At 39.7% G+C, this 72089-nt stretch overlaps 1 protein-coding gene and 1 non-coding gene across 7 annotated transcripts; one reads left to right on the top strand and one right to left on the bottom strand.

Moving 5' to 3' along the window:
* Positions 1-25038: 25038 nt before the first annotated feature.
* On the bottom strand, positions 25039-25242 carry LOC132211586 (small nucleolar RNA SNORA73 family). The gene has a single exon (XR_009447494.1). It is a non-coding gene; the product is annotated as a small nucleolar RNA SNORA73 family (small nucleolar RNA).
* A 5820-nt stretch (positions 25243-31062) lies between these two features.
* Positions 31063-50812, top strand: TRA2A (transformer 2 alpha homolog). Of its 6 annotated transcripts, none has more exons than XM_059712568.1 (9): positions 31067-31249; positions 36704-36786; positions 40539-40617; positions 41132-41265; positions 43369-43534; positions 45192-45380; positions 48037-49364; positions 49703-49770; positions 49930-50812. In XM_059712568.1, exons 4-7 carry the CDS (start codon positions 41159-41161, stop codon positions 48154-48156), a joined length of 582 nt encoding a protein of 193 aa, XP_059568551.1. In that variant the 5' UTR covers positions 31067-31249; positions 36704-36786; positions 40539-40617; positions 41132-41158; the 3' UTR covers positions 48157-49364; positions 49703-49770; positions 49930-50812. The 6 variants fall into 6 exon arrangements, with proteins under 6 accessions (XP_059568545.1, XP_059568551.1, XP_059568548.1 ...); XM_059712565.1 differs by having other exon boundaries at positions 40539-40850; XM_059712567.1 differs by lacking the exon at positions 36704-36786 and having other exon boundaries at positions 31095-31249.
* The last annotated feature ends 21277 nt before the right edge of the window (positions 50813-72089 follow it).

Here is a 72089-nt window from a genome sequence, read left to right as displayed (position 1 = left end):
AACATGGATCAGCTGCCTACTGCACACCCCCCACTGGGGATGTGCCTGCAACCAAGGTACATGCCCTTGACTGGAATCGAACCCAGGACCTTCTAGTCCGCAGGCCGACACTCTATCCACTGAGCCAAACCAGTTAGGGCCATAATTTTTTTCTTAATCCTCTCCTGAGGATATTTTCCCATTGATTTTTAGAGAGAGAGTGGAAAGGAGAGGGAGAGACAGAGAGAGAGAGAGAGATGTAAGAGAGACATATCAATTGGTTGTCTCCCACACACACACCAACTAAACCTGAGATCAAGCTTGCAATGGAGGTACGTGCCCTTGACCAGAATCGAACCTGGGATCCTTCAGTATACAGGCTGACGCTCTATCCAGTGAGCCAAACCAGCTAGGGAAATATTCATAAATTTGAAAGGCAAAACAATAAAGCTTAGAAGATAAAATTGGAGCACATGTCCATGACCTCAAGAGTAGGGGACAGACTTTTAAACTAATCCAAAAAGCACTATATAGTAGAAGAAATGATAAATATGACTACATTAATATTTAAGAGTTACTTTTTTTAATAGATTTTTATTGATTTTTTTACAGAGAAGAAGTGCTGTTTGATGCTGATAGAGATTGGCAGGACATCCCACTGTACTTTACAACTTAGAAACCATTTTTTAGATGGAATGTATTGCCACACTCCTCCCACTCTGTCTGTCCAAGAAAGACCTAGAATCCAAAAAATGTAATCAGCTGTGTAAATACATTTAATCAGAGTTGAAGCCATTCCTTCCTGGAGCCAAAGATAAAAACCAAAGCCAACTAGTACCAGGTCCCAGATAGGAGAATGCATTGCCAGCAACCTAACAGGGGAGAAGGTAGTTTATTACTAAAAGACAAGGCTAGTAATATCATGCTAATGAGAAAAAGAGCCTTTCTAAGGGTTAACCGTGTTGTCTCTGAGGGAAAGTGTTAGAAACCGAACAGATGAATGAGTTGGAATTAGAGGACCTACTTCTACTCTTATTTATGAGACAGAACACGACACTGCTCAGGCCTGAATATATATTGTTCAGATTCGCCGAGACCCTGAAAAGAACTCTGGACTAAACTTGTGAGGAAATGGTGACTCTTTCCTGCGGGGGGAGGTGGCTCTTTCCTGAATGTTTAAAATAGGAGAAGAACCAGAGGAAGGAGAGACGGGTCAGAAATGAAGGGAGCCCTGGCTGGTGTGGCTCAGTTGATTGGGCATCATACTATGTACTGAGAGGAATTACCAGTCAGGACATACGCCTGGTGTCAGAGCCAGAAGCAAGAGCACCGCACAGCTCTGCTGGTCTGGCAGGCTCTGAGTATCTCTGCGTGGCTGTGAGTCCATGTGTTCTTCTCAGTTCTCCCATTTGACTACGCCAGGGCTGGTTCCTTCTCAAACCCTGACCACTATATTAACTGTTGGGAACTCAGTCCAAGTTCCTCTATCCTCTGCTCATTAGTAACAGGTTTTGGGTCCGAGCCCCTCTGCCTGGGGCTGGCCCTCCTAGGGCCCCGGGTCTTAGACAGAGAAGCCATGAGAGGTTGTGGGTATATAAGAATGAGTCTTTATTGCTGAAGCCAGTGGCCATATAGCCATCAGACAGGAACAGTCTTCACAGCAAAGTCCATAGAGGCAGGTAGCCGGACACCGGTTGGTGAACATTCCCAGAAAGCAAGATCAGTCTCGGTACCCACAGCTATTATCTGAGCAGCCACACGCTGCCTCCTAGACTCACCGCCTCACATCATAGCGGTACCTGAGCTCTCTGGCTCAACAGCTTCTCCTATCTCTCCTGCCCAGTTGCTCTCTATAGCAGACTTTTTCACACACTCCATCCTAGCTGCTCTCTCTCCATACTCCAACAGACTTCTTCTTCACAGTTCAGCCTACTCCAGCCCACTAGCTGGCCAGTAACCTACTTTTACACTATTTAGACAAAGAAGGCTTGGTGCCAATAGTTACAGCAATCATATTGGCTACTGAAGGGCACAGTGTACCGTGTGTCCTTGCACCCGCTCATGGCATCTTGGCCTGATTAGGATTCCCAGGCTCAGAGTCTTTGAACATCCCACTTAGACACATGCCCAGAGCAGCCTTTGGCCATTCTGGTGTAATATTGATAACAAGGCCTCTGTGATCCTATTGGCCTTGACCATTTGGGGACCCTCTCATGGTTCCCACACCTGGGCTTCGAGGTAGATCCCGGTGGGGGGGCATCTGATTGGTGTGATGTGCTCTCATATCAATGTTTCTCTCTTCTCCCTTCCTCTCTCTTAAAAATCAATAAACTATTCTTAAAAGAAAGAAAGAGGGAGAGGAAGGAAGGAAGGAAAGAAGAGAGGAAGGGAGGGAGGGAGGGAGGGAGGGAGGGAGGGAGGGAGGGAGGGAGGGAGGGAGGGAGGGAGGGGAAAAAAGAAAAGAAGAAAAAAGATAGATATGTTTCTGTGATTTGCCTGAGCCTTCACAGACAGTCCTATTTTTCCACATATTGGTCCAAAGGATTTGGTCTGGGAGAGTCTGACAGGTTAGAGGAGGGAGGGCTCTGACCTGCCCCTCTTCTTTGGGGTTTGGGAATGTAAGAGGAGCCTACTAACCACAGGAAAAAGCTCCTAATCACAAGTGTAATAAAAAGTTTGGTCACGGGGGTGTAAAGTACAGCATAGGGAATACAGTCAATAATATTCTAATAACTATGTACAGTATCAGATGGGTATGAGATTTTTCAGGATGATCACTTAGTAAGTTTTATAATGTCTAACCACTGAAGTATACACCTGAACTAATATAATATTGTACATCAACTGTAATCCTATATAATAAAGAGCTAATATGCTAATTAGACCAGATGGCAGAATGATCTTCTTCTGGAACAACCAGTGGGCAGGGGGTTCAGGGCCACAGGGCTGCGAGGGCTGAGCCCCTTGCATGAATTTCGTGCATCGGGCCTCTGGCTGAAAAATAAAAATGATTTTTTTTTAAATTTTTTAAAAAGAGTTTGATCCAAGAAAGATATTTTAATATATTTTATTGATTTTTTACAGAGAGGAAGGGAGAGGGATAGAGAGTTAGAAACATTGATGAATAAGAAACATTGATCAGCTGCCTCCTGCACACTCCCCACTGGGGATGTGCCTGCAACCAAGGTACATGCGCTTGACCGGAATCGAACCTGGGACCCTTCAGTCTGCAGGCCGATGCTCTATCCACTGAGCCAAACTGGTCAGGGCCCAAGAGAGATATTTTAATTCTCTGTCTCTGATGCCAGGAACTCATATCTTGCCCAATTCAAATTTAGACCTTTCTTATAGAAACCAGATTTTATTCATTCAAACTCCCTGACATAAATTGCAAAAAGGCAAAGATGAACATTCATAATTATTAAGGTCATAATGACCATTATATTTCCTAGCAGATTTAATGAGGTCATGCTCAGTGACATGGATTTCAGCCAAACAGAAGATACAAACATCTATCTTTCTAGCTAACTTTGCCTAGCCACAAAAATTACCTACATTTTGTCCATTATTATAAGATTCAGAATAATTACTGCATGTAAACTAAATGAAATGATGAATGTTATTACATTCAAAACTCATCACTATACATTTTTTCCATGTAAAGAGCTAGATTTAAAAATTAAAGCCTCAAAACATTCTAAATTAGATAAAATTGATTCAATTTTTGACCAAGATGGCGGCGTAGGTTAACGCAGGAGATCGCTGCCTCGAACAACCACTTCAGAGATATAACTAAAGGACAGAACGGACATCATCCAAAACCACAGGAAGGCTGGCTGAGTGGAAATTCTACAACTAGGAGGAAAGAGAATATCATACCCAGACTCAGAGGAAGCGCAGTGCTGAAGTGAAATACTCAGGTGTGGAGTGCGCGCGCGGAGCGGGCTGGTGGCGGAGGGCGAGGTTGTTGTTTTCAATCGGGAGGGAGTTTCAGACTCTGAGCTCCAGACCCGGGCGAGTCTCTGGGGAGCAAGACTCAAACGGGAGAAGCGGGACTGTCTGGCTTCGGTCGGAACTCGAAGGCAGCTTTCTCCCCAAGGTTTGCAGCCATTGCTGGGACTCTGAGAGGCAGAGCCCCTGGGGAAGGAACTGAGAGCAGCCATAACTGCTCGCTCCGGCCAGCCCTTTAGATCCCCTGGGACCCGCCCCGCCCAAGCCCTGCGCAGAACCATTTGCCGGATAGCCTCAGGCAAAGGCTAGATTAGCACCGCCTTAGAGATCCAGCACAGAAGCCCTCCCACTGCAGACCCAGCGGACTCTCATAGCCAGTTAGCCTGGAGGTCAACTCACCCCCGGTATTGCCGACATCAATCAAGGCTTAAAGGCAACAAGACTGCACACAAAGACCACTAGGGGGTGTACCAAGAAAGCATAAAAAATGCGGAGACAAAGAAACAGGACAAAACTGTCAATGGAGGATATTGAGTTCAGAACCACACTTTTAAGGTCTCTTAAGAACTGTCTAGAAGCTGCCGATAAACTTAGTAAGGCCCTCGAAAAGACTGGTGAGACTGCCGATAAATGTTGTGAGATCCTCAAGAAATCTAATGAGACCCTCGATGTTATATTGGGGAACCAACTAGAAATTAAGCATACACGGACTGAAATAACGAATATTATACAGACTCCCGACAGCAGACCAGAGGAGCGCAAGAATCAAGTCAATGATTTGAAATGCGAGGAAGCAAAAAACACCCAATGGGAAAAGCAAAATGAAAAAAGAATCCAAAAATGCGAGAATAGTGTAAGGAGCCTCTGGGACAGCTTCAAGCGCACCAACATCAGAATTATAGGGGTGCCAGAAGATGAAAGAGACCAAGATATTGAAAACCTATTTGAAGAAATAATGACAGAAAACTTCCCCCACCTGGTGAAAGAAATGGACTTACAGGTCCAAGAAGCGCGGAGAACCCCAAACAAAAGGAATCCAAAGAGGACCACACCAAGACACATCATAATTAAAATGCCAAGAGCAAAAGACAAAGAGAGAATCTTAAAAGCAGCAAGAGAAAGAAACCCAGTTACCTACAAGGGAATACCCATACGACTGTCAGCTGATTTCTCAACAGAAACTTTGCAGGCCAGAAGGGAATGGCAAGAAATATTCAAAGTGATGAATACCAAGAACCTACAACCAAGATTACTTTATCCAGCAAAGCTATCATTCAGAATTGAAGGTCAGATAAAGAGCTTCACAGATAAGGAAAAGCTAAAGGAGTTCATCACCACCAAACCAGGATTATATGAAATGCTGAAAGGTATCCTTTAAGAAGAGGAAGAGGAAGAAAAAGGTAAAGATACAAATTATGAACAACAAATATGCATCTATCAACAAGTGAATCTAAGAATCAAGTGAATAAATAATCTGATGAACAGAATGAACTGGTGATTATAATAGAATCAGGAACATAGAAAGGGAATGGACTGACTATTCTTGGGGGGGGAAGGGGTGTGGTAGATTCGGGAAGAGACTGGACAAAAATCGTGCACCTATGGATGAGGACAGTGGGTGGGGAGTGAGGGCGGAGGGTGGGGCGGGAACTGAGAGGAGGGGAGTTATGGGGGGGTAAAAAGAGGAACAAATGTAATAATCTGAACAATAAAGATTAAAAAAAAAAAATTTTTAATAACTGTATTTGATAAATTCCAAAGATTCAGCCAGTTACTTTGGCTATGTCTTATTTTGCCCATTTGTTTAAAAGTGTATAGATGTCTTTCTATTTACTCTTTCTCAAACAGATTATGAGAGCTAGTCAATTAAGATGTATGACACTGTGAATAAGAGAAAAGATATAATATAGTGTAGAGTTGTATTAATATTTTGGTCTAAGAAATACCCAACTTTATTGTATTTAATTCTTATAGTCCCAATAGCTTTGTCTGTCATAGTTCCACTAGCATGTTCTATAAAATTAACACATTCCAATACATCCCCCCCCCCTGTACACTACTCAGATCAATTCCTTAGCAGAACAGATAGATGCAGCCTTTAAACTCTAGTCCCTGTCAGAGCCATCTATTCCCACCCACATCCTGTCAACCATCTCTCTCAGATTCCACAAAAAGTGAGGGGAGAGGGAATGAATAGAAAGACGGGCATTAACGACACTCTCTCATTTCCTGCCTCTCTGCCCCTATGGCTGGTGATAACAGAGCACACACACTCTCAGTTATCATGCAAATAACCTTATCCATTCAATCACTACATCAACAAGTATTTATGGAGTACCAACTGGCCAGCTCTATGCCTAGTGCCTTGGGGAACACATGGCCAGCACAAAACAGGCCCACGCTTCATTTTATGAGGAGGTTGGGAAAACAAGTCAAACAAGAAAAGTAATTAAAGAGCAATGTAGACATTACTAAGTATGATATCAGTGATAAATATTATAGAAATTCAAGGTGAGGTAATATTGATCATGTACTTAACTCAGACTAGGTGGTGGATAAAGTTCAATCATAAAAGGGCTTTGTTGCCGAAGCCGGTTTGGCTCAGTGGATAGAGCGTCGGCCTGCGGACTGAGGGGTCCCGGGTTCGATTCCGGTCAGGGGCATGTACCTTGGTTGCGGGCACATCCCCAGTGGGAGATGTGCGGGAGGCAGCTGATCGATGTTTCTCTCTCATCGATGTTTCTGGCTCTCTATCTCTCTCCCTTCCTCTCTGTAAGAAATCAGTAAAATATATTTAAAAAAAATAAATAAATAAAAAAAAAATAAAAGGGCTTTGTTAACTTTAGAACCCTACTCTTCTGTTACCATGACTGTTGAAAACTCCTAACCAAAATGTTCTATACAATGTGTAGAAACGATAGGAACTGTGGAGGAAAAAACATAGTAGCTGATATTTGCATAATTTTGAAAGCATCTTTGCTATGTGGAAAGGTCAAGCAAGTGGATGGCAAGTAGCAAAGGAAATGAGAACTATGTGATAGTACAGGGTGTTCAGAGAAGGTCTATCTGAAATGAGTTTCATGAGACACTCCGTATCCCTATAATAAATTTGCCCTGCCTGAAGTCATCTTGATCGAAGATACCAGTCGGATTTCTTTTTCTTTTTTCTTTTTGGTTGGATTTCTTGATGGCAGGCAACAAAAACTGACACATTATCTTACTAAGAAAAAATAAGGAAATATGTCAGGGGTGCAATGCATCTATAAGAGGCTATAGAACCCATCTGAGAAGATGAATAGGAATTGAGAATCATTGGAATGTCCAGTGTTTCCACAATTATCCTTTATTTTATTAATATATTCTTATTGATTTTTAGAGAGGAGGGGAGAGGGAGAGAGACATAGAAACATCAATGATGAGAGAGAATCATTGATCAGCTGCCTCCTGCATGCCCCACACTGGGGATCGAGCTCGCAACCTGGGCAGGTGCCCTTCCTGGGAATCGAACCATGACCTCCTGGTTCATAGGTCAGCGCTCAATCACTGAGCCAAGTCGGCCGACCCACAACTATCTTTTAAAAGAGTAGTCTGGCCAGAACACCTCCACTGCCCCAATGTGACACTGGAAGCCTCTGCAGGTACAAGCAAAGAATCTTAACCCTTTGTATGCCATAAGCATCTATAGAAGCAATTAAATTCAAAAATATCATGGCGTGTGGGGATGGTTTCTGTTTTGGACGTGTGGCAGTTAACTGGTTAGGGATCTCTTTACCTTTGCACCATTTGCTCCACACTGACAGCCCAGGTGGGAGAGGCTGAAAGGTCAAGCCTGAGGCCACCTGCCAGTGCTCCAGCTGCAAAGGGGAGGGAGGAAGGAACTCCCTTCGGGGCCAACCAAGGGTAGGAACACGGCAGTCTCCCCAAAAGCTGCCATCTAATGATAGTTTTCCCAAGTAGAAAGGCCTTGGATACTCAACTACCAAAAAAGGACAAAATTCTACTATCGTTTCTGTTTCTTGCAATTAAATCAGCCCTAACACAGCCCCCTGAGGAAGGCTGTAACCTAAGACCACGTCTGAGCACAGAGTGAAAAACAATGTCTGTGTTAGGATATTTAATAAGCATAAACTGGGCACAATGCCAGGATGTTCAAAATCCAAATGTGAGGTGAGGTGCAGAGACTCTTGACTTAATGATCCTTAAGGTTTATATAGGGAGACAAAATATACAAAAGAGAAATTTCAAAATAAGATAGCATATGTCAAAATAAGATAGCATGGGGCAAAAAAAAAAAAAATGTATTGCTAATGGCAAACAGTTCAATGCAGTGCTTAAAAACACTTGCTCCAGAGCTAGATTGTCTGCATTTGAATTATCTCCATCCCTTACTAGGGGCAAAATCCTAGGCCCAGTAATTGTTCTGAGCTTCAATTCCCTCATTTGTAAAAACATGGATAATAAGCATTCCTACCTTCTAGAATTCCAGCGAAGATCAAACTCAGAGGACCTATGTAAAGTGCTTCATACTACGCCTGACCAATACATAGTAAGCACTAACACAGGTTAGCTAAATTAATAGCTACTGTATCTCTCTCCCTTCCTCTCTCTCTAAAAATCAGTTTTTTAAAAAAACATCCTCAAGTGAGAATTTTTTAAAAAATACTGTATTTCACCAATTATAAGTATATCATTATTTTATAAATTACAATGAAAGAAAATCACTTCTAATTAAACTCTGATACAATGCTTTTCTATAACTTTGAATTTTTCTACACAATCTCATCCTCATGCCATCAAGAATGTTGGTGGTAAAGCACTGCTTAAACGAATGCTCCCAGTTATTTCTGGGATTTCCTACCAAGCTATTGACATCCATTCTGTAAGTCATTCTGAACATTATTTATATGCAGCACATGTAGTCCCAATAGTGCATTTAACTCAGTTGAAGTAATGACAATTTGAACAGCTATGTCCATATTATAGACTAGAGGCCCAGTGCACGAATTTGTGGGGCCAAAACCAGCTCTCCAACATCCCCTGAGGGGTCCCAGATTGCGAGAGGGTGCAGGCCAGGCTGAGGGAGCCCACCAGTGCACGATCAGGGCCGGGGAGGGATGCAGGAGGTTGGCCAGCTGGGGAGGGACCACAGGAGGGCTCCATGGCATGTCTGGCCCCTCTTGCTCAGTCCCAATCAGCCAGACCTCAGCAGCAAGCTAACCTACTAGTCGGAGCATCTGCCCCCCTGGTGGTCAGTGCATGTCATAGCGAGCACTTGAGCTGCCTTAGCATATCATTAGCATACTACACTTTGATTGGTTGAACGGCCGAAAGGATGACTGTACACTTAGCATATTAGGCTTTTATTATACAAGATTAGAGGCCTGGTGCACGAATTTGTGCCTGGTAGGGTCCCTCGGCCTGGCCTGCAGGGATCGGGCTGAAACCAGCTCTTCAACATCCCCCGAGGGGTCCCGGATTGTGAGAGGGCGGTTCTCAGGTGATGCACACTTGGAATTTGGCTCCCTCCTCTCTTCTCCCAATATTATGTCACTTTCTCTCTGTATCTGTCTTGCTTCTTTCATCTCACTTTACCCTAAGTTTGGTGGTAACTGACGACTTGTGAGCATTTAGCTGAAAAATGCAATTATTTAGCAAACAGGATTTACTTAGCCTGGAATCTAGTCGGCCTAGGGCAGGACCCTGCTCAATGTCAGGCTCCTGCCCAGGCCCTTCCTCCCAGGTGGAGTCCTGTGGCGGCAGGAACCTCCTCCTTCCCACCTGAGCTGCTCCTTCACCTCCTTATCTCCCAGGAGGTTGCCTGCTGGCGCTACTGTCTGTCCACAAGGAGGGAAGCAGTGGCAGGGCAGGTTTCCCAGCCAAGAGTGGTAACCGGAAAATGTGCTGCCTCCACTGGAAATATTAAGTGGATGGGCCAGCATGGGCACCAGATGTCAGGCCACAGTCAGTAGATCCTGCGCATCTCATCATTTAGCTAATGGAGTCAAAAAGTTTCTGTGATGGCCAGACCCACAACCTCTACAATAAGCTAGAGGCCCAGTGGGGAGCCAGACCCAAAGTGGGGAGCCAATGGGCTAGAGCAGTGGTTCTCAACCTTCCTAATGCCAGGAGCCTTTAATACAGTTCCTCATGTTGTGGTGACCCCCAACCATAAAATTATTTTCGTTGCTACTTCATAACTGTAATTTTGCTACTGTTATGAATCGTAATGTAAATATCTGATATGCAGGATGTATTTTCATTGTTACAAATTGAACATAATTAAAGCATAGCGGTTAATCACAAAAACAATATGTAACTATATATGTGTTTTCCGATGGTCTTAGGCGACGCCTGTGAAAGGGTCGTTCGACCCCCCAAAGGGGTCGCGACCCACAGGTTGAGAACCGCTGGGCTAGAAGACCAGTGCACACTGAGGGGTCCCTTGGCCTGGCCTGTGGGGATCCGGCTGAAATCGGCTCTCCAATATCCCCCAAGGGGTTCCGACTGCAAGAGGGCAGTTCTCAGGTGACACACCCTGGAACCAGGCTCCTTCCTCTCTGGTTCCAGGTGCGTCACCAGAGAACCAGAGAACCGCAGCTGCCATGTCACTGCAGCTCAGCAACTCCTATGTTGAGCGTCTGCCCCCAGTGGCCAGTGCAGGTTATAGTTACCTACCGGTCGGCTGGTTGAACTGTCGGTGGGTTGGCTGGTCACTTAGGCTTTTATATATATCAGGGGTCCTCAAACTTTTTAAACAGGGGGCCAGCTCACTGTCCCTCAGACCACTGGAGGGCTGGACTATAGTTTAAAAAAAAACTATGAACAAATTCCTATGCACACTGCACATATCTTATTTTGAAGTAAAAAAACAAAACGGGAACAAATACAATATTTGTATTTGCATGTGGCCCGCGGGCCGTAGTTTGAGGACCCCTGCTATATATATTGATAATTACTGCTATGTTGTAATTGCCACCTAGATGATGGTGAATGCACACACATCCTGATTTCAGAGATGTTAACATGTGAGTCTTACAATTTATAAAAATATTATAATTTATAAAATTCAAAGAGACTCGGAGCCCTGATCGGTTTGGCTCAGTGGATAGAGCGTCGGCCTGCGGACTCAAGGGTCCCGGGTTTGATTCCAGTCAAGGGCATGTACCTTGGTTGCGGGCACATCCCCAGTGGGGGTGTGCAGGAGGTAGCTGATGGATGTTTCTCTCTCATGGATGTTTCTAACTCTCTATCCCTCTCCCTGCCTCTCTGTAAAAAATCAATAAAATATATTTTTTTAAAATAAAATAAAAATAAAAAATATATTTTAAAAAAGATCCATCACATAGGATTATTATGCAAATTAATGAAATAAAGTATAGTATATGTGTAATTAGCCCAGTACCTGGTATTTAGTAAAAAAAAAAAAAAAAAGAGAGAGAGAGAGAGACTTGGAAGAAGACAGGAGTTTGTTCAGGAGCTCAAACTCTGCAGTTTCATAAACCAAAAGGACATAAAGCAATAGCTTTGACAGATGTTTGCAATGAATCATCTTTGTTGCCATAAACTTGTAGAAAACTGTTAAAATTGTTACTATAGTGAATACTAAAAGGAAAGTATTTTCAGAACTGCCAGGCCAAACTGATGTTACAGAGAAGTTTTCTCAGAATCCAAGAACTGTAAGTGTGAAAGGGAACCATATGAGACTTGAATTCATCCATTCTATATCATTCCTGATGTCTAAAATCCATCCAGCTTTTTTAAAAAAATGTATTTTTTTATTGATTTCAGAGAAGAAGTAAGAGGGGGAGATAGAAAGATCAATGATGAGAGAGAATTATTGATCAGCTGCCTCCTGCACACCCCCTCCTGGGGATTGAGTCTGCAACCCAGGCATGTGCCCGGACAGGGAATCAAACTGTGACCTCCTAGTTCATAGGTGGATACTCAACCACTGAGCCACACTGGCTGGCCCATCCAGCCTTTTTTAAAAAAAATATACTTCTAGTGTTAGTCAACTCACAATTTTCAAGGGCGATTTGTCTCATCTTAGGGAAAATCTGCTTGAAGTTCTTATAAATTAAAAAAAAAAAAATCTTGCCCTGGCCTATGTGGCTCAATTGGTTGAGGGTCATCCTGTGTACTGAAAGATCACAAGTTCCATTCCCAGTCAGGACACTGAAAAAAAAATCTTACTTCCTTGCCACTCAACTCTTGACCTGAATTTTATCCTTTAAGACCATACTCTCAGAGATAATCATTTTTCATTCCATCACATGCCCCTCCATGTCTTCTGTTTCCCAAGGTTCATCAATTCTGAGGGTCAACAATTTGAACTAAGCTCAGCTGTGTGATTCTTCTGCTGGTCCTACTGGGAATCACCTACACAGTGCAATCATCTGGCAACTTGACTGGCGCTGGGTGGTCTAAGATGGCCTCACTCACATGTCTAATGGCTATCCTAGCTATCAGCTTCAGATCTCTCCAGATAGTCTTTTGTCCCCAAGAGGTCTAGACTATTTTTCCAACAAGAAAGAGAGCAGAAGCTGCAAGGCCTCCAAAGGCCCAGGCTAAGAACTCCCACCCTCGTTCTGCCACATTCTATTGGCCAAAACAAAAAACAGTCCAGCTCAGAGTAAAGGAGATAGTAAACAGACACTACTTCTTGTTCAGAGAAGTAGCAAAGTCACAATGCCAAGGGCCGTGTGTACCAGGAGGTGCTTAGTATTTTATTTGCATTATCTCACTTTCCTCAACAACATATGGAGTAGGCACTATTATTATGTCATATTAGATATGCGTATGACTGATACACTAAACAGGTGGGACTATGTTATAATTGGAAAAACAGTTGTCTTTCTTTCCTTCACTTTCCATTCAAACCAGTTATGAAGGAATGAAACCTAGGGCAAGTCTTCAGACTTTTCTGGCCACTCTTAGATAATAAAAAGTCTGCTTTTTAGGCTTCTGAAACAGTTTTGGTAATTAAAATGTTCAGTCTCATGTAAAGGTTGACTTCCAACTTCCCTTTTTGCAGTCATCATAGCACTACGTTCAGGCAAGAATCATCACTGGATGCTAAACATGGCTGGTAAAAGTTGTGTTGTTGTTGTTTTTAAACATATTTTTATTGATTTAAGGAGGAAGGGAGAGGGAGAGAGAAATAGAAACATCAATGATGAGAGAAAATTACTGATCGGCTGCCTCCTGCACGCCCCCTACTGGGGATCAAGCCCACAACCCAGGCATGTGCCCTGACAAGAATTGAACCACGACCTCCTATTTCATAAGTCCACGCTCAACCACTAAGCCATGCCAGCTGGGCAGCTAGTAAAAGTTTGATGAGATAACAACTTAAATTGTCTTGAAATAACTTCTTTCAAAATAGTTATTCATTACAAATGGGAAAATTGTAACTTTATGGTAGAGAAATCTGGCAGAAGCCACTTTATCCAAATGATCAAAGTTAACCTGAATAATAATGGAACAAGTTGACATCACGTACTTTTTAATGCGGTGTGCTAAGAACACAGCATCAGTTATTAACTATTCCTGGTAAAAATGCAAAATTACAACATAATCATGAGGAAACATCCAATTTTATTCTTTTCATAAGTGAAACTTAGCTATGTAAGATTTTTTGTAAAGCTTTTGCTACCATCTATAATAATCTATAATAATAAAAACAATATTCTAATTAGACTGGACGTCCTTCCAGATGTCCTTCCAGACGACCTTCCAGACAAAGCCAGGGCTGTGAGGGAGGCCTGGGTCCCAGGTGCCAGAGGGAAGCCAGTGCCAGCAGCCGGGGAAAGGAAGGCCTACTCTTGCACGAATTTGTGCATCAGGCCTCTAGTTAGTAATATGAAAAGTTTATACCAAACAACTGTGGCCAGTGCAAATTCAAAATAAATTTTATTTTTCTGCAAAGACCACAAATTGCTCTTTCTTGAAACCTTCTATTGTTTTGTTTAACTTTTCTAATGCATCTTGTATCTTGTCAAAATTAAAGCCAATACTTTGACAAAGCCTAGGAAGCATTTTCCTCACATGTTCAAGAGTGATTTCCTATATGCTTCATCAAGATGTTCAATGTTTGGGCAGATCCAGAGTGTTGTCTGTCATGTTTGATTTGTTCCAAAGAATATCATTCCTATTGACATGACAAAGGCCAACAAATTTGGACAAAGTTTATAAGTCATTTCATGAATGTTTCTGGATTTGGGGCTAAATTATGGTGCACACACTTTGTTTTCACAATACTTTTATCATAGGATTTGTCATGTATGGAGAGGGGCACAGTCACGGTCATACACCACTCCTGCCACAAGGTACATCTGTAACAGGATTTGCTGGTAGAGCACACACAGTCCCCTAAACTCTTACTACGCCGTATAACATAAGCCTGGCGGTGATGTTTTTACTGCACCTTGGGCAAAGTCCCTGGGGCCTGCCTGAAGCAGTGAACCAGACCTGCCACAAACAGCACCCAAGGAGGAAGGACTCTGTCCCCGCCCAGTGTCACATACTTATCAACTGGACAAAGAGAGTGTAGGAAAGATCTTGTTTCTTTAAGAAATAAGAATATATCAAGAGATCTCAGGCCTAAGGAGAACACTAAGGAATGTGTAAACCTGGGGCTGCGAGGTCTTACACAGAGAACCTTGGGAATAGCCTTGAAGAATCCCTATCAGCCAGGAACGCTGGCATCAGCCGGCAGCCCAGCTGTCCCTCTGCAGGCTGGCTCAGTCCACTGAGCCAGCTCTCGGCTAAGCTACCAAGTGAGGGAGGGGTAATGTGGCTCCAGAGCCGTCAGATTTGTTTCTTGGCAGACTTGCCTTCAGTAATCTTTTGAATCAATGCTGCATACTGAAAAGAGTTTCCTCAGTTCTTCACTTCAGCCAAAAGCCTGTACTTTTTTATGACAGGGGTAAGACCATCATAACATTCCTTAACTTCCCACTTTGTTTTCCTCTGATAGTTCACATATGTATCTGTGTGCTTGTATATAATTATTCAATATGACCTTGTACAATATAGTTAAAGTTGATAATGTAAATATTTGTTTTTATTTTATATGGGATTCCTTCTCTCATTTTACTAATTTACTACTTTATATTGAATTTTCCATCCTAGATAGTGATTTGCACTTATCTGGCCTAAATGTTTAGTTGTTCTAGCTTCAACTTTCAAAATCATTATTCTAAACCTAGAAATATCCCACTGTTTTCTGTAAATGTTGTGTTGTTAAAATAACATCACTTTAAGAGTAATACAATAGCCTGGCCAGTGTTGCTCAGTGGTTGAGTGTCAACCCATGAACCAAGGGGTCACCGGATCAATTCCTGGTCAGGACACATTTTTATCTCTATTCTTCTCCCTTCTTCTCTCTCTCTCTCTCTCTCTCTCTCTCTCTCTCAAATCAATAAAAAAATATAGATGTTGCCAAAGCCGGTTTGGCTCAGTGGATAGAGCGTCGGCCTGCGGACTGAAAGGTCCCAGGTTCGATTCCGGTCAAGGGCATGTACCTGGGTTGCGGGCATATCCCCAGTAGGAGATGTGCAGGAGGCAGCTGATCGATGTTTCTAACTCTCTATCTCTCTCCCTTCCTCTCTGTAAAAAATCAATAAAATATATTTTAAAAATATATAGATAGATTTTTAAAAATTGAGTATTACAATAATGTCCTATATCAGTGTTTATTGTGTTGGTGAATGCTACCATTGTTTGCTGTTTATTCAGTTTTTTCCCAGTTCCAATAATAGCCTGTGTGTTTTTGTGTGTGCCAGTGACATTTCTGTTCTTTTAATCAGGAATCTAAATATTTCCAGTCACAAATACCTTCGTTGGCCAAAGCTGGCTTGAAAACTGGTTGTGAGCTATGTAACAGTTTAATGAAAGACACATCCTTTAAATTTAAAATACAAAATACAGGGGGGTAAGAGCAGGATGGAGGGGTCAATGGGGAAGGAAGGGGGGACATCTGTAATACTTTCAACAATAAAGATAACTTTTAAAAAATAAAAATTAAGCCCGGCTGGTGTTGCTCAATGGTTGAGTGTTGACCTATGAACCAGAGATCATAGTTTGGTTCCCAGTAAGGGCACATGCCCGGGTTGTGGCCTTAATCCCAAGTGGGGGCATGCAGGTTGGCAGCCGATCAATGATTCTCTCTCATCATTAATGTTGCTATCTCTCTCTCTCCCTTCTCTTTAAAATCAATAAAAATATTTTTAAAAATTAAATTAAAATTAAATACAATTCCTATTTTTGTATCTTTTAAAAGCATTTTGGTGTAAAATGAATTACTAAATTTTCTGCTAAATGAAAATGTAAATGAAAAATTGTAATCATTCATTTAAAACAGAAGAATGTAATGGTCACTGTCTAGGATCATTGCTCAATAAACCGTGAATTGCCTCAGGGTTTCTCTTGCTCATTCAACCTACTATTTTCATGTATAATTCTCTATTAATTTTAACTGTTTTGGTCAGTTATTAAATCTTTATTAGTAAAAAATGTGAAATTGCATTAGTAAAGATGTGAACTTGGCCTGTTCAAGCAGAGATTTAAAGAGAATAATTTTGTCCCTGGATTCATGACATCAATCATTTATTAAATCTCCATTAAATAAAAAATGTATAATCTCCTATTTAAGAATCTTATGTAGGACACTAGAGGCCTGGTGCACAAAAATTTGTGCACTCGGGGGGCGTCCCTCAGCCTGGCCTGTGCCCTCTCACAATCTGGGACCTCTTGGGGGATGACCACCTGCTGGCTTAGGCCCGCTCCCCGGGGGATTGGGCCTAAGCTGGCAGTCAGACATCCCTCTGGCAGCCGAGGAGCCCTTGGGGGATGCCCACTTGCCAGCGGGGAGCAGGCCTAAGCTGCAGTCGGACATCCTTAGCGCTGCTGAGGAGGCGGGGGAGGCTCCCGCCACCACCACTGTACTGGCAGCCATCAGCCTGGCTTGTGGCTGAGCAGAGCTCCCCCTATGGGAGCGCACTGACCACCAGGGGGCAGCTCCTGAATTGAGCATCTGCCCCTGGTGGTCAGTGTGTATCATAGTGACCAGTCATTCCTAGTCATTCTGTTGTTAGGGTCCATTTGCATATTAGCCTTTTAGTATAAAGGATAGAAGCCTGGTGTATGGGTGGGGGCTGGCTGGTTTGCCCTGAAGAGTGTCCCAGATCAGGGTGGGGGTCCCGCTGGGGTGCCTGGCCAGCCTAGGTGAGGGGCTGAGGGACGTTTTCAGACTGGCCACATCCCCTTCAGGGTGGGGGTCCCCACTGGAGTGCCTGGCCAGCCTGGGTGAGGGGCTGAGGGCTGTTTTCAGGCTGGCCACACCACCTTCAGGGAGAGGGGTCCTGCTGGGGTGCCTGGCCAGCCTGGGTGAGTGGCTGATGGCTGTTTGCAAGCTGGCCAAGCCCCCCAGTGGGGACCCTCACCCCATGAGGGTGTGGCCAGCCTGAGTGAGGGGCTGATGGCTGTTTGCAGGCTGGCCACAGCCCCTTCAGTGTGGGGGTCCTCACTGGGGTGCCTGGCCAGCCTTGGTGAGGGGCTGAGGGCCTTTTTCAGGTTGGCCACACCCCCTTCAGGGCAGGGGGTCCTGCTGGGGTGCCTGGCCAGTCTGGGTGAGGGGCTGATGGCTGTTTGCAGGCTGGCCAAGCCCCCCAGCGGCGACCCTCACCCCATGAGGGTGTGGCCATCCTGGGTGAGGGGATGATGGCTGTTTGCAGGCTGGCCACGGCCCCCAGCCACCCAAGCTCCCAGTGGAGGCGGGCTGGAAGTAGGTTTCTGGGATTTATTTATCTTCTATAATTGAAACTTTGTTGCCTTGAGCAGAGGCTGCAGCCGGCCAGGGCAGGCGGGAAGCTTGGCTTCCTCCATCGCCGGGGCAACCAAGCTTCCTGCTCACTCCAGCTCCCTGGCTGCCCGCCGCCATCTTGTTTGGGTTAATTTGAATATAGTCACTCTGATTGGCTGGTGGGCGTGGCTTGGGCATAGCAGAGGTGCAGTCAATTTGCATGTTTCTCTTTTATTAGATTAGATTATTAACAAAAGTCTGCTTTCATTGTTTCCAATTTTTTTAAAAAATATATATATTTTATTGATTTTTTTACAGAGAGGAAGGGAGAAAGATAGAAACATCGATCAGCTGCCTCCTGCACATCTCCTATTGGGGATATGCCTGCAACCAAGATACATGCCCTTGACGGGAATCGAACCTGGGACCTTTCAGTCCGCAGGCCGACGCTCTATCCACTGAGCCAAACCAGTTTCGGCTGTTTCCAATTTTTTAAAATGTAAGCAGACTCCCTCTTTGAAGACTTTCTATTTCTTTCCTTTTCTTATTTTTTTCTTTTTGAGCTTCACTTTTCTATATCTCTGATTATCTTGATTTGTATTCATTCTCAGTGATCTAAATTTAAAAATAATCTATAATATATTGAGTTTACACAACTGAAATATATTTTCATTTTTAAAGTAAATTAAAATACATGTAAGGTAAAAATGTAAATGAAATTTTATATATAATTTCAAGTCTTCTAAATTATTCAAAGTTATTACATTAAAATGCAACATATAAATTACAATTAATGGATATCAGAGTATTTGGTCAAATTGTTTAAATAAAGCTGAATTTCTGAAAATTTAACTAAATACTTTAACATATTTTAACATATGTTTATTAAAATAAAACTTCATAATTCTAGCATTCAATATCCATTTAATTGCCAATGTAAAGAGTCAGTTTTACATTTGAAGCATCTTATGTCTAAACCACACATATAGAGTTAGTAATATGAATTGTTCATTATTGCAACTGTCCTTAGCTGCTCTAGTTCTCTGTTGCAAATACAGTGCTACTGTAAGAGTAGAGCAGGCTGAATACCAAGAGAGAAGCACGGAAACCGGTACTCAGCACTACTGGGAAAGGACACTTTATTATGCAAGAATCTATTGCATTTGCAGCATCTGAGAGGAAGAATTTGTCAAGTAATTAATTTGTTTACTCCCTTACCTAAGCATTTTGTCACTCAAGTGCTCTCTGTCCTCCAAGGCCAAGTCCATCTCCAAGGTTGGCAGCAGCATAACTTGCAGGCTTTCACCACAGTCTAATTCAGTGCCCACTTTTTAAAGACATAGAACACAATATATGGATGCATTTCCCTGGAGCCTGAATAGCATTAATCACAACAGAAGATAAGTGGAGTGACAGGTCAGACTGTGCCAGCCCTAAGTACCAAGTCAGTGACCCAGTGGCCATGTGCAGTTTAAGAAATATCCTTTTTGTGTCTCTGTGACATGGGAAGACTTCTAAAGTGAAGAGTGTAGAGCAGAGGACCCTCTTGCCCAAGTCTAATGTATGTTCCTGTGTTGCTTCCTGTTCTTTGCTACAAACAAACCATGATAAACAGTCTAGTTGTTGTTTCCTTAGGGATCTATGAAGAGCTTCTCTGGGATACATATGCAGGAGTCAAATTGTTGGGTTACAAAGTATAAACCATTCTTAATTTCACTGAGTATTATTCTCTAGAACAGCTATGCTAGTTTATACTCCCTTCTACAATACATGTTTTCTCTATTTTTCCATGCAAATATATCATTTTTCAAAATCAAAATTATATCCTCCTTTCTTTACCTATTGTTTCACAATTTGAACTTTTCATGTGTCTAGTTTGATGTTGATCCATTGGCTGAATCCTTTAGGCAAAATTGTCTAACCAGCAACCACTTGATTGAACTTGCATCTGAGTCATATTTCTGCATCCTTCATTCAATTAATGTTTGTTTATCCAGATCACAGACTTCAGTAAACTGGTAGAAACTGTTCTAGGCATTGGGGACCCAAAGACAAATGATGCATAATCCCCTTCACTCAAGGATCTTTGAGTCAGGAAGATACCATGAGAAACCTATTTCAAAGCCTTGCAGAAATCAAGATTTATTGTCATTTTATTTCCCTCCTCCTCCTCTTTCTCCTCTTCCTCCTCCTAACAAATCCTTTATCTTGTCAAAAGGAAAAAATTTAAGTTAACCTGAAATACACGTTCCTGGCAAACTCTCATTCTATGTTTTCTTTGTAAGAGCACATACACAATACTTTGAAGAATCCTTTCTTGAATCTTTCCCAGGATCAAGATCAAGTCTGGGTACTCCACCGTCTCCTTCTGGAAAACTGCCACTGCATTTGCAAATATCTGGTCTTGATTTCATGCTCCTTGATTTTCAAAATAACATCTGTTCAACTATTCATTCCAGGCCGTCTGAGTGTGTAGTCTAGATGATCAAAAGTTATCTAGATCTATGCCCCACTTATAAGCTTACCATTTTCACCCATCTTGGGCTGCAGTTTTTTCTAACCCACTTTTGTTTTACCTTTTTCAGTATGGAGACCATTGCACTCGACAAAGAAGACAGACTCAAAGAGTTCTGCTTACTCTGTCACTTGTTCACATTACACAGTTGGCCCCAAGCATCAGACCTAACTCTTTATCTTTTTTGCTCTTAATAGATTTATAACGTCCTTTTATTTGCCCTTAGCAAATTTACAATTCTCAACTCATTGGGAGCTTTGGTGTCCTTGATGCCATTTATTTTTACAGATGTATGACACACTATTTATCCTTAGTCATATTTCCTTATTTTTATTATTGGTATGTTTTCTATTAAAATCTGCATGAATCAGAAAATATCTCATACTATTGCACTGGCCTCTTCAAACACTTCTCTCTTTTCTTCTTCATTGAAGTCATCATATAAAAATACGTAATCAGAATTGAATAATTGAGGGTAACCCAATTCTCTTTTTAAAAAAATATATATTTTTATGACCTCAGAGAGGAAGGGACAGGGAGAGACGGATAGAAACATAAATGATGACAGAGACTCACCGATCAGCTACCTCCTGCACACCCCCCACTGGGATCAATCCTCAAGCCAGAAATCCGGGAATTTGTCCTGACTGGGAATCAAACCGTGACCTCCTGGATCATAGGTTGATACTCAAACACTGAGCCATACCAGCCAGGCAGTAACCCAATCCTCTTGATCATAATACAAGTAGCACAGAACAGGGCAAATAAATATTTAATCAATCATGATAAATGAATGAAAATCTCATTCCATGGGTTTATGCTTATCTTTTCTTTAACCTTTTTAAAAAATACTAGTGGCCCTCGCCCTAGCTGGTTTTGCTCAGTGGATAGAGCATCGGCCTGCGGACCCAAGGGCGCCAGGTTCGATTCCAGTCAAGGGCACATGCCTGGGTTGCGGGCTCGGTCCAACGTGCAGGAGGCAGCCAATCAATGATTCCTTCTCATCATTGATGTTTCTATCTCTGTTTTCCTCTCCCTGCCTCTCTGAAATCAATAAAAAACATATATTAAAATAAATAAAATAAAAATATTAGTGGCCCGGTGCACAAAATTCATGCACAGGGCGGGGGGGGGGGGGGGCACACACACAGTGTCTCTCAGCCCGGCCTGCACCATCTCACAATCTGGGACCACTGGCTCCTAACTGCTCACCTGCCTACCTGCTTGATCACCCCTAACCACTCTGCCTGCAGGCCTGCTTGCCCCCAACTGCCCCGCCCGACCAGCCTTCTCACCCCCAACTGCCCCCCCCCTTGCTGGGCTGATCGCCCCCAACTGCCCCCCCTGCCGGCCTGCTCACCCCCAACTGCCCTCCCTTCCTGGCCTGACTGCCCCTAACTGTCTCTGCCTCGGCCCTGCCACCATGGCTTTGTCTGGAAGGACATCCAGAAGATCTCCCGGTCTAATTAGCATATTACCCTTTTATTAGTATATTTTTATTGATTTCAGAGAGAAAGGGAGAGGGATAGAAACAGAAAAAAATCAATAAAGAGAGAGAGCCCTAGCCGGTTTGGCTCAGTGGATAGAGCATCGGCCTGCGGACTCAGGGGTCCCGGGTTCGATTCCGGTCAAGGGCATGTACATTGGTTATGGGAACATACCCAGTAGGGAGTGTGCAGGAGGTGGCTGATCGATGTTTCTCTCTCATCGATGTTTCTGACTCTCTATCCCTCTTCCCTCCTCTCTGTAAAAAAAATCAATAAAATATATTTTAAAAAATAAAAATAAAAATAAATAAAGAGAATCATAGACTGGCTGCCTCCCACATGCTCCCCACTGGGGATGGAGAATGCAACCCAGGCATGTGAATCAATCCCATGACCTCCTGGTTCATAGGTTGATGCTCAACCACTGAGCCACACTGGCCAGGCTCTTTGAACTTTTTATATGATTTTTTTTTTACAATTTTCAAGATATAGTTGGACATTCTTTTGTTATAAAAATTTATGACTTAAGGAGAGTCACTTTCTCCCTATATTGCTATCACTTTTACTTCAGGTAATTCCAGTTTTTAGAGCACATGCATCTTTCTATGTTTGTAAGTAGTGAAGATATTAACTCAGTGTTATGGAAGCTCCTCAGAAAAACCGTCTTGGGCCTGACACCCCTCACACCTACATGTAATTATTTTCTTTTTCATGTTGAGAGCAGGACTAACAGCCAGGGACAACTGCTTTGAGTCCCTGTGCCCTTTTCAAATTGTGATGGTGCTATTCCTTATTGGGAGAGAATCTGAAGCATCTTTAAATCCCCTGCTTGCATCCCCGTGGGTTAGAAATTCTATTTGCTTTTGTTCTTGATATAGTTGCCTATAAAAATACATTGAGAGGATGTTTTCTGTGTATCTCAAATAAGATGAAGAACATTGTTGTGATTAAATGTTGCCATAAACTCACCATTTTTACCCTAGAAAAGATTACAAAAGGAAGACAAGCCCCTCTCCCTGCTCCCCTCAACCTTTGCTGATAAGAGCTCAGCTGTCCCCACAGGTGCCCATGCTGTGGGCTGTGGGCAAAACCCATCAGGAACCACTCACAGCAGTTCTGAGCCTAGAACCATGAGGACAATAAAAGAATCCTGCCTCAGCGGACGCCTGAATGCATGGTGGGTAATGTCTGGATATTGCTATGCTGTTTATTTGCTAAGGAATTAAAGAGACATGAACCCTGTTAATCAGTTGTTGTTGCTTCCATCCTTTTTCTCTATCCCATTGCAATAAAAAGAATCAGGGCGTGCGCCTGTCCAAGAGGGTAAGCAAACCAAAGTTGGGTAGTCCTTGAAACTCCATTATGAAATATTAAGGCAAGCTGGAGTTACCAATTGTTTCAAAACTGTATTTTTTCCATCCTGTACATAACTCTGATATTTTAGATGGGACATGGCCTTATGTTGACACCATATAAATCTTGCCATTAAAGATCTGTACTGTATATTGCATGATTCCATTTACAAGAAATGCCTAGCATAGGCAAATCCATAGAAAAAGAAAGCAGACTATGTTTGTTAGAGGATGGAGGGGAGAATGGGGAGCGATTACTTAATGGGTATGGGGTTTCTTATAGGGATGATACAAATATCCTGGAATAGTAATGATGGTTGCACAACATTGCAAATATACTAAAACTCACAGAATTGTACACTTTGAAATAGTTTAAATGGTGATTTTTTAAAATGTTATGGGGATTTTATCTTAAAAAAATTTTTTTTTTAGCCCTAGCTGGTTTGGCTCTGTGGATAGAGCGTTGGCCTGTAGACTGAAGGGTCCCAGGTTCGATTCCAGCCAAGGGCACATGCCTGGGTTGCAGGCTTGATCCCCGAGGGGGGTAGGGGGCGGTATGCAGGAGGCAGCTGATCAATGATTCTCTCTCATCATTGATGTTTCAATCTCCCTCTCCCTTCCTCTCTGAAATCAATTTAAAATTTTAAATTTTAATCTGCCTTGTTCTGCTCCAATATCTTAAATTTAGTATTGTCAAATCTAATGGAAATATAAAGCAACAACTTATATAAAGCTAAAGAAGACTAATGTTAATAAAAGATGAGTTGGCTCTGGCCAATGTGGCTCAGTTGGTTGGTTGTGCCCCCACGCACTAAAAGATTGCTGGTTCGGCCAAACCGGTTTGGCTCAGTGGATAGAGTGTTGGCCTGCGGACTGAAAGGTCCCAGGTTCAATTCCAGTCAAGGGTATGTACCTTGGTTGCGGGCACATCCCCAGTGGGAGGTGTGCAGGAGGCAGCTGGTTGATGTTTCTCTCTCATTGATGTTTCTAACTCTCTATCCCTCTCCCTTCCTCTCTGTAAAAAAAAAAAAAAAAATCAATAAAATATATTTAAAAAAAAAAAAAAGATTGCTGGTTCGATTCCAGGTCAGGGCACATGCCCAGGTTGCCAGCTCAATCCCCAGTAGAGGGCACGCAGGAGCAGCCAATCGGTGTTTTGTTCTCACATGAATGTTTCTCTCTCTCCCTCTCCCTTCTCTCTAAAAATCAGTAAGAATACTTTTAAAAAGAAAAGATGAGTTGACCAAAACAGAGAAGGGAGGAAATGGGAAATGTGTATGTTTGGGGACCCTACCTGCATTTAGAGACTGCTGAACGGGGAAAATTCCTGACCATGTTTCTAGCATGATTGTGCTGCCACCTGGTGGTTTTGAATCACCAAACCATACATTTACTAGTATGGCTGCCTTCTCTTGCCTGTTCTTCCCTCCAAGCTTGCCCTCTTCTGGTTGTAAAGGATTTGCAAAATGGATTATTGGATAAGATTTGAAAATCCAAGTGAGTCATGGCATTAAGATCTACCAGGCTCCCAAATAACTGAGCAACATACTAATGCAGAGAAGTGGCAGAGGCAGAATTTCAGGTGCATCCCATTCGCTCCATCAAATAAATACGTAACACTTTGAAATACAGTGGGACCTTCACTTACGAGTTTAATTCATTCCATGACGGAGCTCGTAACTCAAATTACTCATATGTCAAATCTTAAAGTGAACGAGTGAGACACGTGATGCGTGGCTGATGTTGTGGTGTTCACTGTGACGTTCGCTGGGCCAGCTAGCAGTGGGGTACCTGAAGTTGGCTCGTAACCTGAATTTTACCTCACAACTCAAAGCAAAAAATCTGCCGAGAGACCGCTTGTATCTCGAAAAACTTGTTAGTCAGGACACTCGTAAGTCAAGGCCCCACTGTAGATTATTTTTTTTTTAACACTTTTTTTTTTTTTTTACTAGATGTTTCCTGCATGGTTTGTCTCCTCAGTCATTGTCCACAGGACTCTGAGAAGTTGTAGGAATATGCAGGCGCAGACTCAAGGCCCAGCTTTCTCTCCAACGTTGTGGAAAGGGACTGTACATCATGGGGCAGAACCCTATGCTCCCCTACACCACCTGGGCAGAGCCCGGGGAGAGTGACCTCCCAGGGTATCCACGTTGGGACCCACTGTAGTTTAAATGGTGTTAGACTTTGAGTATATTTCCTGTGTCTAAGCACACACCCAAGAGTTAGGAGAATTGGCTAAGACTTTCACAAGGTTCCATTGCATCGATGGCAACCCCCACCCACGTGTGGGCTCCCATGGTGTGGGGCAGAGCCTTCAGAAGGATGAGGAGTCTCCCCTGCCTTGACCCGTGTTTGTGGGTGGCACCATGACTCTGAGTCCTAACCAGTACTACAGGGGCACCCTCACTCAGTTATGACTCCTTACAAAGGCAGTGGTCCTTCTGTCACTGCATACGTGGCTATCGTCACACCTCGGCCCTTGACCCTATGGGATATTGTGGGTCTCACCCCTGGCACATGAAAGCAGAAGATTTAATGACCTGATAAAAAGGGCCCGAACACCTAAGTGCCCTAACACCAGAGGAAGTTAGCAAGCTCCTCACTAGATATAACACACCCATAGCAGCAGCCTTGCCCACTGCTCAGCCAGGCATGCCAACATGCCAAAGCATTGCTCTACACTCTCAGGGCTCTAGGGGGTCATCCTCAATGGTCCTGACACCATTGTGCTAGTGGAAGCTGACCCTGGCCCTAGAGAGTTCGGTTGGGACACCTTGGGAAATGAAACAGCCACATACTGGCTGCCAGGAACATACATCCATTGGAAATCTTTCCGGTAACAACTCAGAAAGTCAAATAAGTGGAGGGATAATAGAGAGTTAGAAACTGAAACATGAAAATGTTATGTCTGGAGATTTAAAATATTTTTTAAAAACCTTGTAGAGCAGGAGGGAAAAAAGGGGCTGAGTGACTGCTTCAGCGTTTAACACTGGCTCTGAGCTTACTGTTCACCACCATGAAAAAGGCACAACTAGCTGTATTTCCAAAGACACGCCCCCCTCCAAAAAAAAAATGCATAACCTTTTAAAAGGCCACCAGGTATATATTCTGACCCAGAGCTCACCTCCCTCTGCATTAAATGGTATCAATGGAAGTGATGCTTAAGTGAATTGCTCCCTTCTTGTACCATGCCTCAAATTATATCCCAGGCAGAACGGCCCTCCCAATAGAGCCAAAATCACATTCATCTGACTGGCAGGTTTGTGCCCTAATGAACTTACTGTAGTTTTAATGGTGATCTCTGGATTGTAAAACTGCTGTCCACAAAAACGTCCCTATAATTAGCCAATCAATGTACTTAGAATCTGTACAAATTGTGGACAGAGTCCCCACAAAGCTCAGTGGTGATATTGCACGCTCCTTTGCAAGGTGCATCCCTGAGGATCGGATGGAGCTCACTGAGATTTGCTCAATTAGCAGTAGAGCCCATCCTTGTAGGTCCACCCTGAGCCAGGCATCTAGCCTCTATTCTCAGAACCTGACACCAGCCAGCCCTACCCTTCCTGGATCTCCACCCGGAAAAGCACCCTTCCCTGGACTGGCCCCCACTACCCTGAGCACACCAACACTTCAGACGACATGGCACCAACCCAAAAGAGAGCTCACCACTGGAGATGGCTCTACCTCAGATGGCGAGGCCACACCCAAGAGAAAGATGAGGAAGGCAATGTGCCCTCAACTTCACTGTATGTTGAAACTGGACATTGAGACTTTCCCCTCTCAGATGACCTCAACACCAGGAGGGAAATGACCATGGTGACTATTAACCTCAGAGTTGAGTTGCAAAAATGCCTCCAGTTAATTGACCCTGAAAACCCATAGCATACTATTCTTCTGAAATCACTAACTGCTTGCCTCAAAACCTTGCTAAACTCTGAGTAAGTCCCCCTGGTAACATTTCACCTTTAGGGCAAGCCAAACAACATATTCTAACCACACTGGCCACAATACAGCATTTCTCTGCAACAACTGCTTAGCCCATGGTTAGGGCCCTCTTGGTGCTGTGATCACTGCTCACTGAACTAGATTACAACTTGTTTTCTACCCATCTCATCCATGATAGTCTCTATTCCTCCAGTCATTCCCATCACAACGGCCAGCACCTCCTCCACACGGGAAATTGCCGCCTCCACACCTCGCCATATCTTATCCATAAGTCCCTCCCCCTTGTATGCCATGACCCTACTCCACACCTCAATCAAGTGGGCCAGATCTGACACAACTATATTCATACAAACCTCCAAGACAGCATGTGGGAAACCACTTATTGTCTTCACTAGCAGAGAGGTGTAAACAGAGAACCTGGAAGGCTGGTGACCTTTGAAGCCCTAGCAAAGGTCAGAGCTGTGCACCACCTCTGTTAATCCAGATAATGGTAGCTGAAGCAACCTCCCCACCTTTACTTATGTAAATCCTTATTGATAAGATAGTCATGTAAATCCTTATTGATAAAATAGTCTGTATGTCACTGGAACCTCCCTACCTAAGGGCTATGGGTGTATCTCATACCAATAAAAGCTTGGTGAGGCCTGAGCACCAGTGGAAGTCCTTCCCCTTGAGTTGGACCTACCTGCCTGGCCCCCCATTATTTCCAAATTACCTCTTCTCTCTTCTCTTTCATTTGTGTGTGGCTCCTTTTCCAGATCCTGAACCCTGAATCACACTGGACGTGGAGGGAAACATTTACAACAGCAGCAGCCCAAGCCTTGCAAGTAAATGATGTTGGATCTGTCCCACACAGGGTCAGACCTAAAGCCCCTGTCACCATCTATCCCACAGTTCTTCCTAGTGATCAGCTAATTTGTGCTAATTTCCTCCAAAACACCACAAGCCTCAGTTAGGCTGAGCCAAAATGTTAATCTAGACCCCAAACAGGGTAGCCTGTTATAACTTTACAATACATATTTAACATCTCAGAGACAGTAGTTTTAAGGACAATCTATATAATAAAAGGCTAATATGCAAATTGTCCTCTTGAACAGGAGTTCGACCAGGTGGCGGGCCGGCCAGTCAACCTCCCATGGCCCCTCCCCCAGCTGGCCTGGCCCCATTGGCCTGGTGCGGGCCACCAGCCGGACCCCACCCGTGTGCGAATTCATGCACCGGGCCTCTAGTAATTATTTAAATGGACAAGTTCTATTTTTCCTCTTATTTTGCAATCATTTTGATTAATTCCCCACTGGTATTTTCTAAAGACTACCTGCTTGGCCACATTGGCTCAGTGGTTGAGCATCCACCTATGAACCAGGAGATCACAGTTCGATTCCTGGTCAGGGCACATGCCTGGGTTGTGGGCTCAATTCCTAATCATGCAGGAGGCAGTCAATCAATGATTCTCTCTCATCATTGATGTTTCTCTCTCTCTGTCTCTCTCTCTCTCTCTCTCTCTCTGTCTCCCTTCGTCTCTGAAATCTATAAAAATATATTTTTTAAAAAATAAAGGCTACCAACTATCCTGGAACACAAAAGGCTGGCCCTCCCCCTGTATACATACCCCTGCCCCATAATGATAAATCATGTCTCATTCAAATTCTATTGTGGACCTGACTCAAGAAGCCAGGAGAAGTCTACATGTCCCTGCCCAGTCGGCAAGCTATCCAGGGAGATGATCCCTAGTACTACACAGTTACATTATGTACCTTCAGATAAGATGCAGTGAGAAGAATACATCACTTCTGTGACATTCTTGCCAAAGTTCATAACCTGAATTTAATCAGGAGAAACATTTGACAAACCCAAATTAAATATGTCTACAAAACAACTGGCCAGTACTCTTCAAAAGTTTCAAGGCCATAAAAGACAAAGACTGGAGATGAAAGACAATAACTGAGGAACTATCCAGATTAAAGAGAGACAACAATTAAATGCAATGTGTAATCCTGGATTGGATCCTAGCCCAGAAAAGGGACATTAGTAGAACAATTTATGAAATTTTAATAAAGTCTGCAGATTAGTTACTAGTGTGTCAGTTTTCTGTTCTTGATGATTATGCTGTTAAAATGTAAGACATTAATACTTGGGGGAGCAGGGTGAAGAAATTTCTTTGTACTATTTTAAAACCTTTTTTTTAATAAGCTCAAAATGATTGCAAAATGAAGAGGAAAAATAGAACTTGTCCATTTAAATAATTATTGTCCCTCAAACTACTGTCTCTGAGATGTTAGGTATTTATTATAAAGTTATAACAGTTTTTACCTTTTTTTTTTTTTTCAAATACAAACAGAAGTTTATTTAGAAAGTCACAGAGGCAGAAAAAGTGAGCCAGCTGGGCTGCATGGGCTCAGGAAACAAGTTAGAGGCAAAAGAAGGGCCCCTGTTGCTTAGGAGAGAAAGGAAAGGTATGCCCCTTGAGAGAAGACTAGGGAGGTATGCTCCAGAGAGAGAGAGAGTGAGAGGGGGCACTTGACTTTTCCTCTGAAAGTGCTTTCAGTATCAGTTTAATATGACACAAGAAAAGTGGTTTCTTGTAATACTTCTCCCCTGTACCCTGGGTTTTATTTCATCTGTTGGTGATATTTGTCCGGTGGAAGTTAATTACTTTCTCTTGGTGTATGTTTTTAAACTTATTTCTCTACGCCCTGTATTACCTGTTAACTGTTGGTTATATCTAAGTAAGGCTTAATGAGCTTTGAGTTCAATCTGGAGGATCACAATACTTCATAGAAGGTGCTGTGTAGTTACTATGCATCATATGAAGAGGTGTATCATGTCTGGTTGCCTCCTTTAATAGTGTTAGGAGGTTTAAATCATATCAGCCTGATTTCCCCCATAAAGTTCAACAGCTTTTGTTAAAGGCAAATGTTATATGTTTAGCTTTATCAATAGAGGTTTTGAAATCTTGAAATCTGCCAAGGGGTAGCAATCTTAATAATGTTTAGTTAAATTTCCTAACATAGAACTGTTGTTGAAGGTCCATGTCAAAAAGTGTTATGGGAAAAACATTTTTATAAGGAAATTAATCTCAAAAACTGCAAAATACAAATAAAGCTCAGTCACAAGAAATTATTACCATGATTGGGAATCAAGCATATAAATTTGGGAGATCTTGGTTATGAAGCTGTAAGGAAATATTTAAAACAAAATTTAGTAGGGGCCCTGGCCAGGTAGCTTGTTTGGTTGAAACTTCGACCCAATGTGCCAAGGTTGTGGGTTCCATCACTTTACAAGGCACATACATGAAGCAACCAATGAATGCATAAGTGGGTGGAACAACAAGTCAGTGTTTCTCTCTCTCTCTCTCTCTCTCTCAATATAAACACCTGGAACCACACAGTTAAATCAGGCTTTTGTTCTTTTTTGAGGAAAGAGATTTAAATAGATTATAAACAAAAAGACTATTTTTAATTTCTTTAAGATTGGATTTTTAAAAATACAATCTGAAGGATAGATATGAGTAAATTGCTCATTTTTAGTAGTGCTTGTCCTAGCAAACTTTTAAAAGTCATTTGACGGTAGTTGTAAGCTATTAGGTAGTTATTGGAAGGAATTCTGCTATCCATTAATCTTTTCTTCGATTGTTTAGTACAATGCACAAATGTTGAAGAAAGGTAATAGTGCTGAAAACACCCCAAAATAAAAGCCTATTAACTAATTATACACGCTCCCAGTTTGTTCTGTGCCATCAGAATCCGCTTGGAAAACATGTAAAAGTGCTACGGCCAGTAAAAGCTCACCCGATGCCTGAAAACCTTCAAAAGGACGGACGCATTAGAACGGGTTCTGAAGTTTGGAGGTCGGGGCAGGGAACCAGGTTCCAACGCGCCCGGATTCGGAGCACACGCCAGCCCCCCGCTGGGCCCGCGGGCAAGGGAGCCGTGCTGGGGGCGGGGCGTCGTGACGTCACGACGTGACCCGCCCCCTTACGCTGCGCACTGGGACGGCCAGAAGGTTTCCGGCGGCGCCGGCGCCATCTTGTAGGAACCTGCGACCGAGTGGGAGTGGAGTGGGGCGGCCGTTGTCGCCGACTCTTCCCTTCTCCCCACGCTCCGGTCAGCGGGTTAGTTAGGTCTCCGGTCCTCAAGGCGAAACTTGTCTCTTACTTAGTTCTGGGGAGCGCCTGGCCGACATGAGTGATGTAGAGGAGAACAACTTCGAGGGCAGAGTGAGTACAAAGCCGCGGGAGCCGTCTTCGGCGACGGCCCGATGCTCGGGGTTTCACCGGGGAGACGCGGTCGCAGGGAGTTTTGCGGGAGTCCGCGCGCGGGGCGCAGCCTCGGGAGCCGGCGCGGTTGCTTCCTCACCTCCCAAGATGGCTTCTGGGTTCCACTCGTGCCCCAAACACCACGGGCAGCCCCGTGCCCCTTTTTTGGGGGAGACCGAGTGAGACCCGGACCCCTGGGTCCGATGTCCCCCGGCAGCGCGCCCTCCCTTCTCGCCACCCCCCGAGGTGCGGGTCCCCGTGGCGGTGGGGCGGGCGGAGCCGGCGGGGCGGTCCCGGCCGGCCGGACAGTGTGGTAGGTGCTTCCCGCGGTGGCCTCTCTGGCGACCCCGAGCATCGCCGAGGGTCTCGGGGTCGAACGTGCGCGGGGCTGCCGTCCGGGCAGGACCCCCGCGCTGGGGCCTGTGTCTCCTTGGCTCTCTGTTGCAGTGGGCGGCCGCGGCTCTGCTGGGACCGGCGGCGCTGCGTCTCTAAAGGCGAAAGCCTTGAGGTGGAAGGTGGGACGAGCCCCAGGAAGTGGTTAGTCAACGACCGCAACGACCCTTAAGCGTCCTTAAGGCGAGAGCCGTGCGGGGAGAGCTACGCCGGGAGCCCCCTTCCCCCTCAATGCCCCTTCTCGCCTCGCCTCGCCTCGCCTTCCGAAATGAGTGTGGAAATGCTGTAACGCCTTATTTATTTTTTTCTGATTCCTTGATGTTGGGCTGTTGTTTTTCCCCCTCTTCGTTATATCTCAGCTTCTAATGCTTTTTCTCTTCCTGTGACCTTTCATCTAAAAATTGACCACTCCTTTTGCAGGTTTTTAGGGTAAAACAAACAAACAAAAAAGTGTGTGTGGCGGGGGGGGGGGGGAATCTTGTGTCCTAATCTTACATAACTGAAAGGATTTCATGGCTCGGTGTTTTTAAAATAGCGAGTCGGTGTATACTGTCCTCCATCAGCAAAGGGGGCGCGAAGCTTCTCCTGGGTCGATGAGTATAAACGTCGCGGAGAGATGTTATTCTAAGCTTAAGTGTACTAGCACGTTTGTCGGGGCTTGCGTTGTGTTTCCATTCGAGGTGGAAATTGGTGGGAGCGAGTGAGTGTGAAACCCTGAAAACACAACCCCCCGGGCAACGTGCTTCCTCTGTTGTGTTGGTATCGCGGTCACTAGGGGAAACGCGTGAAAACACTGCAGGTGTGTGCTGGCCGGATTGAAGTTTGTCTTTTAGAAGCTCATACTATCAACACCTGGAACCGGACAGTTACATCAGGCTTTTGTTCTTTTTAAGGAAGGAGACTTAAGTAGATTATAAACAAAAAGACTTTTTAATTCCTATAAGATTGAATGTTTACAAATCTAATCTGGAGGATCTATATCAATGAGTGAAGTGCTCATTTTTTAGGATGGGGTATTGGCTTGTCCCAGCAAACTTTAAAAGTCATTTGGTGGTAGTTGTAAGCTATTAATTAGGTAGTTATTGGAAATAATTCTATCCATTAATCTTTTCTTTGATTATTTGGCACACAAAAAATTCTTTTAATGTTTGTTTTGATTTGGTTTGTGGGGAAGAGGACTTGCTATTTGGAATCTTGTTTCCCTTAAGTTCTTAGTTTAACATACTTGTCGCCTTTCCCACCTTATATATGTAATATATGTAAGATTCCCACCCAATTTTAATCTAAAATGTATGTAGGCATTAATTTGTTTTAATAGAAAAAGAGTGTTTACACTTGTGGTGTTTGTGGTCATAGGAAATACTTTTTCATGATACCCAAGTATTTTAGTATGCGTGAACTCTGAATAAGTCCATGCTCATGTGTTACTTTTTTTTTTTTTTAACGTAGTTTGAGGGCATTGTTTTATTTGTAATTGGTTAAGGAATTAGAAGAATGCCAGAAGCTTTTCTGAGGATTTACATTTTCTTAAAGCAATTCACTCGTGCTTTTGGTTTTTAAAGTACAATGATTATCTAACCACAACCAGCAGTTTTTATAGAATACAATTGTTTTCTTGTCTTTGTATCTAAATTTACAAAGGCTCAAAAAAGGATTTCAAGATGTTTAAGTAATTGTTATATTTCAAACTTTTTTTACTAAAATAAGTTAGAGAAAACTGATAGGTCAGTATTTAGATTTCATTTGCTTTATCTACAGAATAAACAGCACATATTTACCCCCATCTTACTGAGAAGATACTTAAAATTCGAGGGCAACTTTCTAGAGAGTTCAGAACACATTTTAAAAAACAGGGATAATACTAAGGGTTTGTATTTTGATAGAATTTTAGAATCTATACCCACTCCCCCAAAAATGTTGACATGCTTTGTCATTTACTTCTCATTTAAGGGCTGCAGTACTCTGATCATTTTAGAAATTAAAAAATGAGGCCCAGTCCGGCCACTGTTGCTCAGTGGTTGACCATTGCTATGAACCAGGAGTCCACCATTCATTCCAGGTGTAGGCACATGCCTGGGTTGCAGGCTCCATCCCCAGTAGGAGAGCTTGCAGGAGGCAACCTATCAATGATTCTCTCTCATCATTGATGTTTCTTACTCCCTCTCCCCTTCTCTCTGAAATTCAATAAAAATATATTTTTAAAATAAAATACTGAAACCCAGAAGACCATGCAGCCAGGAATCTGAGATGTACAAATCCCAGTTATTTGCTCATACAACACTATGTTGTTTACTTTTTTTTTTTTAAAGAGTGCATGTACTTCAGGGCCTCTGAGCCATTAGTGGATTTTGCTAAACACAGTTACAGGAGCTTAATTTTCCATTATGGATTAATGTCTCTTTCATTTTAAAGTACTGGAGTAAAAGAACTTTAGGAAAGAAAATATAATTGACTCAATTTAGTTATGAGTAACCCTAAGACTTAGCTAACCAAAATTCCCTTCTGCCTGAGGTGAAACTGTTGAGAATCTGCTGCTGCCTTTTTACTATAAAAACATGCTTACAATAAAAACAGATGTTTGGGGGTCGGGGGGCTTGAAGTCTTATTTGGGTTGACTGACAGCTCAAATCTGGGTGAAGTACATAAGCAAGTGCTGTGTGATAGAATTAATAAGGAATTCAGAAAATGGTGCCGAGCGGTTCTGAGAGCTCTACCTACTATATGGAACTTACTTTGGATCTTTTGGTAAGGGAAATGAATATTGATGGTATAGATGTGACAGTGAGTGAATAGATTGCTGGAATAGTGACAGGTGATAGATGGACTAAATATATGCAGTCAGATAATGGAGGGTTTTGAATTCCAAATTTATGAATTTGGATTTAATCCAGTATGCAGTGAGGAGCCATCTATGGATTATTAATTCTGGGAGTGGCATAATGAAAGAGATTTTAGCAAAGAACAAAGAGACTGGTACAGGAAGAGCAGCAGGGCACAGTTTAAGTATTTTAGGCCTGGCTGGAGTTGCTCAGTGGTTGAGCATGGACCTATGAACCAGGAGGTCACCTTTCAATTCCTGGTCAGGGCACTCGAAGGAGACATTCAAAGGCAGCCCATCAATGATTCTCTCTCATCATTGATGTTTCTCTCTCTCTCTCCCCCTCTCCTTTCCTCTCTGAAATCAATTTTTAAAAATGTATTTTAAAAAATATATTTTAGGAAGGAAATTATGAAAAATTTGGTCTAAACAGGACATCAGTGGGATGTTAAGAATGAGACATTTTTAAGGGCTCCAAGAGAATAGTGGTGCTCATAAAATAGGTTCTTTAAAACAATTTGCTTGGGACATGTATATCACGTTAACAGAAGTATTTTCAGTGAAAATGTCTTTTGGAGCTGGGAGTTGGCACTTGAGCTATGGCTTTGTGGGTCTTAAAAAGAATGAGAGAAAAAAAAAGAAGAAAAAAAAAAGAATGAGTTGTGTGTTTCACACAGCTTCAACTAAAAGTGGGATTTCCATCTCAAGAAATCTTAATGTCCTTTAGAGAAATTAAGGAGAATGGAAATTAAGCTTTTCTTATTTCACTTATTTTTATTCCTCTCTTCCCCTAGATTTTTTTTAATGAAACTTAGAAAAATATTGAGTTCAATTATATTCTCATACAATGGCCCTGATGTTTTTAATAGAGGTTAATGATTATTGTGTGGAAGCCCATCTTATAATTCCACAATTGTCTATGCTTTAAAGTACATTTAAAGAGGAAAAATAATACTTATTCCTGCCCCCCTTTTTAGAGCTTACTCCTATTTTCTTAAGAGACTCCTAGGGTTCCATATATACACACACACACACATATATATGTGTGTGTGTGTGTGTGATTGACTAAATAATACAAATGAAGAGCAAAACACAAGTTCATCTGTACCAATTTGGGAATTAAAATTTGTTGATATTTTGTTGAATAGCAGAAATAGGGGAAGATTTATTTCTTATCTGAAACCTGATTTGCAATAATAGAGGCAGTGACTACATCATTCAAAAGCCAGCTTGGTGACTGGCTCCTTTTAAAAATAAAAAATAAACAACAAAAAACCTAAAACTCGGTTTTTTACTTTTCTGTTGATAAAAGTTTAAAATAATGTAAATAAAATTGATTTCCTATTTTATAGATAAAATGTCCGCACTTTAGCTTTCAGTTCAGTTTTTTCAGAAATTTAATTTCCTCTCTCATCACATCAACCTATTAGAAAAGGATAAAGCTTCCTTTCTTATAGTAGGCGTTGTATTAAACTTGATACAGTCTTATTTGTCTTGGGTTTTCTTCCTAAAATTAAGTACTATTGTTATCTGTTTTTTTTTTAATTATTATTAATCGATTTGAGAGTGAGGTGGAGAAAAACAGAGACATCAATTTGTTGTTCCACTTATTTATGCATACATTGGCTGATTCTTGTATGTGCCCTGACTGGGGATTGAACCTATTGGGACAGCACTATAACCAACTGAGCTACCCGGCAGGGATCATCTAATTTTAATGCTCAGATTTTTACATTTGAGATTTCTTTCACTGAAGGGTACTAATTTGCTCAATATAAGTAGAAGGTAGCATTTTTTAAAGGAGCAATGCAACTAATTGTAGCCACAGAGCATAACTGTAATTTTACAGATTTGTCATAGATGCTGCTTAATATTTGTACCATTTCTGAAAGAGAATTAGTTCGGTTTTGGGACCTGAACTAATATTAAGAGATTTAAATATTTATGAATGAGCTCCATTAAAAATACAAATAAACTTATGGACTTGATTTTGTAAATGAACTAGTTATTTACCTAGGATATAACAAGTGTGAAATAGCCATGAATAATTAGCATAATAATTTCGTAGAACTTGCCAGACAGTGTGAAAACTCTTTGTAATATCAGTGGGTGCTTAGATATCAAATAACTAACCATGGAACCTTTGTAAAAGGTATATGTTTACATGCTGAATTAATACTGATAATGTTCCTATGTCATAACAGATTTAGCAAGACAAGTGGAGGTGAGAAAATGGCAAAGATCAAGTGGGAAAAAGAATCAGTAAACCCTGTGAAAGAAAGTTGAGGTGAATAATGAAAGGAAATGTGGTTTTTTCCTCCCCTCCTCTAAGTTACTGCCATGTATAGTTGTGTGTAGTCCTTATTGTCTCATAATTTTCACGAAAGATGTGACTAGGCCTGACCCATCTGAAGTAGAAGGAAAAGTTTATTTTTCCTTGAAACTAAGGCCCTAGTCTTATTCAAATTCATAAGTACTTCATGACATTAGAAAATGAGAACATAAGTAGAGAGTACTATGACAGGTTCTTATTTTAGTAGTCTGCTTTTAGTTGCTGTTTACTGCCTTTATTATACCGAAACCTTTTTAGTTCTTATAAAGTTGTTTTCTATGCCTTTGAAATTGTCACTTAGTACACTAGCTTTTTGGATTTAATTGATGATGGCATATAAGCTGGCAGGTTTACGAGCCACATTTAAAATATCTGTGAGTCTTTGCAGATACAAAGACCACTCTAACCTCATTCAGAATACATCATATAGGTATAACCTTAAAGATAGGGAAATCATTTAAAAATAGCTAATGTGAGAATTTAGGGGTTTTTGTTTGTTTTTTTAAGGAATTGCTCTAATAGTTGTTAGGGACTTTTATAAGCCTAGGAGTCTGTAAAAGAAGCAGCCTATCATACTCGAGAAAGGAGACAGAACTGCTATTTCTGTCGACTGAAATGAAAGAATTGAGTGAAAGCAGGTTTTCATATGTCCTAAAGAGTGAGGTTCTTGGTGCAGTACAATATAAGTTATTTGGGTAATTTAAGCGCCCCCTCCCTTGGACATACAATTTACCTAAATGCACTAGTGTATTTCTATGGAAATAGATACCCACCTTCATAAAATAGTGGTGAAATATATTTTGAGAAAGTTTATTTTAAAAGTTTACATTCTAGTCATATAGATTTGAATTGTGTAAACTTGCCACTATTACTTGGCATAGAGTTTACCTTGCCATAGCAGTAGTATGGGTTACAGTGTAGCATTTATATTGGATTATGTGTTTAAGTATTAAGCATCTATTGGTGTAAATTTTTTCACCTATAATATGAAACCAGCTTTTTTAAAAAGCACTGCAGTTATTGCTTGCTGTGGAAATTGTGTTCTGCAATGTGTGCATATATTGAATAACCCATTTTCCTGATTAAAATAGTAGTATGTGGTTGTTGCAGTTATTTTCAATATGTAAAATACAATTGTATTTTAACACAGAAAAGAAAGATGGCTCCTAGATGGCTTTATTGAATACTCGTAACTTCCTTAATATTTATGGTTAGCTTCTTCCTTTTTGGGGCGATGGGAGAGGAGGCTATGTCCAGCTACCAGCAGAGGTACCTTGATAGTAAACAAGTTAAAAGAACAAACACGTTATTTGAGCAGGTTGTGCGGTGAGGACTTTTTGCTTGGCTTTTGATTTATAGTGGTTATGATGGAATGGAAGCCTATTTAAGACTTACATTAAAATTTGTGATATGATTTGGTTGCAAGTCAAAGGTAAAAAAGGAAATGTAGCATTTGTCCATAAAGGGCTCATTGTAGCCTGGTTTCTAATGTACAGTTCAGTGAAAACGACATTTATTTGGCACTAGCATTGGAGAAATAAGTTGCTTTAAAATGGTAAATATTAATAATGACCATTTTTCTGTGTGTGAAGACTATTAACAACTAGTTCTTAGGACAGGCCTTTTTTAGTATTATAAAAATTTTGAAGAATTAAAGGTGTATTTTATTTTAATTTTTTTCTCTATATAGTTTACATTTTTTGTGTGTTTTTTTTTTCCTTATAATTTATTTTTTAGGTTAAGTGTACTGATGAGTATTGATTTATTTTTTTAAAGTCTCGAGTTTATACATTGTTTTGGGGAGAGTAAACCAATAGTAACAGCCTTGAAACTAGGAGTTAATGGGAGTTAAGAGGACTGTTTTTTAACCTTGAATGATTCTATGAAAAAATGTATGCAGATTTAGGTTCCCTGCTAAAACAAAATTGAAGGATAGGCAACAAAGGAAGTTAGATATTTGTAACACTGGATAATAAAAAGCAAGTCTTCTTTAAAAATATGCTAATGTCTTTTGAAAAGATACTGACCTGTCTTAATACTTTGTTAGCAAATAAAAGGAAAATTGCATTTTTCCCAATGAGCTATGCCAGCACTGGGATTTAAAATTTAAGATGTTACTGATTACCTTATTTATGTTAGTTTCTAAGAAGTGGTAATTTTCATTACCACTGAATAATTTTCAACCATTAGTCATGCTGATGAGAGAACATTTGAAAATGAAATATACACATATATTTGTGCCTTAACATTTTTATCCTTTACTAGAAAGCTTCACATAAACATTTAAGAATAAATTTGTTGTTTTAATATATAGGATTTTTATTTCTGTCCTAGTAAAATGGAAAGTTTTATGGTGTCACAGAGCACAAAGCCTTCTGATAAACAAGGGCTGTGCTGATGTTCATAGGCACTGTTCCACCTACTACTATTCTACAGTAGTATAAATGAATGTTATACCAGAGGATTTGTTTTATAGACAGGAAAGCAAAAAGAGAGAGGGGAAGATATTCTTAAATCAGCGTAGTTAGTGAGCCAGTCTGTGAGACTGCAATTACAAGCAAATTATTTGTGTCCCCCACCCCTTTTTAAAGTACTGAATATGCTGCTTTTACAGTTTCAGAGAATCAAACGGCCTAAATTGCTGTTCCTGCTCCAGGCTTCTGTCCAGAAATTTAGAGAGTATGTGAGATATTGTGTAGATAGCTAAATATATTCAGTTTTGTTTTCATCTGAAAAAATAAATATGCATAGCAGCATTAGTACAGTTTTTGACATTAAGTTAAATGTAAAGGAAAAGTTGTAAGCAGGTTGCATGGTAGGAAGTCTTTTAGTTTGAAATTGTTTGATTTGGAAAGTAGTTGTTTTTAATTTCAACTTTTTCAGAAGCCAGTTTTCTGGTATAGGATATAGTCATTGAAGGGGGAGTATAAATAATGCATAGCTGCATAAAACCTGCAAAAACTATGAACAAAAGGAGGTGGGATAAAAAATAAAGACCATGTTATAATTTTGTGATAAATTCTTGTGCTATATGATACTTAATGGGTAATATAGAGTTTTTAAATGCCACAGGTGCAAATATACATATATTAGGAATTTACAAGGGGGGTGGTGGAATTTTAAGAATTTCATGCTTTTCCCCTTACTTTTTTCAGAATGCTTGTCAGAACTTATCTTCCTGGTTAAGTCGGAGTAAGCAAAGATAGGTCAAACAAAATTGGGAGGTGTTAGTAATTGTACTAATTTTTTTCTACTCCTTTGAACCTTAGCATGTGTCCTGCAGTGTTTGAGTTTAGATAGGTGTGTGCAAATATTTCAGGGTAGGATGCTTTGCATGGCTTAGTGAAAGCTTATTCTTCAGGTTATAAATTAGTGAAAATGTAGGTCGGGGATTATAGTTCATGTTAGATTTATGCTCGAATTAAGTATTCACATTAAAATTGTTCACATTTTAGGAACTAGGATGAAACATGAAAGGGGAGGAGGGTGAAGAGTATGGTAAAAACATTTAGAAAAATTCAGAATTCCCTAATTTTTAGAAACTAGACTTTTGAGCAGTTTTAAAGATTATAAAATTGTTTTTTAAATAAACTAGTTATTTGCACTTTACCTGCTGGCTTTCCATTTGGTAGATAACATTCTGAACTCCAGCAGAGTTTTATAATCCCCACGTGCTTAAATATACTAAATGTTCTTTTTCCATTAAGGTTAATGTTCGTGAAGAAATTGAAGAGTTTTTTCCAAGAATGTGGAAGATAAATCAAGATAAAAGAAGGCTAATGAAAAGTATTAAAGATCAGAAAATTAAAATTGAATGGGGGAAAAAATTGAACAGAAGATTGGTCAGATAGAAGCACTTGAATATTTTTTTAAGGCTATTTTGAATTGTTTGAATTGGGGAAGAATACACGAAGTATGAAAAATGAAAAACTCAATGAAGAATGAAGAGAAGTAGAAAGCAAGAGTGAAGTAGAATTAAAAGAATCTGGAAGAATGAATGGGTCCTAGGTTAAGTAAATGTATGGTTTATGTTCCAGTGTCTGTATGATCAAGTTGTAGATGAATTTGCATGATTACTTAGTTAATAGAGAATTGGTGATCTGGTTCAAGTAGGGAATTATTGAGGACAGTTAGCAGTATTAACAATGGGTTATTAATGAGTTGAAATTTTTTCTGGAGGGTGTTGCCTAACCATTTGTTTTTTCAGGAGCAATCAATATAAATAATTACGGTACTTTAAATGTTAGGTGTTAGGCATCTACTTGACCAGTGCCATTTGTAATACTGTCTTCTTTGTTAGGAGTCTCGCTCTCAGTCAAAATCTCCAATGGGAACTCCTGCTCGCGTAAAATCGGAGAGCAGGTCAGGATCTCGTAGTCCATCAAGGGTTTCCAAACATTCTGAATCCCATTCTCGATCAAGATCAAAATCCAGGTATGTGTGTTTAAAATAATACTTAAAATGCTTTTTTAGGGTTTTTCAGGGCAAAGTAGTGTTTGTTTTTTCCAAAATCCCTTATTTTTACCTCATTTTATATAGACATTTTATTAATGATTCAAAAATTATGAAGTAGTTTTCTCAAACTGCTTAGTAATGGAGTTTAGGATTGAATAATACATTCTAGATACAGACTTAGATAAGGTAGAATTATCTCAACTCAATCTATCAGATACTAGCTAGCTATTACAACAAATTAAATGTCAGTTGATTGAAATGTGCTTGACATTTGAGCATTAGTTTTCTTATTTTATTTTAGTAATACTTGCACAACAAAATAATTGTCTTGGCATGTAATTTAGTACAGAGAAAGCTGATGTAAGTTTGTTGGGCTGGTTATCAAAATGATTTGAGAAGCTTTTTCAAGATTCACATTCCATCTACATTCTTTACCTGAAGATTCTGACTGAAGTCCAGGGTGGAATTCTGGTCAGATGTAGTGGCAGGGAGCTGGAGGGGAGGGAGAGAAATCCCTGGGTGATTAAGAGTCCCTATCACTTACCTCCTCAACAAAGTAGGAAACAAACTAGGGAATCAGCAGTGGAAAGATGGAGAAGCTCTTGAAAGCTTAAAGAAATGAAGACCATTAGATTAGAATTGCCTTTAGGTTAATTTAGTAGATGCTAGATTGCAGCGGCTAAAGAAAGATTGGAAAGGAAATGATACTTAAGAGTAAAGGAAGAATATAGTACTATATTAAAGAGGTAATAAGTGATTCAACAAAGGATTTTATGCCGAAACCGGTTTGGCTCAGTGGATAGAGCGTCGGCCTGCGGACTGAAAGGTCCCAGGTTCGATTCCGGTCAAGGGCATGTACCAGGGTTGCGGGCACATCCCCGGTGGGGGATGTGCAGGAGGCGGCTGGTCGATGTTTCTCTCTCATCGATGTTTCTGACTATCTCTCTCCCTTCCTCTCTGAAAAAAAATCAATAAAATATATTTAAAAAAAACAAAGGATTTTATTGTGGTGTTAATAGTTTGTTTTGTCTCTTTTGTGGTAAAATACACGTAACAACCATAACCATTTTAAAATGTACAGTGCAGTGCACTAGCTGGTTTGGCTCAGTGGATAGAGCATTGGCCTTCGGACTGAAGGGTCCTGGGTTCCATTCCAGTCAAGGGCACATGCCCGGGTTGCAAGCTCGATCACCAGTAGGGGGTGTGCAGGAGGCCGCCGATCAATGATTCTCTCATCATTGATGTTTCGCTCCCTCTTCCTTCCTCTCTGAAATCAATAAAAATATCCTTAAAAAAATAAAAATGTACAGCTCAGTGATGTTATATACATTTCATATTGTTATGCAGCCATCACCACCATCCATCCCCATAACTCTTTTTATCTGTTGTAAAACGGAAACTATACCCCTTAAACCATGAGTTCCCATTCTCTCCTCCTGTCCCCTGGCAATGACCATTTTACTATGACTACCAAATGCTTCATATAAATGGAGTTATACAGTATTTGTTTTCTTGTGAGTAACTTGTTTCATTTAGCATAATGCCCTCATATTTCATCTGTGTTGAATATTGCAGAATTTCCTTCCTAGTGGTAGTTGGGCTTTTTGTTGTTTTTTGTTTTTTTAATATATTTTTTATTGATTTTTTACAGAGAGGAAGGGAGAGGGATAGAGATTTAGAAACATCAATGAGAGAGAAACATCTACCAGCCGCCTCCTGCACACCTCCCATTGGGGATGTGCCCGCAACCAAGGTACATGCCCTTGACCAGAATTGAACCCGGGACCCTTCAGTCTGCAGGCTGACGCTCTATCCACTGACCCACACCGGTTTGGCTTTGTTTGTTTGTTTTTTATTTTGTTTTTAAAAGAAAGCAGAACTTTAAAATGCTTATAAGGTAAGGTGAAAAGAGAGAATGGAGAAAGGATAGACTGAGAACAAGGAGGAGATTGTAATGATTAAGAGAACAAGAGGAAGACTACCCTTTCTTCAGTAAGGAGCTGAGAATAAACAGGGATATATATATAGGTCCTTGGCATTAGCCATTTGTTTAAGTATTACCTGCATTTATTTCTCTCCCAGGTCGAGGTCAAGGAGGCATTCTCATAGACGTTACAGCCGATCCAGGTCCCATTCTCACTCTCATAGGAGACGATCTCGAAGTAGGTCATATACACCAGAATACCGGCGTCGAAGGAGCCGAAGTCATTCTCCAATGTCCAACCGGAGAAGACATACAGGCAGCAGGGTATGTGGTTTATAAAAGTTAATGAACTTATTTTATCTTTAATATGTTTTTAGTCATAGCATAATATCTTGCTTTATGAGAGTGAGACCATGGTTTAAAAAGTAGTACTCAAGCCTGCCAGTGTTGCACAGTGGTTGAGTATCAACCCATGAACCAAGAGGTCACTGGTTCAATTCCCAGTCTGGGCACATGCCAGCTTGGTTACTCAGTCCCCAGTAGGGGGCATGCAGGAGGCCATGTTTCTCATTGATGTTTCTATTTCACCGTCCCTCTACCTCTTCTCTAAAGAAAATCAATAAAAACATATTTTTTAATTTAAAAAAAAAGTAGTACTTAAGAAGAATCCTTGAGGGTATGGATATTATTTAATGTACATTTAAGTATATTTTCTTTCCTTGACTCTTGAGTAGTTTTAAAGAGATGAAATTTGGAGAGAAATGGTATGTTCCAAAACTAAAATGGAAAGCATAATCTGAGTTGAGAATAATGAAATTAAAAGTTTTATGGCAGTTAGTGGGTAGACAGCAAATAAATACCAAAAACTATAGAAATAGCCAGCACTCATAATATGAGTACTGTGCAGAATTCTTTAATACAGTTAATATTCTTAACATCTGTGAGGCAAGTTGCCATGTTATGGATAAGTTGAGTCTTGAATATGTGACAATAGAGCTTTGTTTTTGGCTAACTGGCAGAGTACAGATTTCAACCAAACTCTTGACTAGTATTCCTGTGCTTAACTACTATGCTGTGCTTCTCCCATGTGATACTGCAGACTGCCATGTGCATCTACTAAGGAATGAAATTGGGCAGTGGGGAGTCTAATCAGCAATTGCAGATAAAGTCTGATTGAGTACTCATCTATAGGGATGTAAAACATTTGAATAAACTAGAAATATGGCATTAAACTAAGGATGAATTCTTAGTATGCATTCTGAAAATTGCTGGGCTACAGAGTGGAGTTTTTGTTTTTTTCAGGCTACAACCTGAAGTTTATTCCACAGAAGGCAGGAGTGTTGCCCTAACCCAGCCATGGGCAAACTACGGCCCGCAGGCCGGATCCGGCCCGTTTGAAATGAATAAAACTAAAAAAAAAAAAAAGACCGTACCCTTTTATGTAATGATGTTTACTTTGAATTTATAGTAGTTCACACAAACACTCCATCCATGCTTTTGTTCCAGCCCTCCGGTCCAGTTTAAGAACCCATTGTGGCCCTCGAGTCAAAAAGTTTCCCCACCCCTGCCCTAACCAGTTTGGCTCAGTGGATAGAGCATCGGCCTGTGGACTGAAGGGTCCCGGGTTCGATTCCGGTCAAGGGCATGTACCTTGGTTGCGGGCACATACCCAGTAGGGAGTGTGCAGGAGGCAGCTGATTGATGTTTCTCTCTCATCGATGTTCCTGGCTCTCTATCCCTCTCCCTTCCTCTCTGTAAAAAAAATCAATAAAATATATTTTAAAAAAAGAAGAAGAAGAAGAAGGCAGGAGTGTTATTGTAAACTGTAGGATATAACTCATTGGTTTATTTTCCTCTTAAATTATTTTCAAGTCACTTGAAACAGTATAGTCTTTGGGTAAGGTGTTCTAAGCATAGTATTTCTGTTTTAATATTTATTTTAATTTGGAGCTTAAAATTAAACGACATCTTTATTCAACAGGCAAATCCAGATCCCAACACTTGTCTTGGAGTGTTTGGCCTCAGTTTGTATACAACAGAGAGAGATCTTCGTGAAGTATTTTCTCGATATGGACCATTGAGTGGTGTCAATGTGGTTTATGATCAGCGAACTGGACGATCACGAGGATTTGCTTTTGTCTATTTTGAGAGAATAGATGACTCAAAGGAGGTAATTTTGTTTTTATAATTGTCCTTTTGAACATTTTCTGATATACATGATTATAGTATTGAGTTGCTATTAAAAGTTGATTAATCGACTCCCAGTTCCATAAATGTGGCCAGTTTCACTTCTAGTATAGTATATCCTTATTGAAATCCGGCCTTGTAAAGTGAGATGTATGTTTGAGTTAATGGAAAAATGTGAAGTGTTTCTTTTTAATAAGCTTTATTCATGTTCAAAGCAGGTGATACAATTGACTTTTTAGAATTATGATGTTTAGGTTTAATCTGTTTAATTTTGTGTCTAGCTCCCCATGTATAGATACACAGCTTTGTTTTTCTATTCTCTTAATATTCATGTTACTCTGTTGTATAATCTATATATATAAAAGCCTAAGTGACCTGTCAACTGGTGGACCAGTCGCTATGATGCGCATTGACCACCAGGGGGCAGACACTCAATGCAGGAGCTGCCCCCTGGTAGTAAGTGCACTCCTACAGTTGGAACATCACTCAGCTGACCAGGATGTGTCGGAGCTGGATGAGCAGGAGTGCCTCCTCCCCAACCGCCTGCCACTACACGCTCTACTACATTCTTCGGGGGATGTTGGATGCGGGTTTCAGCCCGATCAAAGCAGGCTACGCTGAGGAACCCCACCGGTGCATGAATCTGTTGACCGGGCCTCTAGTTGAAAAACAATACACTAAAAGAATTAGTATTTTTTAAAAATGTTTTTATTGATTTCAGAGAGAGGAAAGGAGAGGGAGAGGGGTAGAAACATCAATGATGAGAGAGAACCATTGATCTGGCTGCCTCCACACCCCCTATTGGGGATGGAGACCACAACCTGGGCATGTGCCCAGACCAAGAATGGAACCATGACCTCTTGGTTCATAGATACATCAGTCAGACTAAAAGAGTTATTAGTACCTTTTATTTTTTGTTTGGTGCCATTCTTAATTTGCCTAACAGGATGATTTGAAATAGTACTATTCTAATGTAATAGGTATTGGATTATAAAGGAAGCAGTAGGCTTGCTTTCTCTATACTAAAAGTTTATAGTGACTTGAGTTAGAAAACTCCATTTTAAGGAATTAGAAGCTCATTGTTAAGGTTTTTTCAAACTTTAACAAATGACAAGTATTAGCATTTCTTCTTTGTACCATTTTACATGTGACAGTCAGTAGTTGGATACATAGATTATTGCTCTATATATCAACAGTGCTTAATTACAACATAATCATAATACATGTTAGCATATCTCTTAAAAATAGTAGAGGCTATTGGCATCTAGTGGATAGAGGCCGGGGATAATATTAAGCATCCTACAGTGCACAGGATAGCCACCCACAGCATAGAACTAACAGTCCCAAAGTATTGGTGGTGTGCTTATAAAAGTCATAACAAAATAATGCTTCAGGTTGTAAGTCCTTTATATAACAGGCATTCTAATGTTTTGTCAGTATGTTTTACTGTTACATATAGCAGTCCCCCCTTATCCATCCACGGGGGGTGTTCCAAGACCCCATTGGATGCCTAAAACCTCAGACAGGACCAAACTTTTCACTTCAAAGCAGCACTTTTTACAGCTTTCCTTAGGCATATTTGAATTGCCAGCATTGCTATCTTATGCTTTGGGGCATTATTCAGTAAAATAAGGGTTACTTGAACACAAGCACTGATATTATGACAGTTGATTTGACAACCCAGACAGCCAGTAAGTGCCTAATGGGGGTGGGGGTGGGTAGAGTAGGTTATATAATGTGGATATGCTGGACAGGGATAATTCACATCCCGAAAGGGACATGCACAATTTTAAAACTTAAGAATTATTTCGGCAATTTTCCATTTTAATATTTTCATCCCGAGTTTGACTGTGGATAACTGAAACTGCAGATGGAGGCAGGGGGGGACTACTTAGCTTATTTCTGTTCTCAAGGGATAAAGGTGTACATTTAGAAATTTCAAGATATCTGACCTGAAGTAAATGTTGAAGAGTGTGAACAATTAAAACTTTTTAAAATATGAAACTTGTTTGTACTCTTGATTCTTCTCCCCCACCCCCACCCCCAGGTTTATTCCGGGGCAATATAAAATGAAAATGGCAACTTTAGTTAGTTCCAAAGAACTTCATGCAAATTTGTTAAAATGATAGAATTATTATTGTATTTATTGGTATTAGTGTTGAAGGTCAAAAGGAATACAAACGCAGGTATAAGACAGGAGCACTTACTGAGAGGTAGAGGTTCCTTTCTATTTGTGGTTCACTACACTAGATGGCAGTGTGTTCTTAAGGAACAGCTTGACTAGTTTAAACTTGTCACTTGAATTGTAGTTTCTGCTTTGAGTTGCCCAGCCTGTAATTAGTCACTACATCCCCAGAGTTATGCAAGCTCCCCTGAGTTGTGTAGTTCCTTCTCTCTAGCTGCCCCAGTCTTTCAGCGCAGGCCTGCAAGTGTCCATGTGTACATTAGAAAACTCAATGCTATTGACATGCATATAGCAGAGATTCATATGTAAAATCATACCCCCTGTTGTTTGAAAAAAGAAGTGTTTAGAGAATTTTAATTTTTGAAATTTCAAATGGAAAGTGTTAACTTTAGTACAGTTTTGATAGTCTCTCCTTGGTGAATTATGCATGACTGACTGTGCCTTTTCTCTAAAGGCTATGGAAAGGGCAAATGGAATGGAGCTGGATGGCAGAAGAATTCGTGTGGACTATTCTATCACCAAGAGAGCACACACACCTACACCAGGCATCTACATGGGCAGACCAACTCAGTAAGATTTCAAGTTTCCTAAGATAAACTATTTTAGCCAGAAGTCTACCAGATGTATCTACAAAATTTTGATAAGTCAAACGATAAAATTTTCCCTACAATTGACATGGAAATTTATTTAATTTGTATATATTCTTTGGATCATTTTTTATATATACAGTTGACCCTTGAACAATGAAGGGGTTAGGTGCACCAAATCCTGTGCAGTCAAAAATCCACATCGAACTTTGAGCTCTCCGAAAACTTAGTTTTCTCTTAGTATTTACCAGGGATTGGTTCTAGGACCCCTATGGATACTAAAATCCATGATACTCAAGTGCCCTAAGTAAAATGCCATGGATCAGTGCAGGTACTTATTGTGGGGGGAGAGGGGAATCTGTATAAGTAGGCTGGTGCAGTTCAAAGGTGTACTGCGTGCGTGTGTGTGGGTGCGCGCAGGAGGATAAATTAAAATTATTGAATTGCATTTCTGGCCCTTGGTATTCTACAGATAGAAAAAGTGTTAGATATTAGAAAAATATCATACATTCTTAAAATATTCCCTTTCTATTCTTTTTTTTTTTAATTTTTTTTTTTTTAGAGAGATGAAGGAGGAGAGAGAAACATTGATTGGTTGCCTCCAGAATGTCCCACCACGGGATCGAGCAGTAACCCGGCATGTACCCTGACTGGGAATCAAACTAGTGAGCTCTTGGTTCACAGGTCAACACTCAACCACTGAGCCACACTGACTGGGCAACTTCTTAGTGTTTTGGTATTGTTTTCCAGCATAGTTCATTTCACCTTGTTGAAAAGATCCTGGTGATTTGGGCAGGGCATTAATAGAAGAGCAGTTTATAGTTTGGAGAGTTGTGTGTAATCTTTCCTGGTTATTTATGTAATGAATAAGAAGCCAAGGCAAGAATACCATGGGCGGCAGCCAACTAAGACATAGAGGTAATTGGCATGAAAGGGTTATTCTTTGCCTTTTCTCACCTCCTTCCTCTATTTTATTTTACTTAAGTACCATTTTGTATTAAGTGATACTGGAAAATAATCGTTCACATTGATATCAAATGTTTACCTTTTTTTGTAGTAGTGGTGGTGGTGGTGGTGGTGGTGGAGGCGGAGGCGGTGGTGGAGGCGGAGGAGGTGGCAGGCGTCGAGATTCTTACTATGAAAGAGGATATGAGCGTGGTTATGACAGATATGAAGACTACGATTACCGATACAGGTAATATTTAACTTGTAGTTTCTAAATTAAATGATAGTTGTATTATTTGGTGCTTTTGATTTATGTTTGATATGTATTAAGAAAAATATTGGAAAGATTTTATATGATCCTTTCTTAAGTAGGAAAGAATTATTTTTTCAAAACTGAATACATACATAAATTACCTGTGTTTGCTAGTAATTTGTCGTGTCATATACTTACTGTTTTAGTATCATTGGCACACAGAGAACTTAATAGTTATCATCTTGGGTCCATTATTATTTTGAATGATGGGAATTTTTATTTTCATTTGCTTCGGTGGATCATGTGTATGCTAAGTAATCTTTTGTTTCCTACAGAAGAAGATCACCTTCTCCTTACTATAGCCGATACAGATCACGATCAAGATCTCGTTCCTACAGCCCAAGTAAGTCCTCTGTGCTTCTACAGCATTAAGAAATAAAGCTTCTACAGCTTTGTTTCTAATTAATGGTTAGTTTTAGAAAATTAGGGTATATGGTGACTGTTACTATATGCAAGTCAAACTATAATTGTCATTTTAACTTTTTTTCTCTCTCTCTTCCAGGACGCTATTGATGAAGAGAATGATTACATTTGAGGATATCTTTTTCTTTTTCTCTTTTGTTGTTTAATTCTGGATTTCCCTGAGCTTCTAATCCTTCCTACTTAAAAGGAATCCGAAAAAAAATCTTTGGTTTATTTAGCGTCTACACTTTGTCAATTGCATTGGTGTTTTACACTCCTTTTATTATACTCTTAAAGTTCTAATTGTCATTTTGAGTAGTTAAACATCTTGAGTAAAAAAAAAAAAAGGAAGGAACCCCCAGTGTTATGCTTTGGGTTTGTTTATTGTTTTGTTTTTGCTTTTATAGAAAATTAACTTCTGGCTAATCAAAAAAGGAAAGAAATGATCTTTTTAAAGCTTCTTTTTTGTTAGATACTATATTAGAAATCTACATTTGTGACAAACTCCTTTTTTAACTTTCTTTTGGAGAAGATAGTAACACATAAAGTAGTTCAGTCATGTCAGGTTTGTCTGGGGTGTCACGGAGCAGTCAAATAGTTGAGTGTAGAAAGTTTGAAGCTATAAAACAGTCGTTTCTTTTGAAAAAATGAAAATTTATAACCTTAAAAAGGGCATTTTTCTTTGAGATGGAAAGCTTATGGGCTCCTATAAAACATGTTCTATTTAAACTACATCTGTTAAGACTTACAAACTTTATAGTGTGATTTTTTTTGTGTTGTACTTATTGAAGTTTAAGTATTCTCTTAATCAGTGAAGGACAACCCTTACTATTATTTATTACTTAGAGCAATTGTATACTTTGCTGTTAGAAATCTTGGTATGGGACAATGGTTAAGCAGGCTCTTGTATAGTTTAGAGTCCTTAGAGGATATGTGTGGGGAAGAGTAGTCTCCTTTCAAATAAAAGTTAATTTCTTTGAAAATGGGACTGTCTCTTTATTGTGTTACAAAGGGAAAATATAACTGGATTGATTTGGGAGCCAGTCCTTTCTTTTCCTAACATTTTTGCTTATATCTAAATGAAATACTTGTCTCTTATTCAGTCTTTAAAAACCTTTGTTTTACTCTCCCATTTTTGTTGGCCATATTGTAAATATTGAGAGTATTTAGTATCAAGCACCATGCTGAAGGAAAGATAACATGGTTCATGTCTTCACAAAGTCCACATTCTACTAGGAAACACACTGAAATGACTGTACTATAATGTAAGAGAAGGGTGTTTTAGCAAAGAGGTATCTAGCTGATGTGTCAGGTGATATTTATGAAAAGGTTTAGAAGATGGACATCTGTAATACTGTCAACAATAAAAAACATATTTTTTTAGTATAGGAGCATGAGCTCCTTTGTTCTTCCCCCAAAGCAGATATAAAATTAGATTATTATGATCTGTATAATAGATTGATGGGATCTATAGGATTGAAGCACCTCAGATATCTTAATTAAAAAACTACAAAATGTTTGTCATAGTTTTTCTTTCCAATATAGGCTATTCAAAGAACAAAGCAATTTCTTGTTGGTCCCTGGCTCTGAAGGGTTTTTGTTCTTTAAGCCAGGTTATTAAAAGTATATCAACAAAAAGTGATAACATTAGCAACAGTCTGGAAGCAAAGAGCCATGTGAAGAGACTATAAACATAATTAAACACATGTGTGTGTGTGTGTGTTACATGTATGTTGATGGTGAAAAAGCAGGGAAGGAGACTAGGTAAATAAGGGGGGGATAAAAATTTAATAAACCAATCTTTGAAGTCTTCCCTAAGAAGGTGAAATTTAAGTAAATCTGAAGGGAAGGGAAGAAGCCTTATCTGGAAGGAAGAGTATGTTGGGTGTAGGAAATAGCAAATGTAATGGCCTTACAAGGCAGAAGAATACCTGAAATACTGGACAAGAGAAGACAGATGATAACCTTAAGGGCGGGGCCCTGCTGGGGAAGGGTTTGGGAGGTGTGGTTTCAACCATCCTGCAAGTTTTTTTATAGAAGGGAGCTGTTGTCAGAAGTGGGTGCATGGGTATATTGCTATAGATGTATGGGTACATATTAGGCTTAAGGACTAAATGTGTTGCATTGCATGGATGTGGATGTGCAATATACAAAAAAAATGGGGTATTTCTGGGCCTCTTGTTTTTGTTTCTTTTTTGTTAATCCTCATCCAAGGATATTTTTCCCATTGGTTTTTAGAGTGGAAGGAAGGGGGAGAGACACATTGATTGGTTGCCTCCTACATGTGCCTCAACCGGGGCCAGGGATCCGGCCTGCAACTGAGGTATGTGTACTTAACTGGAATCGAACGTGTGACCCTTTAGTGCATGGGCTGATGCTCTAATTCAAACTGGCTAGAGCTGTTACCTATATTATTAAACTGGTTGAAGGTAAGAAAAACTTGTTCTAATTCCCTACAACAGTGGTTCCTATTGATTGGGGGATGAGGGGAGAATGGTCATAGAGCCCTTAAAAATCTGATAAAAGTGCAATCTGTCTTCCTAGAAAAAGTAAAGATGTAAAACAGTTTGTGTATACAAATACTAGGTTTTTACATTTCTTTCTGCATAGAATAAAATCTCTAGGAATATGCATCAGTTTTCTAACAGTGGTAGTTATCCTGTGAAGTAGCAAACAGGAGAGGCAACTTGCAGAAAAACGGCAATTTTACATACAAGTTCAGGAACATTATGCATACTAGTACTTCTGGATAAAAGCTCCTGTCATAGATTCTCGAAGACTCGTGGCTTTTTTTTAGAATGTGGCTTAGAATACTTGAATTTCCTAGCACCCTGAGAACTATGAAGCACAAATAGAGAGAGAGAGCGCGCTCTTCATTATGGCAATTGAAAGTCTTTATTTGTAATCCTATATGATAAAAGCCTAATATGCCACGTGGTGCCGGGGTCCAGCCCCAGCGGGTCCAGGGGTCCCCAAAGGTGTGGACGGAGTCGGCGAAGAAGGAATGACACGGAGACAGCATTCAGTTGATCAGCAGCCTAGCCAGGATCTCTAGCCTGGATCTCCAGCCAAGTTCTGGTCTGGATCTCCAGAGAGGTTCTGCTTCGGATCTCCAGCCAGGTTCTGTAGCCATGTTCCCTTGCTAGGTTCTCCAGCCAGGTTCTGTCCAGGTTCTCCAGCCAGGTTCAGTCACCAGGTTCTAGTCAGGTTCTCTTGCCAATTTCTGTAGTCAGGTTCAGTCCAGGATCTTTTGCCATGTTCTCTCCAGCGAAGTTCTTCTGTCTCCAGAGAACGTTCTGTGTAGGTTCTGTGCCTAGGTTCTGTCTCCTAAGTTCTGTGTTCTAAGTTCTGTGTCTCTGTGTCTGGTTACATCTGTATTTATACCAGTTGATTCAATCCTATCAATCTCTATTACAAAGGTTAGGGCGTTTCTTATCTCCATTCCAGGGAGTAAAGATTATGTAGCTTAAGCATGATTGTTCATAGTTAAAGTGATTAATTACCCACCTGGCACTTAGTTGAGGGGTTTTATTCCCTCCCTAACTTCAGGGGAAAATCCCTACCTGGGGAAACAACCTTTCTCAGAGAGGTGACCTTGGTTAAAACACATAGTGCCAAGAAGGTGAGCAAACATATTAAGAACAGTATGCCATATATGCCAGGTCCCTTGAAACAGCAAGCATGGACTGGCTCCCGGCAACGTGGCCAGTTGGCTGTTCAACCAAATCATGATATGCTAAAGCTGCTCAACTGCTTGCTATGACGTACACTGACCACCAGTGGTAGACAGTCAACTGGTCAGCCAGTCGCTATAATGAGCATTGACCACCAGAAGGCAGATGCTCCAACCAGTAGGTTAGCTGGCTGCTGGGATCAGGCTGATTGGGACTGAGGTGGGCCTGACACGCCCTGGAGCCCTCCCAGCAGGGTTCCTCCCCTGCTGTCCAACCTCCTGCATTCCTCCTTGGCTCTGATTATGCACTGGTGGGATCCCTTGGCCTGGCCTGTGCCCTCTCACATTCGGCCCGACAGCGTAACAACTAGTCGCTATGATGTACATTGATCACCAGGGGGCAGACGCTCAACTCAGGAGCTGCCCCCTAGTGGTCAGTGTGCTCCCACAGCAGGGAGTGGGCCTAAGCTGTTAGTCAGACATCCCCTGAGGGCTCCGGGACTGTGAGAAGGGTCAGGCTAGGCCTGTGGTGGGCAAACTTTTTGACTCGAGGGCCACAATGGGTTCTTAAACTGGACCAGAGGGCTGGAACAAAAGCATGGATGGAGTGTTTGTGTGAACTAATATAAATTCAAAGTAAACATCATTACATAAAAGGGTACGGTCTTTTATTTCAATAGTTTTATTCATTTCAAACGGGCCGTAGTTTGCCCATGGCTGGGCTAGGCTGAGGGACCCCCAAATCCCCAAGTGCACGAATTTTGTGCACCGGCCTGTAGTGTAAATAAAGGTCTATTTGTTCAAAATATGGCCACTCCTGATGCCAAACAATGCTTTAGGCATATGAATTTCCTTTTTCCCACTTAACCTGAAATTGAGTGGATTGAATGGTCAAAATTGGTGCATTTTTGTGTTAAGAAATGTACATTAGCCGAAACCGGTTTGGCTCAGTGGATAGAGCGTCGGCCTGCGGACTGAAAGGTACCAGGTTCTATTCCGGTCAAGGGCATGTACCTGGGTTGCGGGCACATCCCCAGTAGGAGATGTGCAGGAGGCAGCTGATCGATGTTTCTAGCTCTCTATCTCTCTCCCTTCCTCTCTGTAAAAACTCAATAAAATATATTTTTTTTTAAAAAATGTACATTAAAAGGTAAGATGAACCCAGCCAGTGTGGTTCAGTGGTTGAGCATTGCCCTATGAGCCAAGAGGTTGCAGTTTTGTGTGTGTGTTTTTAATATATTTTTACTGATTTCAGGGGAACATGGAGAGATGGAAACATCAATGATGAGAATCATTGATTGGCTGCCTCCTGCACACACCACATGGACTCCAACCTGCATCCCAGTCATGTGCCCTGACCAGGAATTGAATTGTGATCTCCTGGTTCATACGTGGACGCTCAACCACTGAGCCATGCCAGCCGGGCAAGAGGTTGCAGTTTTGATTTCCGGTCATAGCACATGCTCCGATGTTTCCATCTCTCCCCCTCGCTAAAATAATAAAAATAAAAGCATGTAAAAAAGATAAGGTGAGTAATGAATATAGAAAACAAGAAAGGCCTAAGTAATTTCTAAGAAAGCAAAATACAAATGAAATACCAGGTTTTGCCAATTTAAACTCCCACCAATAATATAAGAAAGGGTGGTCTTTTCTTGGAGCAAAAGGTGTTCAGATTTTACTAAAGGAAAATAAGCTTTACTCTGAATTATTTATACCACAAAAATATTTCAAAATGAAATTGAGGTAACAGTTTTCAAAAACAATATGGTGAGAGAAAAAACTAATGGAAGTGAGGGGAAAAAAGATTACATGATGTTAGTACAAAAATGCATACATACTATGGCATTCTGTTTGACTAAGTTCTGCCCTACACTTAATCTTAACTGACCCTAAAAAGGCTGTCCAATCGGGAAACCTTGCTTGGTGTTCATAGGTTAAAAACAAAGCAGTTGCTTAACACTCAAACCAGTCATGAGTCCTCACTAGGATACTGTGATGTGAATCTAGGTATGTTTCTTTATGATGGCAATTTAATCCTGGAATAGATTTTCATGGCATGATTTTTCAGATTTCTACAAATACTGCAGGGGTTTTTTGTGTGCATGTAAATTTGAGAGGATACTCTATGCTGGGAATGTAACATACTTTAACAATGAGAGAGAAAATTGAAAACATTGAGACTGTTAAAGAGGGCCTAGACTCCCTCCCCTCAAGGGTGAGTATTGACACATGAGTAATTGAAGCACCACAGTGTCAGGAGAGTGTGGCTCTGATCACTTTCATTTGGAAAAATTAAAAGTACTTAAAAAGGAGAACTGGGAGTTAAGTGTTTAATTTGTAGAGTTTCAGTTGGAGAAGATGAAAAAGTTGGATGGTGGTGATGGTTGCACAATGTACTGAATGCCACAGATCTGTACACCTGCAAATGCTAAATTTTATGTATAGTTTATCACACACACAAAAAGGACAAAAAAAAAAGCTCTCTAATATAAAGATCCACATATCTCTAACTTGGTACTATTTCTTGCTGCTGTATTCTGTAATTTGAAAGTTGTGAAATGACTAGGTTACCAATGAGATGATTGCTTGCTTTGTGACGGCTCCATCACTAAGGCCTAGAACAGATCCTGGATTGGAGTAAATATCGAATTAATGGAAGGAAGGGAAGGAGAGGGGAGAAATAAATGATTGGTAGAGCCCATTAATTTAGGAAATTCCCAAACAGAAAATTCCTTCAAATTAAACTTATGAGCTGAAATATAAAAGGAATGACAGAAGTCTAGGCTGAACATATATTCAATCTTCATGACCCAAAAAAAGGATTAAGAATCACTTTTAAATCTGTTTAGTTCAGGAAGAGAAATGGCAATTTAACATAATTATTAAGTATTGGTATTTAAGTCACCTTATAAATTTGTTTATATTGAATGGATCCCTAATGTCAGGTAAGTGTTCTATTTGATATTTGTAAAATCAAGTGCAGAGAAGTCCAATAGGAAATGTTCTTTTAAACATAAGGGACATGAATTTTATTTTCAAGTACTGTACATTAGAAATTACTTTCACTAACCTCTTTATAAAGGCATACATGTACTTGTAATCAAGCTTTTAATGCAATTACAATTTTTATATTATGCTTTGTATGCTCTAGTTTCTCAGGATTATTTATGGTTTACACTTTTTAAAATACCATAAATTTAATAAGTGCAAGACTCAAATGAAGAAAACTAAGAAGAAGAAAAAAAACTAATAACATTTGTTGTCTGGTATACATGGATCCTGAATCCATTTACATGTTACTGAATGGGAAGACCTAGTACTATAAACATTCCATTCCCTACTCCAAATGTATATATACATGTAATAGAGTTCCAGTTAGAAGGCTTTGCTACATTCACCAAGGTAAATGTAAACATTCAGCTTTAGAAAAGTTATATTAGTCCACGTTTGGCATAATACTCACTTAGAAAAATACAGGCTAGGAAGCCACATGCAGAAGGGCAATGCCAGGCATTGCTCGGGAGTCCTTGGAGCAGTCCACACAGCAATGCTAGGTACATACAAGGTGATGAGATCCATCTTAGATAAGTGCAGGAGCCACCTACTCAAGTGTTATGGATCAGTACCCAGTATCTCGTAACAGTTCCATAGGCATAGCTTCCAAAGTACCTGGAAGGTACACATAACTAGTTATGTCACTGCCCTCAGAAGCCTCAAAGTATGGTGTCCCCATTAGATAGGTTCTTCCAGTCCAGGTGCAATTCGCCAGTCAAATCATTTTTACCAACCCTGGCCGGGTGCTCAGTAGAGCATCGTTCCAGTACACCACAGTAGTAGTTTTGATCCTGGTTTTGAACCAATGAATGCAAAGTGGAACAACAAATCAGTGTTTCCTTCTCTTCCTCCCTCCCTCTCTCTACAAGCAATAAAAAAATCATTTTTACCATAACAAATGTGACAGAGTTGACATACTATCATTATCAGTGTGCCAGAGAAATGCATTTAATGAAGGGCCAAATTCTCATGCAGAAGGGGAAGGACTTGGTTAACCACGTATAATAACCCCTAAGGATGGGGGTTTGGGAGAGTGAATGAAATTGTTCCAAAGAGCACGTGAAAGAATGTCCATGGGAATGAGTAAATAATTAGAGGTATAGAGTTCAGAATAGATCCAAGTACATATGAAAATTTATATGATAAAGATGACATTTTATTTTGGTAGAAAAAGGGCAGATCAAAGATGGTACAATTGACAGTTTGGAAGAAAATAAGTTTACACCCTTGCCTCATACTACATTAATATAAATTACAGGTGTATTAAATATCTAAATTTTAAAAATTAAGCTATAAAGTATCACTGGGCAATCAATAGTAATAAGAGACAAGCAAGACTATTTGATAAGTGCTAAACTTGTGGATAAAAGTTGGAGGAATAAGAACCACATAGTCTGAGTATCTCCCTATACAAGGTACTTGCTAATTACAAAGGGAAACTGTTTAAACGCGGCAGACATTCCTTAATCAAGTGATCAAAGTGAACACCCGTCACATGGGACAAATGGACATCAAATACATAACTTTATTCTAATCATGGGAAGAACCACATAGCCCCCAATTAAGAGGCATTCTATAAAGTAACTGATCGTATCCGTCAACAAATTTCAGTGTGGCCCCAGCTCGTGTGGCTCGGTTGGAACAGCATCCCTCACATCACAAGGTGGTGGGTTCAATTCGTGGTCAGGGCACATACCTAGGTTTGGACCCCCTAGTCCAGCGGTTCTCAACCTGTGGTTCGCGACCCCTTGGGCGGTCGAACGACCCTTTCACAGGGGTCGCCTAAGACCATCCTGCATATCAGATATTTACATTACGATTCATAACAGTAGCAACATTACAGTTATGAAGTAGCAACAAAAATAATTTTATAGTTGGGTCACAACATGAGGAACTGTATTTAAAGGGCCAGCAGGTTGAGAACCACTGCTAGTCAATCCCCTGTTGGGGCATGTGTGAGAGGCAGCTGATTGATGTTTCTCTCTGGCATCAATGTTTCTCTCCACCGGCCAGTGCTTACATTAATTTTTATTCTACTTCAACAGTACAGAGAACAGAAAACTTTTCATATCCGTTATTCTTCATTCTTCTTTAGCGCTTAACATGTTAGTTAATTATGTGAACTGACTTTCCAGACAGACTGATTGGTGTGGAAAAGAATGTTAAATTTGGTTTTAAGTAAAAGTCAACTAAATCAAGTCCCTGGGAAACGGGGTTACTCTACTTTTAGGTGACAGAGCTGTGTCATGAGAAAACAAAGTGCTAACCAAAATTCTATTTAGTGAAACAATTTTCATTCTATGGCCTTTAGTCTGTAGAGATTTAGTAAAAGTCCTACAAATTCCATAGTAAAATACAATTAGACTTAATTTTAAGGTGTGTGAAGATTGTTAAAAGTTGTTTATTGGATTAAAAGCAGGAAGCTAACACATTTTAAAACATACTTCAAGAGTTGAAATAAAAGGCTTTCTGAGTAAAAATCAATTGATGAGAAAATTCAATTAACCAGATCTCACTCCAACAGATGACAAAAACTTTACTAAATCTTCACATGAATCTTCATAGAAAATGAACCTAAATTTGAATTAAATTTATCTTGGTACCACATAGCATTTCAAATCCAAATTAGACCTTTAGTTTTAGAATTGTAAGCATGAAAAGAAAACCTAAGTACATTTCTTTATAACCTCAGTATGAGCAACTCCTTTTAAATTATGCAATAAAAGAGATTGATAAATTAAACAGCATAGAAATAAACACTGTATGGTAAACACAATAAACAATGCCTGAAGAGAAATGATAAACTGCGGAATATTTTGTAAACACACCACAAAGGGTGAATCCCCATATATACCATACAGACACCGCCCCTACAAACCCTTAAAAATGAAGGAGAGAGAAAAAAATAACATTAAATTTTTTTTAATGTATTTTTATTGATTTCAGAGAGGAAGGGAGAGGGAGAGATAGAAATATCCATGATGAGAGAGAATCATGGATCAGCTGCCTCCTGTACGCCCCACACTGGGGATGGAGCCCATAACCCAGGCAGGGGCCCTGACCAGGAATCAAACCATGATCTCCTGGTTCATAGGTAAGACGCTCAACCACTGAGCCACACCGGCCAGGCTTAAATTTAAACATTTAAAAAAAGATAAAAATGCAGGAGAGAGAGAAAAGGGTTTTTTTTTTTACAGGTGAATACCAGTTAATAAGTAGAGAGAGAATGAGAAAGGTTTTTATAGGTGAATGCCAGTTAATAAATGTACAAATGAGAGTCTGACCAATGTGGCTCAGTTGGTTGGCATGTTGTCTTGTACACCAAAAGGTTGTGGGTTTGATTCCAGTCAGGGCACATACCTAGGTTGTGGGCTTAATCCCTGGTTGGGGCAACTGATCAATCTCTCTCTCTCTCTCTCTCTCTCTCTCTCTCTCTCTCTTCCTCTCTCTAAAAATCAATACTTAAAATAAAAAGGGAAATAAAGCCCTAGCTGGTTTGGCTTAGTGGATAGAGCGTCAGCCTGCGGACTGAAGGGCTCTGGGTTTGATTCCAGTCAAAGGCATGTACTTGATCTCCTGCCCTGATCAGGGCACATGCGGGAAGCAACCAATCGATGTGTCTTTGTCACATCGATGTCTCTCTCTGTCACTCTCCCTTCTTTCCACTCTCTTTAAAAATCAATGAAAAAATATCCTCCAATGAGGATTAACAAAAAACAAAAAAAAAGAGAAATAAATTCTTAAAATAAATAAATGTACAAATGAGAGACAATAATCAGTCTGTAGTCCTTGATCAGACAAAAATTATCAATGGATTCTAATACCTTTGGGTGAACAGTTGTTGGAGAAAAGGATATTTGCTTTTGGACTCAAAGTATCGTGCCACAGATTACTTATTAATTCTAAAATAAAGGACTATTCCTTTTCAATAAAGAGATCTGGCAGTCACATTAGCAAATTTAGCATCACCAGTAGTGGAACAACCCAACATGTACCTCCATGAACCTGTATTGTAATACAATATAATGTTTACAACTTTACCTAACGAGTATTCTTGCCAGAAGTGTTTAACCTGAACCTAATTTTGAGGAGATATCTGGAAAATTCAGAATGTGAGAAATTCTACAAAACAACCAGCCTAAGGGCTGGGGTCAGGATGGAGTGGTCTAGATAAAAAGACACTAAAAAGACACAGCTTCCATAGGCTATGCTTAAAAGTTGATTGCATCCTGGAAATAATAAAATAAAACATCAACAAAAGGTATTTGGGTTAGCTAGAAAAATTTACATATATACAGTATATGATAATATGATTGAATGAATGTTCATTTTCTTAGCTGTGGAAACGGCATGATTCTATGAGAGAATGTCATTCTCAGGAGATGCAGGGGTGATGTCATGATGAATCCAACCTTCTTCAAATATTTCAAAAATAAAATAAAATTTTAAAATTTAAAAAAAATAGTTCAAATAAACAAAAACCAGTACATATAGAGAGACAGCCAAAAAGGTATATGAATTCATTGTACTACTCTTTCAAGTTCGTTGTAAGTATAGATTTATTTAAATAAAAATTTAAACACTTAAAACCTATAATTTGAAAAAGGAGACCCTGTGATTAAAAAATCTGACCTTTAAAAGTAAGGATAATCCTGAGTTTCAGCACCAAAAACAATAACATGAAAGAGAGATGAGTGCCGAAACTCCTCAAAGAACATTTCTACAGTATCTGGTATGAATTACTACTCCCGGGCTTGCTAGTACATGAAATTTCACTTAGCTAAATACAATGCAAATAGGTTTAGAATGTTTTTCAGCAGATTAATCCTTTGGAAAACAACTTATGGTCTCATGAGAAAGGCTACTGTAGTAGCACACTGTGTATTACATAAAAAGAAAAGCTAAAAAAAGTTTTGTTTAATATCACAACCTAATAGACAAAAATACATCAACCTTAGTACTCTATCTCATTACTTAATACTCTATTCTCAGGGTATGAGTTTAATTAGTTTTGATTTCTTTTTTTTAAAATACATTTTATTGATTTTTCACAGAGAGGAAGGGAGAGAGACAGAGAGCTAGAAACATCGATGAGAGAGAAACATCGATCAGCTGCCTCCTGCACATCTCCCACTGGGGATGTGCCCGCAACCCAGGTACATGCCCTTGACTGGAATCGAACCTGGGACCTTTCAATCCGCAGGCCGACGCTCTATCCACCGAGCCAAACCGGTTTCGGCTAGTTTTGATTTCTTGACTCTTACTGGTTTCAACCTACGTATAGGTAAAAGTGAGGACTAAAACTTTGACAAAAATCCATGTTTAATTTTACACACAGTAGAATCAGAAGAATAAATCATGTCAAAGGGTCAATGAAGTATGTTTACCTGCTCCCCCAAAATATGTTTACTCCCTCTGTCTTTAAAAGTGATGCTAGAGCCCTAGCCAGTTTGGCTCAGTGAATAGAGCATCAGCCTGTGGACTGAAGGTCTCGGGTTTGATTCTGGTCAAGAGCACGTACTTCAGTTGCAGGCTCATCTGGCCTGTGTGGAAGGCAATCAATCAATGTGTCTCTCTCACATAGATGTTTCTTTCTCTCCCTTCCTTCCACTCTCTTTAAAAATCAACGGAGAAATATCCTTGGGTGATGATTAATAAAAAACAAACAAACAAAAAGTGGTGCTAGATAGGATTTCCTCTTGTGGTGACAAAAATCTTTTGGATCTAGATAGTGGTGATGGTCACACAACATGATAAATGCACCAAATGCCAATGTACTGTACATTTTAATATGGTCAAAATGGTGAATTCTTTAAAAAGGATGCTAGAATATTTAAAGACTGGTACCTGGGGACAAAAGGCCACTCACCCCTCCTCTCACCCTTGTTACAAGGGAGGTATTTAAAAAAATGAATTCTGCCAAAACCGGTTTGGCTCAGTGGATAGCGTCGGCCTGCGGACTGAAAGGTCCCAGGTTCGATTCCGGTCAAGGGCATGTACCTTGGTTGCGGGCACATCCCCAGTTGGAGATGTGCAGGAGGCAGCTGATCGATGTTACTCTCTCATCGATGTTTCTAACTCTCTATCTCTCTCCCTTCCTCTCTGTAAAAAATCAATAAAATATAACAAAAAAAAAATCTCAATTAAAAAAAAAAATGAATTCTGCAGGTTCCATCCGCAGTCAGGGGACATACAAGACTCAACCAATTAATGCATAACTAAGTGGAACAACAAATCCATGTCTCTCTCTCTCTCTCAAAATAAATAAATAACTTTAAAATGAATTTTGCTACAGTTATAACTCACCAAATGGAAATTCATTATCCTGTAGCATATTCTGCAGCAATTCCCAGTAGGATTGACCTAATTATGATATGTATTTCCATGTTGACTGTGACATAGGTTTCTCCAGACAATATTTAAATACTAAATGGCAAAAACCAAGCCATTTATGGAAGTCATGTTCAGGTAGCAGTTTCCTGTTTCAGAAGAATCAATAAAAGTTTAGAGCTGGAAAGGGTTTTAAAGATCATTCAGTCTAGCCCACTCATTTTAAAATTAGGAAACAGCCAGATAAGAGTATAAGACTAAACTGTGTGACATTATTTAGGTGAACCCAATTTGTTTCATCATTAGTAGGTAAGAGTATCCTATGGGAATATCAGGACAGTGGGCTGATATAGTAATTTCCACGTACCACTCTAACACACTGGTTAACAATTACCTAATTCTTCCCCTTCCCCCACCGTCCATTTGCCCAAGAACACACACACACACACACACACACACACACACACACACACACACACAATGCTAAACAAGCTTCAACCGAGATAAGGATGAAGAGGAACAATGAGGGGCTCTGCTCTGAGCTACTGCCCTGGAAAGAGACTGAGAAGTCATTGCACACGGTTGCATTTAAACAACAGCCTGGAAGGCAGCTCCAAAAAGCCTGAACTCTACCCACCCTGGGTGGTACTCACAAATTACTGAAACAAGACTGAAAACAAAACTTACACTTTAACAAAATTATGGTAAATCCATGCCTGGATGTTGAATATTGCTCCAAAAACAATGAAAGGAAGACAGAAGTCTGGAGAAAGGCAGCAAATGATCAAAGGCATCCATCAATGAGTATCTTTAAAGACTAGCCTGATAGAATCAGGACACTATTATCTAGAAAGTCAAAATAAGAGGATATAGGATTGGGGTGCAAAAATTACTGAAAGGAGCTGGTGGGATGAGTGTGAACTTATTCATCAAATCTTGGTGTTTAGAATTAGGAAGCATGCTTTCAAATCTTGAGAGAGGTTGGGAGTGGGGGGAATTCTTTTGAGGGTGGGTAGGGAGTTTCTTTTGGACCCTTACTACCAATCTCTGTTAGGACATGATGAACCAAGAAACCCGTAATTGACCAAAAAAATAATTAATTAGAAATCTTTTACTTGATGGAAGTGTTTTTTGAAGGCACTTTTATATTTTCATTTCATTTAAATAATTCAAGAAGAGTTTAGGTAAATTTTAAATGAGCCATTACACAACAAAGTTAAGGGCATTTTGGGTATATCACTGACATTTTTAAGGATTGTATGAATGGCATTTATATGCTACCTTTCAAGAGGTGGTGGGTGGTATGCATCGATCTTTATCCTCCAGGGTGCCCTACACTTTTTGGGACATAAATATTTGTTGAATAAATAAATAAATACAATTACATTAAATGTTTCTTTAATACTTTTTACAGAGAGTTGTAGACTTGAGCAAATCTAGTTCAAAGTTTACCCAATACTTAAATCTTTACAGAAAAAATGTATCCATTATATCATTTTCAGAATCTAGTGCTTATATAAATCATTTTTGTTAACTAACCATACCATGAAACCTTATGGCATCATACTGCTACATTTTGGATAATACCACTACTTGATATTGCCCATAACAAAAATAAGAAATGTAGCTCTGGCCAGTGTGGCTCAGTTGCTAGGAGCATCAATTCCCAGATAGGGCATGTACCTAGGTTGTGGGTTCGATCCCCAGTAAGGACTCCAGGGAGCAATGTGTTTCTCTTTCACATTGATGTTTTTCCTCTCTCTCCCTCCGTTCCCTTCTTTCTAAAAATCAATGAAAAGTTGTCCTCAGGTGAGGATTATAAAAGAAGAAATGTAAAAATGAAGGATTCCATTAAAATCAAAGCACATATTTCACTATCTAAAAATTATAGCTATCTTGAAGTGGAAGGTTAAAAACTTCATGTTTATTCAATATATTTTGCCAGATGAGACAGAAGTCATTTATAGTAAACCCCCAAAAAGTTTACTGTGAATTCAATTCTGCTCTCTATTCTTATTTTTTTAGAAGTTAGTACATGCATGAAGTGACAAAAGTTTAGGATGTTCTCTATCTGATGGGATTGTACTAATAATGAATTTGGACCAAAAATTTTTCATCATCCTTACAAAATTGAAAATTATTTTTAAAAGAAAATTATAGAGCTTTGATATAATTTGGTTCAGAGGAATTAGTTTATATTCTCATTCCCAAAGTAGCTAGTTTTGTTTTTAAATTAGATGGTGAGGTGAAGTATGTATTTGCACACACACAAAAAATATGTTCAACATGTTGAATGGAGGACTTGCTTCAGAGAAGGCTGGATGTGGATGGTATCATGCATTCATTCAACAAATATTTATTGAGCATATACTATGTGCCTGGCACATTTTTAGGTATTGAAAAAGTATCAGTAAGCAACATACACCTAAAAAAAAATCCCTGCACTCATGAAGTTTACTGAAATACAAAGATAAATCAGATTTACTAATCAGTTTACACTCTAACAGAGGATATAAGTGTACACAACTTTTTACATGATAAATGTCTTGCAACATATAAAGTGCTATATCAAATTCGCACTGTAAAATTCTGACATCAGAGGACGGGGAGATTATTTCTAGTTTCAAGGGTCAGGGAAGCCTTCTTAGAAAATAATGATGCAGTTGAGACCAGCCTACAAGTGTAGACTGAACTATGAAGACTTGATACATGATTATGTTACATTAAATTCATTGTATTAAAAAATGAAAAGAATGAAGAAAAATTAGGTAAGTTTATAAAGATTCAATACATGATTATCTTACATAAATTCATTATACTACAAAATAAAAAGAACAAATAAAGAGAAGGTAAGTTTAAAATACAAATGTGTCTACCTCTTAAGGTGTCATGGACATGGAAGATTTTCAACATGAAAAACATAACAGATCAGGAATTAAAAGGCAAAATAAGCCAAAATTTGATTGCCTTTCTTGTGTTCTTTAAATTTTTAATTAATTAATTTTGTCTTTTACAAACCTTCCTTGTTTTATAACAATGTTATTAAGAGTTTAGATCATAATGACTTTTCTCATTAAAAATACATTTAAAATTTTGCAGTGGAATGAAAGTTTTACAAAATAAAAATCTCTTACCCTGTATTTGCATTAGCAGTAACTCCAAAGTCACAGGGCCAGATTAAAGTCTTTTCTTTTTATCAGCCTTGGAGTTATAAACTAAATAAGCCAAATAATCTTTCCTGCTAGGATATCACTGAGAGCCTTCATTTACTTTCCCAATATAAAATTTGTGTTAACGAAATATTCTTACAATTTGCCTGGACTCTGAAAATTTTACTGTCTGCAAAAACTTGAAATATCATAGGTGAATGCACCATCAAATTTTTTTTCATTAAACTCCAATGAGTGGTGTTCTTTTCCTTTACAATTTATTTTAAATAAGTGAGAAATAAATAGAAATGGTTCCTAAATCATTCCGTTTGTCCCATCAAGCTTCTCTCTCCTTCATTCTATGAGATTGAATTAAACAAAATGCATAGGGATTTCATAACCACAGAATATTAAAGTCTGAGTTCTATATCTATGTTTATTTTAAATATTGAAAATAAAGATTCATCTGCAGGATCTTTCTTTTTTTCTTAAAGTACTGCTATTCTCATTATTTTTGCTAGTTTTTTAAGTGCACCACTGTTAAAGCTATTTTGCAAGAAGAAGCAACTATGCTGAAGGTCTTTAATTCTATGGAAAAGTTCCTCTTAAATGTTGCTCACATGAATGTGTCAACTCTAGAAGGAGGAAGCCCAAGCCAGAGACAGTCATAAATGAAAATTTTATGTCTGTCATTTTTCTAAGTAATTCTTACAGAATATTTTGAGAAACCACCAGAAATAGAAGTTAACATAGATATTTAAACTGAGCAGTTTAAATTCTTTAAAACCAATATATATGATCTAAATCTGATGATGTTTTTTTTTGTTTTGTTTTTTTTAAATATATTTTATTGATTTTTTACAGAGAGGAAGGGAGAGAGATAGAGAGTTAGAGAAACATCGATCAGCTGCCTCCTGCACATCTCCCACTGGGAATGTGCCTGCAACCCAGGTACATGCCCTTGACCGGAATCGAACCTGGGACCCTTCAGTCCGCAGGCCGACGCTCTATCCACTGAGCCAAATCGGTTTCGGCGATCTGATGATGTTTTATCTACCTTTTGTTTGGTCTAGAATAACAATGGTTCTCAAGAGGCTCCGGTTTTTGTTCTAACCAGCTATAATTTGTTCCTATAAAATTAAAACATCCACATTGACCCATTCTCCAGAAATTAAGGGAAGCAGTTAGAAAACCAATTTCAAGTCCAAATATAATTATTAGCAAACATTTACGCTCACTGATCATTTAGTAATTTGACTTATTAGTTTTTAAATGTTGACATTTTCGCTTTTCTCTTTAATTCTTTTACCCATAAATTCTGTGCTATGGCAATAATTTCTTATCTAAGTTCCCATGAAGCACAAGGATCTGATCTCCCATGAAGTCAGAAAATAAATGTGAAAATAGAGACAAATTTGATAAAACTTTCAGTCAGGACATTGGCGTGTGTTAGTGGTTGGCATCAGCCAGGGATTCGTTTAGGATAGATTTTCATGTTTATTCTGCTTTCCCCTCCAACTGTGGCTTAGCTCTTTTCTCTGACACTGGGTGTATATCATCACAAAGTACCCGTCCCTGCATTGTTTTCAATGTCAAGCAATAACCCCGTCCCTTCTTGCAGTTCATAAAACTTTCCGAAGTGGTCCAATAATTTCATGGATATTCCCAGTTCTGCTCCTCTTCCTGAAAACTAAATTCCACAAATATTTGCAGCAAGCCTACTGGGTGTCCTGTTTTTGTGACAAAGGTAAAGGATGGCATGCACGGTTTAACTCGCGTTACAGCTGTGGAAACAAAGGCCCAGGAGGTGGGAACAAAACTGACCCAGGGTCACAGCAGGGTCAGCTACATGCCGAGAAAACAGGCACCGTTGTGGCACCCACCATGTATGACGATCAACGGATTTACAGGTACACACGCTGTTTAAGTGCAGCTTTTAATTCAAAGGCACAGCCAAGGACTTTGAGCTCTTAGAACAGGATGTGGTTCATGTATCTTGCTCGGGGTGGGAAGCCAGGAGGATTTATGACCAGGGACCACCACCCGTCCTGGTGGAGCCAATCCGAGCTTGTGGCAGGGTGAGCCTCCAGCTGTCCTTCCAGAGCCAGGAGATGGGAGGGAGGGAGTTTCAACTGCTCCAAGGGAAGATGTAGCTGCCTGTGTGTGTGTATGAGTGTGTGTGTGTGTGTGTGTGTGTGTGTGTACACACACATATATATGTAAACAGCGATACACAGTTCTCATCCACACCCTCTGAAGTTTCACTAAAGCAAAAAATAAAAAAACTCAAGCCCACTGTAAAGTATTATTCATTTGAAGTAAATCTGAACATAATGCTTTTAAAGTTTGACGTGAGGAGGAATTTCTTAGCTTGCTGCTAGGAGTGCGTTGTTGGCCCCTGGGGGTTCTGATACAGCTGGGCCATGAATCCAGCTTTTGAAAGTACCCACCAGCCTTTCGCAGGGAACTGATTTTACCTGTTTGGGATAGTTTACAGATCCTGAGTAAAGTTACTCAGATGAACCAGGTGTAACATTTTTTTCAAGGTCTCTGTCCTCAAGGCTGCCTTTAACTTTCAATGACATGCAGAACATTTGGTAAGAATAAATGTAGGGCTTTTTTTGTTTTTTAAAAAAGTTTTATTTATTGATATGAGAGAGAGAGAGAGAGAGAGAGAGAGAGAGAGAGAGAGAGAGAGAGGAAGGGGAGACGGCAGAGAGCAGAGAGACAGAGAGAAACATGAATTTGTTGTTCCACTATTTATGCATTCACTGGTTGGTTCTTGTATGTGCCCTGGCCAGAGACCACCACCCTAAACCTGAAATCTTGATGTATAAGGATGATGTTCTCATCAACTGAGCTATGGTCCAGGGCCTAAATGTAGGGTTTTGTTTGTTTTAAAGATTGATATTGGGTCTGGGCAAACCTTACCTTGGGTCTGTTTTCTTATCACCAAAAATAGAAAAAAAGTATTTATTACTACCTTCCACTCAGGATTGTTATATGATTCAATTCAGTGACAAACAAATCTCATTCCTGCCACTGAACTAACTGTATGTCTACCTGTATTGACCTTCCTTTCCCTCAATTTCCTCAGCTGTAAAATGGACCTCCAGTAGACCTCCAGTCATTGTTCCAGCCCTCAAATTGTAGAATCATCTAATTATGAAATAGGTTAAACTGAAAGTCACAAAAAAGAGAACATCCTCTGTACAATTCCCTAATTAAACACACAAAAACCCCAACCTTCTTTATATGAAATTTCCAAGAATTTGAAATATATGTAAAAAGGGGTGTTTTCCCACTTTGACTCTTTTAGTACAAAGCTCTAATAGACACTGCCTCAATCCCTTTCTCCATTAAATAAAAAATGCTGACAGTTTACATTTCCAAAGACAAAATCTTAGCTACCAAAATGACATGTTAGAGAAACTGGAACTTACTATTTACTATAGTAAATCTAGATATCTTCCGGTTCACACGTCTTTTCCTGTTGCAAGTGCTTTAAACACTTTGACTTCCTTCCCATTACACTGCAGTCTGCCTTCTTGACTTTGCATACACTCTAGCCTGAGTTTTTGAAAACAAATTTATTTGCATATTTATACTGATATATTCATAACAGAATTCAAAACCCCAAACCCATAACTTCATATTACATTGTCTAATCACTCTGATAATGCTACTCTGGCAATTTGCTTGAATTGTAGTGTTTTCAAAGTAAATTTGTTTGAATATCCAATCCCTAATTACATATATATATTTTTTTCATATATATAATCAAATTCTCCAATATCCTTAAATTACCTGAAGGGTGTTTTTTAAAAAAATCACCAAACCAGTTTTATGAGTTTATAAATGCCATGAACTCTGTTGGCTTTTAATATGTTATATTCCAAATTTTCACGGAAAAATTGGAAGAAAAGGACATTTTAATCCTCAGATAATAAATTTTAACAAAATTACTAATAGTCTTCAGCTTATCTTTCATGTTTCAATTTTACTGCAAGGAAACATAAAAAAAACCTTAAAAAAACAAAGTAATTGTTTTTTATATCACATTTTGTAAAGTTACATTAAGGGAAACCATAAACTATCAAAGAGATTCCCCCCCCCATGATAATTAGTAAATACTGTATACTAACAATACATTCAAGTTTTAACTAATACAGACTTTAAACAATAAAAACTGTAAGCTTGTTCACTGGGTTTGGTTGTGGGAAAATACTCAAATTGTTAGTTTAATTAAGAGTTCCATGAACATGCTGATTTTGATCTTTTTCTTGCGTATACATCTTCTCTGCACTTGGCTATCACATATTTATTTCTATTAACTGTCATATTTGAGAATAATTCAGTTTATTGCTATATGAGCAGAACATTGGTAGAGATAAAAAATGCATCACTTATTGTAACAAAAAGAAACTGTTTATTTAAAATGCAATGGTTTCTTCATCTATCGAAAGTTCAAAGTGTTAAAATATTTGGTAATCCTAATGTAACATGACATTTCGCAATGAAATAATTTAAAAGTATTTAATAACCAAGGAAAGAGAATTTCTTACAAGAATAGAAATAGGAGGGGCTATCATTGATTGCAACAACATTCTTCCTTTATAGCACTAAAAACTTCATTGGTGTTCAGACCTGAAGCAATGTTATAGTTTAATCCGTTTCCTCATCCTTCCATAAATATAGAAAAGGCAGTAAATAACACTGGTTTACCTAAAATCTGCGTTTCCTCACTACATTTAGATTTCAAACCACACTGCTGTTTTCCCAATAATAGTAGTTCATAACTTTGGTTCTTTTTAAAAAATAAGGACATTTTCTCAAATAATGCTATTTACTTTGATTAAAATACCGTATGCACATTTGGATAATGTGCACAAATAGAAGTGGTAGCACAATCCAGCAGAAAGAACTTCATACTTCGTAAATAAATCAATTTAACACCATTTTAAAAATATGTGATCATATTATTCTGTTTTAAAATTGATTAAATGTTTCATTATCAGACTTTAAAAATATATGTATAATCAAAGTTTTTAAAAAGTAGAAAGCAAGGCATAGAAAAATGTAAAATTAAAAACATTCGTATTGTTTAAATCCTAATTGATGTACCAATAGTATCCTAATTTCAGTTCAGTCTGTATTGTTACTCTTCTATCCCCAGCTTTAAACACATCATATTGAAGTATTTTGATGGTTAAGGAAAAAACTTAATAAAACAGTGCTTACCCTACTTGTTCTGACTTGCAACCTCAGAATTTGAACACAAGTTCTATCTTGCTTACTCCTTCAAATCTCCACAGAGGGCTTCTCAGAAGGCATATGTATACATATTCTCATCTCCAATGGCACACACTGACTGCATTCCAAGCCGGACAAAATTGCCCTCAACTGGAAGATTTGTTGTTTTTGAAGAAAGGGTAATGTTACCTTTCACCCTGCTGTCTAGTTCACTGGATTAAAACATTTACTCAACTTTTGTTGTTATTTTTTGTTTAATATTTAAAACAAAATTCAATTTAATCTGTTTTTTAAAGTCATAATACTGGCTCTTGATTGAAATAAAATTTGAATATATCTCTATGGTTGCCAGAGATAAGCCCCTATATAGAATGTACTACACCAAAATTTTAGATTTTTTTAGTTTACATTCTATTTGGGTTTTTACAGATGGCCATTCATTTAAATCAAACCTAAAATGTCATTATAATCTTGGTAAAGAAATATAGGAGCAAACAAATTACCCTAAACGATATGGTAATTGAACCAACGAGCAAATTTCTAGATAATTTTCAACAAACGAAAACAAAAGATGGTGACATCATTCTGTATTGAATTGTCCCAGAGAAAAATGTTAACAATATAATAAAACCCTGGCAAGGTAGCTCAGTTGGTTAGAGCTTTCTCCGCATATGCCAAGGTTGTGGGTTTGATCTCTGGTCAGGGCACATACATGAATCAACCAATGAATGCATAAGTAAGTGGATCAACAAAGAGGTCTCTCTCTCTCTCAAATTAATACATAGAAAACAAACAATATAA

Source organism: Myotis daubentonii, chromosome 10, assembly GCF_963259705.1.
Source record: "Myotis daubentonii chromosome 10, mMyoDau2.1, whole genome shotgun sequence".
NCBI classification, from domain to species: Eukaryota; Metazoa; Chordata; class Mammalia; order Chiroptera; family Vespertilionidae; genus Myotis; species Myotis daubentonii.
This window is presented reverse-complemented; position numbering and strand designations above follow the sequence as displayed.

What these genes read in the sequence shown, in the direction of transcription:
- TRA2A (XM_059712562.1), top strand. Translation starts at nt 31,214, where the DNA reads ATGAGTGATGTAGAGGAGAACAACTTCGAGGGCAGA. An exon ending in CGATCAAGATCAAAATCCAG is followed by an intron (nt 41,266 to 43,368) that starts GTATGTGTGTTT and finishes TTTCTCTCCCAG; the next exon opens with GTCGAGGTCAAGGAGGCATT. An exon ending in GAAGACATACAGGCAGCAGG is followed by an intron (nt 43,535 to 45,191) that starts GTATGTGGTTTA and finishes TTTATTCAACAG; the next exon opens with GCAAATCCAGATCCCAACAC.